This window comes from Passer montanus, unplaced genomic scaffold (assembly GCF_014805655.1).
Source record: "Passer montanus isolate IOZ18808 unplaced genomic scaffold, ASM1480565v1 scaffold133, whole genome shotgun sequence".
NCBI classification, from domain to species: domain Eukaryota; kingdom Metazoa; phylum Chordata; class Aves; order Passeriformes; family Passeridae; genus Passer; species Passer montanus.
In genome coordinates, this window is record NW_024360166.1 from 738727 (window position 1) to 808974 (window position 70248).

The 70248-nt window shown below is 51.0% G+C and overlaps 2 protein-coding genes and 2 non-coding genes across 5 annotated transcripts; all 4 read right to left on the bottom strand.

The window, feature by feature from the left end:
* Positions 1–1806: 1806 nt before the first annotated feature.
* On the bottom strand, positions 1807–27967 carry ETF1 (eukaryotic translation termination factor 1). Its single transcript, XM_039699451.1, has 11 exons — positions 27786–27967; positions 13932–14107; positions 13047–13186; positions 9652–9790; positions 8579–8769; positions 7962–8091; positions 7450–7605; positions 6866–6930; positions 5615–5762; positions 2977–4227; positions 1807–2721 (listed from the first exon to the last, which is right to left on the bottom strand). The coding sequence occupies exons 1-10, from the start codon at positions 27869–27871 to the stop codon at positions 4145–4147; spliced, it is 1314 nt and encodes a 437-aa protein (XP_039555385.1). The 5' UTR covers positions 27872–27967; the 3' UTR covers positions 1807–2721; positions 2977–4144.
* A 1230-nt stretch (positions 27968–29197) lies between these two features.
* Positions 29198–51998, bottom strand: HSPA9 (heat shock protein family A (Hsp70) member 9). Of its 2 annotated transcripts, none has more exons than XM_039699453.1 (17): positions 51906–51998; positions 51427–51485; positions 49828–49915; positions 49560–49741; positions 48765–48889; positions 46181–46254; positions 45988–46094; positions 45039–45201; positions 44318–44410; positions 42503–42712; positions 40019–40246; positions 39135–39239; positions 37896–38013; positions 34253–34347; positions 32595–32687; positions 30722–30862; positions 29198–29969 (listed from the first exon to the last, which is right to left on the bottom strand). In XM_039699453.1, the coding sequence occupies exons 1-17, from the start codon at positions 51996–51998 to the stop codon at positions 29910–29912; spliced, it is 2034 nt and encodes a 677-aa protein (XP_039555387.1). In that variant the 3' UTR covers positions 29198–29909. The 2 variants fall into 2 exon arrangements, with proteins under 2 accessions (XP_039555387.1, XP_039555386.1); XM_039699452.1 differs by having other exon boundaries at positions 51856–51991.
* On the bottom strand, positions 38577–38645 carry LOC120497690. The gene has a single exon (XR_005626553.1). It is a non-coding gene; the product is annotated as a small nucleolar RNA SNORD63 (small nucleolar RNA).
* Positions 39701–39772, bottom strand: LOC120497689. Its single transcript, XR_005626552.1, has one exon. It is a non-coding gene; the product is annotated as a small nucleolar RNA SNORD63 (small nucleolar RNA).
* Positions 51999–70248: the final 18250 nt, after the last annotated feature.

Consider the following 70248-nt stretch of genomic DNA (forward strand, 5'->3'; position numbering starts at 1 on the left):
GCCAGGCACCGAGGGGACCCAGCACAGCCAGACACAGCTGTGCTCTCACTGAAACGGGCGGGGGAAGCGTCAGGAACCAGCCAAGCTCCAAGAGCAGCTTCCAAGCACGGCTGTGACAGCGCAGGAGAGCTCTGGGCATCCCTCCACAGCAGCCAGGCCTCGCTGCTCCTGCTTCCTCTTGGATTGCACAGCTGGAAAGCAGAAACCAGGCTTGGTGCTGCCAGTAAAGGGTCAACTGAGAAATATTTGGGATTTTATTAAGCAATACATGCACGTGCCTGGCTGCACCAAGTGGGGAGACTGCAGGAGCAGTTCTCTGCAGGCAGCAGCTTCCCCTGACTGCACCAACTGAAGGGATTATTTTTATATTTTTAATTTAGTGCTGAGCTCAGCTTGATGCCTTTACCTGCACCAAGAGCTGAACAGTATCACTTTTATGTACCTGGCTCACACACAGCATGAGATTTGTGCATCATTTTTGTGTCTGCTTCCACAGAAACCTCCTGTGTCCAAAATTTGGGAATCCAGAGAATGGAGAACAAGCCAGGCTGTTCCACCTGGCACAGCTGTGGATCAGAGACTGTGTGAGGCAGAGCACAAGCCTGGAAGCCCCAGCCCCCAGGAATAACTCTGCACAAGCCCAAGTGTGACAGCAACCGGCCAAGAGCCTCACACCCAAATCCTGCTGCTCCCATGGAAGGTGCATGCTCAGACTCGGCCAGAGAATCTCAGCTAAGCAACTGCCAAGAGGGGATTCCAAGCATCCTTTAAAAGCCTTGATACTAATCATGTCCCTCACAAATTTCCTGCCCAGCTGTGGGAGGAGGCAGGTGCTCCCTGGTCAGCCAGGGACACACGTGGGTTGGCCACAGGAGAAGCCAGAGAGGTCAGGGCAGGCCCAGGGAGCCAGGACCCTTCCGTCGGGGTTGGCCCAAGAGGCAGAGTAGAAAAGGCTTTGTAAAAAAACACCCAATGGGATGTTAAGGGCAGGGTGCTGCTGCTGTAGGCTGTCCTTCCTCTGCCTCAGGTGTTCAGAGCACCCCAGGTAAAACTCAGCCCACCTGCCTTCGGACTCTTTCTTGGATTTTTCTCCCTCCTTCTGAAGTCACAGTTTTAAGCACCAGCTTCAAAGAACAACTGAGTGTGCTGGAGAAACAGAGAACCACGGAATCACTGAAATCCCTCCCGGCCCATCGAGTCCAAGCATGTTGGTCTTTGTCCAACATGTTCCTTGTCCCCAGCCCAGAGCACTCAGTGCCACCTCCAGCCCTTCCTGGGACACCTCCAGGGATGGGCACTCCAAACCCCCCTGGGCAGCTCCTCCCAATCCCTGAGCACCCTTTCCATGGGGAAATTCCTGCTGATGTCCACCCTGAGCCTGCCCTGGCCCAGCCTGAGGCCGTTCCCTCTCCTCCTGTCCCTGTTCCTGGAGCACAGCCCAACCCCCCCGGCTGTCCCCTCCTGGCAGGAGCTGTGCAGAGCCACAAGGTCCCCCCTGAGCCTCCTTTTCTCCAGGCTGAGCCCCTTCCCAGCTCCCTCAGCCTCTCCTGGGGCTCCAGCCCCTTCCCAGCTCTGTTCCCTGCCCTGGACACTCTCCAGTCCCTCAGTGTCCTTGCTGCAGTGAGGGGCCAGAACTGGACACAGCCCCCAGGGGCCTCAGCAGGGCCAGCACAGGGAGAAACACCCAGAAACACAAACTGAGCTGTGAAAAAGCTGCCTCCAACCTCCAGCCCTGAAGCTGGCACAGAGCTGAAAGCAAAAAGCAGGAGTTTCCTGGACTAGAGAAAACAAACCAGGAGTCTGTACTATATTCTTAAATATGGTTTAATACTCTTCTCCATTTCTGTACATCACAACACCAAGATATCACTGCTTGGGATCTCTCTGCAGAGGCTATATAGTATGCAAAGGCTAGGATCTCCCACCCCCACTGAGTGTGTTTGCATGTGTAAGTGTAATACATATCAGTATATATTGATATACACATCAATATATAATGCAATATATATCACTGAAGAGAACACATTGATTAAAGAAATACAAAAATTTGGCATCATTTCCAAACTTAAATAGTAAAAATAAAAACTACAAAAAGGAGCTGCATACCCTAATGTATCATGTGAAACAACAAGCAGTATATTCAAAAATGTAAATTTACAACCAATTTTTGTGGTCTTGTCATGTCACATTAGACCCATTTACAATGGCAAAATCCAGAACATACTGCTGTGAGGGCCAGGGCTGTGCTCAGCCCTGAGCAGACCCAGCCCCATCTCCTGGGAGAGATTCCAGCTTGGATGTGAGGACGACAGCGAAGCCGCTGGCCAGGGTAGGGACCAGGGGACAAATGGTATTGCTCACAAGGACAGGAATTTTGGACCTCAAACAACAGTGTGGCAGAAATTTGAAGAGAAGCTCCCTCTGTTCAAGTGAACCAGGACAAGAGGCAAAGGTTTGCAGCTGGAACAGGAGCTGCTCCTGAGGGAAGCACCGGGAGCAACGCTGGGAGAGCCCCCAGGGAGGGAGGGAGCAGGACCTGAGCTCTGCTGTGCCACTGCTCCCTGGGACAGGACCTGAGCTCTGCTGGGCCACTGCTCCCTGGGACAGGACCTGAGCTCTGCTGGGCCACTGCTCCCTGGGACAGGACCTGAGCTCTGCTGGGCCACTGCTCCCTGGGACAGGACCTGAGCTCTGCTGGGCCACTGCTCCCTGGGACAGGACCTGCCCTTGAGCCACTGCTCCCCGGGACAGTACCTGAGCTCTGCTGTGCCACTGCTCCCTGGGACAGGACCTGAGCTCTGCTGGGCCACTGCTCCCTGGGACAGGACCTGAGCTCTGCTGTGCCACTGCTCCCTGGGACAGGACCTGAGCTCTGCTGGGCCACTGCTCCCTGGGACAGGACCTGAGCTCTGCTGGGCCACTGCTCCCTGGGACAGGACCTGAGCTCTGCTGTGCCACTGCTCCCTGGAACAGGACCTGCCCTTGAGCCACTGCTCCCCTGGCCTGCACGGCCCCTGACCCCCAGAGTGTCACCAGCAGGCTGGACACACCCCAAGCATGAGCTCCCTGATCTATGGATGCTCCGTGGAACAGGCAGGACACAAAGCCTGGGACCATCCAGAGGTGATCCTTTACCTCCTGAAGGGCACATCCCACTGCTGGGAGCTGGGTGTTCCCAGGGCTATGCCAGTGCTCCACGGATCAGAATCAAATATTCCACACTCCCAGCACTAATTCAGCCTTCGCTCCACTGACTCAGTATTCCTGTCAAACACCCACTTCCATTTAAGACCTGTGGGCTCAAATTCACATAATCAAGGAAACCTTACGCAGTCCTAAAGCAGAAAGAAAAACTTACTGAGGAACAAAAAGCCAAGTGTACCTTACTTCACTGAAATCTCATGTTTATTTTTGTCAAAACTGAAAAAAAAAATTCCTGAAGGCTGCACTGCTCAAATCCAAATTAAGCCCCAAGACTCCAGCAGCATTTTCATTGCAATCCATGAAGTGCATTTCCTAGTTTGTAAGAGCAGTGTTTCTGCAAATAGATTAAAGCACGTTTGGCTGGTGAGCCTCCCCAAACCATCAGAATTTGCAAGCCACATGTAATGAACCAGCACTCAGGTCAGCGCCTCCTCAAGCTTTTGAAGAGAATTATGGCTCCAACCTCGTTCCATTTCTTCTGCAGGCTAAGCTGAGAATGCCATGTAAATGGGTCACGGCGCTGCCAAATGCAGCAATTGATTTCTCCAATCAAAGTATAAAGAAACAAACCAGTAGGATCTTATTCTATTAATTTTGGAAGGAAGAGGTTTACAGCAGTTAATGTATCATGAAGGTTAAAAAAATCATTTCCATAAAATACAAGAGCAACCAATTTCACCATTGAGTAAAAGTAAAAACTGGGATTCTTTTTAAATTAGTCCAAAGTGGCATATAGGAACTTAGTAGTTTGCTGCTGTACTGACACTATGACAAATCAAAGTGTAGGGTTTTGCTTTCTTAAATCCAAATGCTCGTGGATCAAGTTCTGGAAATGTTCCAATTCTAAGGCAGGGATCAGTTGTGTTTTCCACCATGAGTTTGCTCCTTGGGTTGGATGCTGGAGGGGCGAGGCACGTGTTGCCGGACCCAGCTCGACTACCTAGTAGTCATCAAGGTCAAAAAATTCATCGTCTCCTCCTTGGTATTCCATGCCCTGGAAGTCCACCCGGTACCGCAAGATACCTGCCAAAGAAACAGCCTTTAGCTTCCCCAGCATTCCCACAGACACAGCTTCCCCAGCCTGCTCCCAGAGCTTCCCAGTCATGTCCACCCGAGGCCTGGCAGCAGACAGGCAGCTCACTGAGAAATGCCACGGGGAATTCAGTGCCCAAAGGAAGCTGCCCAGCCTGGCCAGCTTCCTCCTGGAAAAGCTGAGCCTGTTCCAGAGCTGCATCTCCACAAAACACCGGTGGCACATCACTGCTCCCAGTGTCACTGCTCCCATCCAGGCCTGGCAGTAAAATCCAGAAGGCAGCTGGCACTGCAGCTATTTTGCTATTAAAGGTGTAAAACTTATTATTCAGTATAAACAGAACACGATGATTGGGAATAAAAGCATCATATAGTCATATTTACATTAGTAAAAGCAGGATTTTGTGTCTGTTTTCCTCTTCCCACCCCAAACACCAACACACAGGGTTTTGGAAATCCTGTATCCCTGGCATCATTTACTGAGGTGAAGGAGATTTTCAAGGACATTTCCTTTCCAGCCTACAGGGCATGGGAGCAAAGACAATGCCACTATGCAAAGAGGCTGGATCTGGCAGGAAATGAGACTCCTGGAATCACAAACCCTGAAAACTTAGAAACCTTGCTCCTTACAGAGCCAAACAATCCAAGGTTCCTTCCTCTCGACTGGTGTTCTCTGGGCCCCAGAAATTCCCTTTTACAACGCACTTCTCCCTGGTTCACATCTACCAAAGCTGAGCACAGCCAGTGGCACAGCTTTGTCCTGGAACCCCTGCCCAGGCAGGACATGGAGCATGACACTGGTGTGACTCCACCTGCCCAGGACTTGTCAGACTGGCACAGGAACCACCACCTGCACCTCTGCCAGTGTGGCTGATGCTCAGTGAGCTCCAGAGCAGGACGGGCTTTCAGAGGCCCCACTGCTCCAGAGGATGGACTAAAAATACTTCTCTTTTGAAAAGAAGCAGAAATCAGGGAGCAAAGTACAGGGAGGCTCTGAGACATGAGCAACAACTCCAAGTGCTTCAGGAACAGGGCTGGGGGTTCTCAGAGCCCCCAGGGCAGGGCAGGGGCTGCCACCAAACCCTGGTGCAGACAGAGCCAGGCAGCTGGGGGCCCTCCTGAGCTCCAGCAGCTGCACAGGGGGACAGCCCATCCCTGAGCCTAGCACAGGACACAGGCATTGAGGAACACAGCTGGACAGTGACGGGGCCCAACATGGACCACCATCCTGCTAGACAGGGTGAACACCTGGTGAACACAACTGTTTCTCAAACTGGTTTCATGACTGACAGGAATAAGATTAATCCCACTCGTGCTGGCACCAGATTATCAAACCAACCACTAAACAAGACAAACACATTTTCCTCTTGCAGTTTACCTCCAATTCCTCCAAATCCTTTCACAAATTGGGATCCTTCTTGTGATTTGTCTGTAACAATTTCCAATGTTGCTCCAAATTTCTTGTAGTTGTTTGCAAACCACTCCAGGAGGGGCATACTTTCTATGAGTTCATGTTCCTGCCCAGTCTGTGGAGACATTGAGGGGAAAAATAAATAATAAAACCCTGTTACAGTCATTGTGTGTTCAGTACACAAATCCCCATCAAAGTTGGCTCCATGGCTTTGTAGCAGGGACAGCAGCCCTCATGCTCCACAGGGACATTCCTGGGGGAAGGCATTCCTAGCACAACAGCACCAGGCAAAGACAGGCACAACCACCAGCTCCTGGTGCTACAAAATTAATCACTGACAGTGTTCTGGCCCTCTAATATGACATTTAGTGCAGAAGCAGGAGAAAATCATCCTTGATTCTTCTGCTCCAGTGTTACTCCATGCTACATTTCAGCTTCACTGCTCATTCAGACTTGCTCTCCCCCTGCACAGATTGCAGCCCCCCTCATCCAGCAGGCCCTGCTCCCAGGCAGGAACACTGATCCATGCAAGCACAGAGGCAAAGGCACCACTTTGCAGTGATTATTGTGAAACAGAAACATCTCGCTGCAGGTAACACTGCAAACCCTCCATGCACAGCAGGGATTGGCAGTCCTCCCTCCAGAAGAGAAAACAGCTGAAATGGCTCCCAAGCACAACCCAGGTGGGACAGATCCCCACCCTGCAGCAAGGGACGTTTTTTTCCCAGTTTATTCAGCAAAGTAACACAGACCCCTGGTCCACAAGGGCTGTTTGACCTGCACAGGCAGGAAACTCAGGCAGTTCCACGTGTCAAATGCATCCCAAAGCAGACACTCCCTTGGCACCTGATCCAGGCCACCATTCCTGATCTCACAGTGGTTCTGCACAACCAAACCAGTGCCTCATAAGCAGACATCAATGGTTCTGGGGCCTTGCCTGCATGGTGGCTACCAAACCCTTTTAGGGGACGGTTTGGTGGTGGTCAAAGATCCCACACTGCCCATTTACACAACCTTGGCATTGGCAGCAGGGAAGACTGGAGAAAAGCAGGTGTAGGATCCAAGGGGTTACACAGGAAGAGCCACAGCTTCCTGCCCTGAGGTGTCACGAGTGCCAGAAGGTCACTGTGCTCAGGTGCTTGGGACAAACAGCCCAGATGTCCAGAGCTCTGCATCAACACACTGAGAACAAACCCAGAAACCCCAAAGCTGAAATACCTCCTTGTCTGTGAAGTGGGATTTATCCTTCTCTTGCTCTGGTGTCAAATACAGGATCTTCTCCTCTGAGAAGGGAGGAAAAAATGATAATATTAGTTTGGGTAAGGCTACAGGATGCAGTTTAAAGACAGCAGGAGACTGAGCACAGCCAGCAACCTCAACACAGAGGGCCTGGGGGCACCACCACTGCCTGCCTTCCTCTCCAAAGCTCTGTCAGCAACCCCACAGGGCACAGCAGCACAGAGCAGCTGCAGAGCCAACACAGAGGGGGACAGGTCCTGCTGCAGGCCCAGGAATTGTGTTTCTGGACACAAGGTCACCTCAGTTTCCCCTCTGGTATCACACTCACAAAGCTGGAAGGAGGTTCCAGGCTGGCCCTGAGACCAAGTGCCCCCCTCTGTGCAATGGAACCCTGCTTGTTCCAGCTTTTCCCCTAGAGGCTGGGAAACCTGCAAAGTAGCACAGACCTACACAACATCCCTGTGTTCAAACATCCTCAGGGAGCTCCTCCAGCAAACCCATCCCAGTGAGGCACCTCAGGTGTCAAACCCTGAGAGCTTCCAGTGTCCCAGAGCACCACGTACCCTCCGTGCCTTGGCAGTGCAGGACGTATCTCATGATGTCCAGGTTTTCATAGACTATCAGGATCTCTACTGCTCCCATTTCCAAAGCTTTTAGTGTATCTTCCACACCAAAGCAGTACTTCCCCGTGTCCTGGCTGATCTCATCGAAGTATCGTCCTGCAGGGCACACAGAGCCTGCCATGAGCACTGAGCACAGCACACACACTTCAAACAAGCTTCATCTGAATGCAAGAAACTGTGAGAAGCAGCTGCCACCAGAAGGCCTGGAACTAAGGGGATCTCTCATGGAAGGACAGAGAAGGTCCAAGGAGTCTGGTGTGGAAAAAGAAACCAACCAACCCCCCACCCCACCATACCAGCACCTGAGGTGTCCAGCTAGCAAAAAGAACCACTGCAAGTCCCACAGCACAGCAAGCCTGGGGCAGCACAAGGGCACTGCCAGGAGGGTGAGAGCAAGAGCAGCACCTCTACCACACACCTGGCTCAGCAGGAGGCTGCAGTGCATCACGTACCTATTAGCTTTTTCTCTTGGATGAATTTCACATTGGAGAGGACCTCAGTTGACAACTCAATTGCTTGATTGAAGCCATTTTCTCCTCCATATGAAATATCAACTAGTTTGAGCACTTTGGATTGCAACCGCTGAACAAGAGAAGGAGGAGACAGGAAATCATAAATCCACCCCAGAGCAAGGCTGTCAGACTCCTCACCCTGCCATGGGAGTCACTGCTCTCATTACTGCACTTCACCTGAGGCAGAGGCACCTCTGAATGCACAGTACTGAACCACAGTTTTCAGGCTATAGGGACCAGCCATTAGGTTTACTGGAGTTCAATTCCAATAAAGCTTCTGCTTTAGATTTGGGAACACAAAGAATGTGAATGCCAGTTCCAAACCAGAGAGGACAGCTCTTACTAGCCCTGTTTCAAGAACAGGAGCTCTCAGCTCCTTGCAGGAGGTATTAGGAATGAGAGACTTCTTTGGATACATCACATGTTTAGCTTTATCCAATCTCTTCAGATGCCAGTTACATTCCTCTGGAGCAGCATCTTGTACCAGAGCTACTGCTGCCACCACCCCGTCCCCACGGACACTCGAACACGGGGCTTTGCTCAGAACAGGCACCCACCTGATCAAACATGTCAGATTGACTCAGCTCGGTTTTGAAGTCGGCTGAGCCAGCGAGGACGAGCCCGGCCACGTTGACCTTGTCCCCGGAGATGAAGAGCTGCACGGCCGTCTCGGCCACCTTGCGCACGTAGTTGTGCCTCTTCTCCATGCGCAGGCGGGCGAAGCGCAGGGCAGACTGACCTCCTCTGCCTGCAGGGAAGGAAGGGCAGCCATGGGGGACCACTGCATGCCAGCAGCATCCTCAGGAAGCAGCTGGCTGGGAATAACCACAGCCAAGGGCAGCTGCAGCCTCCTGAATTCAGTTTGCCACGAGCCAAGGCAAGGGCTGCCATGGAACACTCAGAGAATAGAGGGGGCTCATTCCCACCAGGAGATTTTTCTCCACACAGGAGAATGTTTCTTTTCTTTCTATAAAGACTCACAACTCTGTAGAAATGGAACATCTGAGCATATTCTCTCTCCCTGTGCCTTCAAGAGAAGCCATCTCCTCTGTACGCTGCCTTAAACCTGCTGATGCAGCAACAGCCCACAGTCTCTGCACAGCCTCACTGGGGGCAGAGTTTTTGTTTCATTTTGTCCCATCCCACTCTACAAAGGACAGTAGGCCAAGAGTAACCAGCAGACAACTTGCTGAACTCATCAGTGGCTGGCTACAACACAGCAGAACAGAGTGGAACTTGAATTTTCCTTGCTTCATGAGGCCCCATGCTTCCTGCAGAGCAGCTTGCTGCTTGCTGTGGGGCACACACAGCACCAGCACATCAAACCTTAACAACTCCACTGAGTGGGATTTCTGCTTGTGCTACTAATACTTAGTTACAGCTGTCCCAAAACCAAGGAAAGAGTCAAATGCAGCAAGAAATAAAAAGTGCCGCTTCTGAGATCAACTGCATATTACTGTGATTCATTAATTCTGACAGAAGGCTCAGACTGGAGGCTTTGCTGTCAGATTCCAAGGGAGCACAGACTTGAGCAGAGCTAAACCCCCACAGGCCAAGTTCCCCACTTGCACCCTCCCACGCCAGCCCAGGACAGGCTGCTGCCCTCAGCAGAGACAGGCGAGTGTGTTACCGTGCTTCTTTGGAAGATCCACAGTGAATTTGTGCAGCACTTCCCGCGTGTTTCCTTGGAGAGTTCCGAAGAGTGCCCCGCTCCCATCTATTACAATAAAGCCAAACTTGCTGTCATCAGAGAGCAGCGCCGTGAGGGCCTGGAACAAACAGAGGACATGAGGGCCAGGGACAGCACAGCCCCACAGTCTCAGCTCACAGCTGCTCAAGGCTATATTTTCAGTCATGAAGTGGAGGAAAACCAGCACATTCGGGAGCTGTAACTATTCCAGATCACTACAGAATCCCAGGAACGTATGGGTTGGAAAAGACCTTAAGGACCTTCCCCTGCCATGGGCAGGGACACTTTCCACTGTGCCAGGCTGCTCTGAGCCCTGTCCAACCTGGCCTTGGGCACTGCCAGGGATCCAGGGCAGCCACAGCTGCTCCAGGCACCCAGTGCCAGGGCCTGCCCACCTTCACAGGGAGGAATTCCTTCCATACATAATCCTATCCCATACAACACTGTCAAGAGCACAGAGGAAACTCAAGTTTAATTCTGATCACAATTTCCCAGCTCTGCCAGTTCCCCACCTGAGGTCACGGGCAGGTGTGACAGCAAAACCCTGGAGATGGGCCCTGGAGGGTGTCAAGTGAAAATGGATCCCACCTCTCTGAGGCTGCCTCACCTCTCTGGCTGGCACAACTGGAGCAGTAATTCTCCTGGCATTCCAGCCAGGAAAGCAGAACTTGCCCAGTTCATTGTCAGTTCAATTTTTTAGTCCAAAGCACTGACACAGCCTCCCTACCACCACTACTGGTCTGCTGGCACCTGCTGACTTCAAGTCCCACAGGCAGAATGATGAAATAAATCTACAGTGGCTGTGGCAAATTCAGCCTTACAGAGCACAAGGAACAGCAGCAATAATAGTCCTGTGCATAACTGGCTGTGGAGAAGACAGCCAGAACATTTGCTGCAAAACGAAGTTATCCTTCAATTTTCCTTCCTTTAAAGAAAGCAGCTGAATATTTCCCATAAGGTCATTTAAGTTGCCCAACCAAAGCATAGAGCAGTATCAAGGTTTTTGAGCTCATTTTGCCCAAGCACCCAAACTCTGCACTCCTTTCTCAAGGCAGTCTCTCAGCTGCTGTTCCCTCAGGGGCTGTCTGAGTGGGCAGAAACATCCAGCACACACACAACACACACACACACACTCTCCTGCTCACTTAGACATGCCCAAAAAAGCATTAGCCAGAATCCTCTTTCTGGCTGGCAAAACCACATCAGTAGGATGGGGAACTTGTCAAAACTCCAGATTGCTTCAAGTCAGCAGTTTAACACTGGAAGTGATGGTGCTGGGTTACTGCACAGGACCTCGAGCTGCCTGCAGGGCTGTCAGCCTGATTGTGGGGCTGAACGGAAAGGATAAAACCCATCAGTCATCCTCTTCCAAAGTCCACACAACCCAGGATGCAGCTCTCAAGCTTAGAAGAAACGGAGGCTAAGATTTAATGGAATCTCCTGGCCAAGGTAAATATTCTGTATTAATTCCTCAGCAATGGGATGAATGAGAGGAGGAAGTGGCATATTACACTGCAATCTATTTAGCTGGGACCGAGCCAAGCAAAATGTGTGACTGGAATGAATGCTCCAGCCAAGGTATCAAAGTAAGTCACTGTAAATCCTACCCCTCAGACACACATCAGGGCTCACAGACCCCTGGGGGAGTTATTTCAGTTTCACACAGGCAATAAAATATCTAGAAGAAATCTTATCAGATGCTCTTGCCAGGCAGTACATGACTACAGCTCTGATTTCCTGATTTCCTCTTATTTTCATACAGTACCAATGATCAGCGATTCCCTGATCAGCTCTGGCAGCAATTGCACTGTTTGACCTGTCAACACCAAGGGACCATTGACTTTGTTCTGCTCCTTCAGCCTGGACTGAGCTTCGTCTCTGCAGCTGTAGCCCAAAGGTGAAGAGCAGCCCTTCCTCCTACTCCTTCCCACCCCGACTTTCCAGGAAAGCTGTGGGTGCCCGAGCAGCTGCCCTGGCTGCCAGCTCAGCTGGGGGAACCACGGGCTTCAAGGCTCTAGAGCCAGAGAAGGGGGCAAAGGCAAAGCTCAGAGCTCACAGCCCCAGCAGGCTGCTCCAGCCCCAGCTGACTCTGCAGTGCAGGCAATCCCCAGGGAAATAACCCCACACCCAGAGCCAGGGGAGAGCACAGAGCCCGTGGAGGAAGGGGCTGGCAGGGATCCCATCATCAGGAGCAGCAATTCCCACAAATTCCCCTCAGGTCACTGCCACCTGTGGTGAGCAGCACCACACACATGCACCAGTGGATTTGCAGCTGCTGCTGGGAACAGCCTGCTGGGCACTTCTATATTGAATCAGTGCCCTGAGGCAGCAGCTGCAGAAGAGACCAAATGAATCCATCTCCTGACAGGGCAGGAGGAAACCCAGCACCCTCCCACTGCCCACAGCAGCAGGACAAACAGCTCCCGGGGCCTGGCATCCTGGCTCTCTACTGAATTCTCTTATTTGCCTCTTGCTTTCACTCATCTATGGACACAAGGACCCAGCAGAACTCCAGACCTGTGCCTGTGCACAGGTTTTTATTCCTGGGAGGTCAAAGGCATGTTGGGATTTCATCTTTTATGGGGAGACAGAATAGTAGGGATGGACCTCATCTGTGCAAGAAGCACATCTTTCCCTGCTGTACTCCTGCCCTCTGGAAGCCACTTATGGATCACATCTCCACAGACCCAAACAGCCAAGCAGAACTACATCACTGGAGGGCCTGCCAAGCCCATGTCAGATGGGTCTGACAACAGGCAATTAAGTCTCAGGCCACACAGTTATCATGGGAAACATTAAGGATGTGAAGGGCACTGCAAACATTGAGACCTCTGCACCTGTCAGAGCCAAAACAGCCTCAGAGGCAATACACTGACTGCTGTAATCCACATTTCTTTCAATATGCCTCAAACCATTCATTTAACTTAATTAGATGTTGGATAAAAATAATCCCACTTCCCCCCAGACAGATGAGGCACATGCCAGTTCTCCATCAAGGCTCTCAGTTAACACATCTGATAGCAAGACTGGCAACACTGATATTATCTTGGAAGTATTTTAAAGCCTGACTTGGAATAGTATCTATGGGCCTCTGTGGTTAAGAAAAAAAACCACCCTTCTTCCAGTTACAGAGAGGAGCTCCTGTCTGTGGGTTACACAAACTCAGGGTTGGGAGGAGCTGGGCAGTCCCTCAGCTCCTTCCAGCAGGCATTCCCCATCTCTAGCAGTCCCAAGCCATCCAGTGGCCTCCACAGGGCATGTTCCTGCTGCTCTCCTGGCTCAAGCACAGTGGGGCTGTGCCCAGACCTTGGCTCCTGCAATGGGGGAATCCTTACCTCCGTGTGGAATTTGTTGTCACACAAATACAACGATGTATTGATTGGTTTGAAAGGTTCAAAGTCAATGTTGACTTTCTTCTCTTTTCCTTCTTCTGTCACAATTGTTCCACAGTAAACAACCAGACCATTTGGAGGTACTACAAACAACACAATGCAGGTTTAGATCACCAAGGAATGTGGCAAGCTGTAACCATCAAAAACTGACTGCCAGCCCTTGAGACTCATAGCAGAGTTGAAATTCAAGATCCCAAACTTTTCATTTTCCCTTTTCCCCACCTCATTCCCTCCCAGGTCTCTACAATGGTACACAAAAAACTTATTTAGTGTGCCTGTTACACCCATGAGTTTGCAAGCTCACATTACCCAGAGAAAGGCTGAGCAGCCCCTGAAGCCGTGCTGGTCCCCACACAGGGATTTGCAGAGTAGCCATCCCCGGGAAGGCCACAGGCCAGTGCAAAAGCAGTAACAATGAACTCTTCCAGGGCTCATCTGAGATGGCCTGGGTCTGTTTCCCTGAGAATGATGGCAGCTGCTCAATGCCATGCTTAAGGCACACAGAAGTTTCTGCTTGACAGAAAATTACTACTTTAACACAAATGAACTATTGTAGAATACCCAGCTCTTAAGCCTGGCCAAGTTTAGCAGAGTCAGCACTACAAACAGAATCACGACCCCACTCCTTAAAGACAAGGACCACCTTGCTATTCTAGTCCCAAAGTCCACCCCTGAAGTAGCCATCCAAGGGCAACATACCTGGAATATCAGTGCAAAACAGCAGCACAGGCCAACAGATTTGATTAGCAGAAAACTGCATAGTGCAGGAACTTAAGGCTGCTTCCAAGAAAGGAAAGTGTGCCAGCATCCATACAAGCTAGAAGTTACCTTTATTATAGAGTTTCAGTCTTTGCTGTACAGATGTAATGGCTCCCAGTACTGAAAGGCGATTCACTCTGGACTTTATGTTGGAGGCAGTGCCAAACTCGTCCGCTAACATTTTTGCCACTCGTGAGATCTGGTCTTTGGGAGGAATGATCAACGAGATCATGCTGGTACCATTGCTGGGGAGGGAAAAAAGGGATGTGAGCAGGCAGCGAAGCAACAAGCACCCTCACACCATATCACACAGCTCTCTCCTCCCCACCACAAGGACACTTCTTCACTGTCACTGGTGTAATTCCCCTCCTGCTGGACAACAATGGGAGAGGAAAGAAAACAAAACCAAAACAGGCTCTTTCTTCTTCAGTGCTCAGCTTCTACCAAGCAAGTCCTCCAAAAGCTGCTTGCTTACTCTGGGGTGCTACATGAGAAGAAAGAACACATGTACAGACCAAGGGCTGTGAGCAGAAGGAATGGAAGCAGCTCCCAGCACAGATTATTTAAAACAATGCAGCCACATACTTCAAGGACATCTTAGAGCCCATTTAATTTGTTCTCAGACAGCTGGAGCACTAAGCAGCCCAAGTGTTGTCTTTACATGTTCTTTTCCTCAGATTAATACAGAAAACTGAACTGGAAGGATTCCTTTGTCACAGTGAGTCTTTTCTGCTTTCCCTCTATCACTTTTCTCCCCAGAGCAGCTCATCAGCTCTGGCAGCTGCTTTAACTGAACTCTGCTAAGCACACTCTGCTGCTTCACCAGCACCAACCCCAGGCACAGTCAGGAGATAAGACCCCATAAATCATGGAACATGCTTAAATTGAAGGAAAATAAGTTTGATATTAGTTTTTTCTAGGGCTTTGGGGTGGGTTCTGCAGAAATCTTAATCCCCAAAGCTGCCTTGTGGTTCAAATCCACCCAAAGCCAAAAGGAAAACTGGGAATTTCCCATCTGCCTTCCAGCAGGTACCTCCCATTTGCCATTGAAGTTTCCCAGACGTCTGAAGTGCTGCCTCTGCATTGTCTCAGATTTAACCCAGACCTCAAACTTCCCATTAGAGTAATGGCATAAAAATCCAATCTCTCATGGTAGCCTCCAGCTCTCTCAAGGGCAAACCAGCTAAGCTCTGTGAAAAAGCCTCTTCTCAGGATTCTGAGTCAGAGTGCCAACAAAGTGCTTTTCAGACATCAAACCCCAGGGTTTTGCTCTTTTACATTTCTTATGGAAGCAGCCTACCCCAGCTCCTGCTAGCTGCTGTTTCAGGCTGTCACATACCAGTGTCCTGCTGAAGTGTTTGGGCTACAGAGGCAGCAGGGAAGTGCTTTAAAAAGCATCTCTTCATTAGCTTCTTTACACAAGTTGTACAGCCCTCTCCCAAAGATCCTCAATCTAGGCCAAGTTGAAATGAAAGCTGGTAGGTCAAATAAGTCCTTGACCTTAAAGACAACTAATTGGTTTTAATATCTGAGCTCCCATACACACCAGTCAAAGTCACAAAGCCACACTGGCCCACGTTATTCCCAAGAGGAGCTCTGGGCCATGCTGGTGGCTCTCAGGCTTCCAGGTCACCCCAGCCAAGGATACTCCACAGCCCACTCAATTAAAGCAGTTACCCATCCCAGTGAATGGCACCAGCCTTAGGGGACAGACAATGGCTATCATCCCCAGCAAGAGGCTGACCAGAATGAAAGCAACTCTCCCACTTTTGTGGAAGTAGCACTCCTGAGTTATCGTCTCCTCTCAAAGAAGAAAGTATTTCAACTTCCCAGAGATAAGACAGCTCTGCCCATCACACCTAACTTCCTGCATCCCCTAAGGCCATCCCAGTGTGGCAGGTGGGAGTGGGACTCTTACACTCCTTGGGCACTCCATGGCTCTCCTGCTAGGAAGAGATTGCATACAATTTTTCCTGAATTGAGGACAGAGGGGAAAGAGCAGGGAGTGAGTCCTGTCACAAGCTGTCTGGAAGAAGAGCCCAATCCCCGCCACTGCTAAAAACTCCTTACAGGAATTTGCAGAGAGCAAGAAGGCCCCCCAAGCCTCCTTTTCTCCAAGATGAGCCTCCCCAGATCCCTCAGCCGCTCCTCACAGGACTGACTTTCCAGATCCTTCCCTGGCTTTGTGCACAGCAAAGAGAAAGGCTGGGTGTGCACTCCCAAGAGCAATTCCTCAATAAAATGTCATTTGAAAAGCTCCCTTCAGTTTTCAAATGCAAGTCACCCCCTCAGATGCCAGCCCCTGGCCTTGTGCTGTGTTCCACTGCCCCAGAAACACTGGTGCCAGCACAGAGCACCCACTGGATCTGCTGGGGCTTACTGATCCTACACACAGCACCTCATCCATCAGGCAGGGTCACAGCACTGCTCCTTAGGAACACCCCACCTGAGGTAACACAGCAGCCTTCACAAGGCTTGGTGATTTATTACTGCAAACAAACAAATTAAAAGGGTCTCACAGGATGCACTCCCCCTCATTTAAATCTCCAACTAGTTCAACACAGCACAGTATTGTGCCTGGGCCAATCCTTCAGCAAATTCCAGTCTGGATTTGTATCCAAAAAACACCTTCCACTACCAACATCAAGTGCACTTCTCAGGTTTGGCATGCTTCACCTCTATTTACACAGTCAGAGCTATTTCAGGCTCTAACCAATTCCTGCAGAATCCAGCAAAACAGCTGGCATGCAGCTTGCCACAGGAGCAACATTCCAGGCTGCTGGAAGCCTAGAGCAGGAACCAGCCAGCTGGTCACCATGTCCCCAAGCACCCAGCATTCTAAGGGATCACTAAACAAGCAAACAACCAAAGACTGAGACCAGCAAGACACCAGCTGAAGCAGATGGGCACCAGCACTCAGGGTGGCTGCAGAACTCCCTCACATGCTGCCAACACCTTGTTATCTGACCATGCAAGAACAGCTTTCCTCTCTCAAAGCAAGCTTGTACCTGTCTGTGACCCTAATACTGTATGGCAGGGTCTAAAAAACCCTGTGGTGCATCTGCTAAACTCACCCCAAGGAGACAAAATGCAGCAAAGAGTTTCTAAGAAAGCTGCTGTTCAAAAACACTCAGGAAAAAAATAGGTTATTCTGCAGAGTAAGGCAATTTCAAAGTCTCCTCTGGGTCTTTGCAGCCTCAACAAGATAAAAGGTATTTCTGCAAATCCCACCCTGTCCCCTCCGGAGCTGAGGGCTGCAGAGTACACTTACCTGGGAATGAGGTAAGGAATTTCCCCATAACCACCCTAAGGCCTCCCAAAAGAGGGCACAGCTGCACCACACACCTGCTATGGGGCACAGCCAAGTGATCTAGTGAGACGTGGGCACTGCTTACACTGGCAGCTCGGGGTCAAATGTGCCAGGAGCTGTGTCTGCCCTGCATCACCCACAGCACTCCTGCAGGAAGCGTGGACCCCATCCCAGGCTAGATCCTGATTTCACAGCACTGCTGATGTTTCCCCCTGGTTCAGGACATCCAAGTTCCACCAGAGCAGCTGGGAGCTGATGCTTTTGAACCAAGCTGAGCCAGGGGCTTGCAGAGCTCCAGCCAGTTGCTGTCCCTGTTCTGGCCAAGGAACTGCCAGTGCTATTCCAGGGCAGGATGCTCGAGATGTTTGGGATGAGGGGAACAGCATCCCAGCACACAGGCCAGCACCACAAGTGTCACTGCTCAGGGGACGAGGGCAGAGGAAACAATCAGGAGCATAAGGGGCACCCACCCACACACCACAAAGAACCAAGGGGGCAGTTCAGTGCCAGCTGTGGAGAGGCAGAAGGCCTGCACTGTGAGTACTGCTCACAGTGCCAGCCTTGCCAGGAATGGGCAATTAGCTCAGATTTATCATCACCTGCCATGAGCAGCATTAGGTATCTCTAGGAGAGAGGATGAGGATCAAAGCTCCAACTTTCCCACACCACAGCAGTGAGCTCAAGCTTTCTCCCACAGGTTGCTGGAGGGCTTGTTGTTTGAGGAAGCAGGGAAGCAAAAATAAGCACATTTTGCTCTTTGGAGACAGCAAGTTCCTCAGAAAATCAAGGCTTGTGGATAGGACAGCCTTTCTATTACTAAAACTCCAGTGTTACTACAGTTGGAATTTCAGACAAGTGTGCCACCAAACAGCTTTCCCAGACACAGAGACCTCAGAGCAACTGCTGACAAGTGATCACAGCAAGTGGCAGTGTGGGCAGCGCTGAATCACCACTAACCCAGTCCTCAGAAACTGCAGGGGAGCCGTGCCACTCCTGCAAGCAGCTGCTGTGGCACCTGAGCACTCCTTTCCCTGCCAGGAGAGGAGAGATCACCCAGGAGCCCTCCCTGTGCTGTGTGTGCAAGCCAGGAGAACGGCTGGGTCCCTTCCAGGAGCAGGAATGGCCCAGAGGACACTGGCACCAGCTGGGTCCTTGTTCCCAGCCCACGCTTGGTACCAGGAGCGGGGCCCTCTGTGGACGTGCTCTGTGCAGGAGAGGGAGGCACCAGAGCAGGAGCCAAGAGCACAAAGCAGGCACTGCACCCATCTGGGATAGGCTGCCACATGCACCCCGTGGCTGCTTTCCATGACAGCTGCCAGAGGAGCCTCCTGCTCTGGGTGGCCATCTCCAACTTAAGGGCTTTGTCACCACATTCCTACCATCCTGCCATCAGAAGGAACAGCTGAGCAGATACTTAGACCTTCAGCTTTCAGCTGGTACTAAACAGTAATGTAGTGGTTTTCTAAAAGGCTCCTAGCACCTTACACAGCGCTGTGCCACTGAAATGGGTCCTGCACTGCCACTCCCCAAAGCAGCAGCACCCACCACAGCTCCCCTCCACCAGGCAGACAATCATCAGCACTCTGAGGAGGAGCAGTCAGTCAACCTGTCTCCTGCAATTTGGGCTGTGAGCTGGCACGGGAGAGCATTAATTTCACAGCCTGCTATATAAATAGCAGTGACTGGCCTGCCCTGTGCTATCAGAGAAGACCTGACAAACAGCAGCTGAGCTGTAGCTGTTCCACAGTGAAACATTTCACACTAACAGCACACTGTGGAATGTGGGATACAGAGGCAAGGAAGGGCAGTCATTCCCTAGGACTCAAAGTGGGCTTATTTTTACAGGGCACGGCTTCAGGAGCATCCTGCTCTCCCCAGGAACCACAGGTAGCATCAGGCCTGTGTGTGACTGCCAGAGACTGGCAGGAGCACAGAGCCAAGAGCTCCCAGATAATCTGATCCCAGCCACATTCCACAGCCAGGAAGCTTTCTATGAAACTCTTGTCACACACTGCTCCAAGCCATGGTATCTTCCCCAGGTAACCTCTGCTGCTCTCCATCCAGGACTGTGCATTACTGGGCAGGCACAACATATCCCAAGGAGCCCAAGATGCCTGGACAGCCAAGGCTACCCAAGTTATGTGATGGCTAAAGCAGTTCCATGTGCAGCCAGCTGCAAGGCAGATGCCAGAAGTATCACTGCAATTCAAGGCACAACTCCATCAGGCACCTCCCAGAGGTGCCAAAGAGCTGCTTCTGAACCAACACCCACTGCTGCAGGCACATGGCACTTCACAGGGCACACAAAATCAGTGATGTGAGGAAAGAATATTTGAGGGTTTTTCATGCTGTACCTGAGAAGTGTCCTTTGGTACAAGCAAGTACAAAATTGCCAGTTTGAGTTCCCTTACAACCCCCAGGCCATCAGACACTCCCCATTCATCCTGCCCTGTGTGCAAGAGCACTGACCTTGCCAGAGGGAAGTTCTACACACAGTCTTGCAACTTATGAATTATGGCTGTGAAACAAACAGGTCGCAGCTGCGCCCATTAAAGACTTAATGTCTTTTAATAAAACAAAGCCTTCCTCAAACACAAAGTGGCTCAAGTCCACTTGAGATGCCAAATCTGAGCTGCACAACTTTTCCTGGAAAACCTGCTAGAAAAGAGCAGGGAATCTCAAGAGTCCAGGATCCCTCAGAGGCCACGTCACCTGGAAGGCAAAGACTGCACAGCCTGTAAGAATATCAGCTGAATGCTCTGCAATAAACCCAGCAAACACATCTCAGCCTAACTGCTGCTTGGAGGCACCAGGGCTTTGTGATGCCTTCACCAGAAGCAGATGAACTCCCCCTCCCTGCTCACCTTTGAGCACAGCTGGAGCAGCACACAAGCACTGCAGACACCCAGCCAGAGCACACAGCACTGGGAGCTGAGTGGGACCCACCACAGCTCCTCTGAGGTTTAATGTGGAGCTGACCAGAAGCCAAGCAGAACTTTATAGAACACAATTTCAGCAGGAACCTCACAATCCCCCCCAGAGGCATCCTGCATTTCACCCCGGCATGCTGCAGAGCTCTGGATCATCTCCTAAAAGGTGACATGAATACAAGTCATTCCTCAAAGGCTTCCATGTCATCCAAAGAAGGGTTTGAAGGTATGGAAGGGACCAGTTCCTGTGCAAAAGGCAGACTTCCCCTCTCTGGGTCCACTGACACCTCAGAAGCAGAAAAAAAGGACAAGATGGGGGCAGGGTGGGTATGAAGAGAAGATTTGCAGAGTCAGGAGACCAAGTAATTAATTCTTCAGGAATCCTTTTCAGTATAAGCATTTGGAGAAATTGAGGCGCTCCCCCCCACCACTGAATTGAAGAAACACCCCAGACACTGAATTCCTCCATCAGCCTCTGAATGCCACCTCTTCCCTGGACAAAGGAAAACCACTTAACTGCACAGCTTGAGACCGAGCAGCTATTCCACCATGGCTCACACAATGCCAGGCTCTCCTGCTGCAGTCCTGCTCCAAAGCTCACGACAGGAATCTTGTACATCATTCTCCTCTAATACTGGCAGACTGGATAGAAAAAGCACTTCATGTAACCAGAACCAGCTTGAAGCAGACACTCAGACTGTCCTGGAAAGGTATCCTGCCCTCCTAGCCTCACCCACCAACCTTCTCAGAGAGGAAAGGCCTCTTTCACACACCAACCAAGCTCTGAGTGCCAGCCAGTGAGAGAAGCACCCAGCCAGACCCACCCTGGAAAATACAAGTGAGTTTCATTTCCTCAGCGCACCCCTGGCTCCAGCAGCCAAGGAAAGCTTCCCACAGGGAGGCAGCAAATGGCTGCTCAGCAAAGGAGCAGAGGCAAGGCTGGCCAGAGCCTGAGCAAGGGTCAGGTGAGGCAGTGCTTCCCCCTGAGCAGCCACCGGCCGCCTGCCAGGAGCTCAGCCTCCCTCACTCCCAGGACACAAAGGAGGTGAGACAAGAATCAGGTCACAGACTTCTACTCCTCCACACAGCACAGTGTGGCAGCTCTCTGTGTCTGGGACCTGCAGAGGTAGCAGGTGAGTGAGCCCTTGGCCCCTGGGCCACCACCTGCCCAGAGGGACATGTCAGCAGCTCCGTCCCCAAACTGGGGCTGGTTCTGATACTGCTGCTCAGGCCACCAGCAGCACCCCCATCCCACATCAGACGTGCAGCTCCAGGAGCAGATCCCAATTTCATCCCAAGCACTGAATCAGCACAAGTGCATCCTGCACACCCCTCAGAGAAGGTGAATCAATGCCTCTCCAAAATCCTTGGATCAAAGGCAACACACCACAAAACATAATTGCATAGGCATGTTTTGAATAGGCCTTACCAGCCGCATCTGACCTCATGCAGAAAGCCCGGATGCCCAATTACTGGGAAGTGGAACAGACATTTCTGCACTTCAGATATTTGTGACTCACTGGGAGGCTCAGTTTTGCCACAGCTCCCCTGCTCTCCCTCCTCGTTCTCCAATTATTAATGCTCCAAGTTTAAAAAGACTTGTTGCATTATGCTAATGGGCCATTTGGGTACAAGATGTACACTGAGGGACTGAAACAAATCCAGATTTGCTTATTAAGATGCTAATGCCCCAGAGCTACATGGGAATAGGTGGCTAACAGGAACGAAAAGAAATCCAGTTGCCACAAAACCAAAAAAGTCTGTCCTCTTTTGAGGTGCTTGTTCCCATCTCCTACCACGTCATTCCTCAGGGGCTCATTCATTAGCTCGATGTGAATGATGATCTGTGCATGAATCACACTGCTCACTAATGATTCACACAGTTGTAAAAGAGGTACCAGGCTGCTGAACAGCCACGGGCTGTCAGACACTCGCTGCAGTTCTGATCCGGAGCCACTTTTCCAGCTCAGGTCCTCCTCAGCCACTTGCTAGTGAGCTCTCTCCAAACAGCACTTCCTAATTGTCACTGCAATTCAAAAGGAACAGGTACAGCAGGCAGGTGAGAGCCCAGGAAACATTTTACAACCATTAATCTGAGGCAACCAGTAGGATGTCAACAACCCTTTGGACATTGTCCCTGGCTTCAGCTTCCCTGGCTCCTCTTCCCACCTGGCACAGCTTTCTCAGACCTCCCACTCTGAGCACCACTGAAACACGAGACACACTGCTTAGCCCTGAGAGATCAGCCCTTCCTACATGAAATCCACATTCAGCTACTACCCCAGCACTGTGGACACTGGCAGCCTGAAGAGGTTCAACAGAGCAGGGAAATGGTGTGGAAGCAGCTGCTGTTCATCCCACGTGGTTTCCTGCCACAGTGCTCTCAGCTCTCCCTTCTGTCCTGGACTGTTTCTATTCCAGCCTCTCTGCAAACACCTCCTCCCTCTCCTCACACCACGAGAAGCAAAAGGCAGTATTAGCATTATAGCCTCTGCTTCTCACAGAAACATGACCTCCTTTAGGAACTCCCTCTGCCACAGGCAGGATGAGAAGCAGAGCCTGGAGGAAGCAATCTGCCTTGGGTAAGAACTTAAACCACAACCTCTTCCCTAAACACTCCACACTAAGGTCAGATCACCAAGTCAAAGCAGAAAACTCACTGTCAGGAAAGCTCGATTCCTGCAGACCCACCTGCAGCCCTTGTCCCACCCATGCCTCACACTTCCCAGAGTGTGACAGCCCAGCTCAATTCCAGCTGGAGCAGGACATTTCTACAAGAGAGGGCCACTGGAGACACCAGCTCACAGGAGACATCCTCAAGCCTACCCATGACTGGCACTAGCACAACATAACAGCACTGCAACCTAAGTACCACAGCACGAGTTGGAAAGCCAAGGACCACCTTGGCATGGCTCTGCCCTTCCCAGATGCACCAGCTCACCCAGGCCTGGGGCAAGGCCTCCATCATACACATCCTAAGGTGAAAGCTGCAGAAACAGCTCCTTTATCAGCAGTTAAACTGACCCAGAGCTCAGGGCTGAGGCACAGCCACAAAGAAAAACAGATCCTGATAAAGAAAGCAGGGAAAGAGATCTGCTGCCAGGCTGGGAGCAGGGGAGGGAGCTTCTGGACTGACACATCTCTGGCAGTGCGGGCAGATACCAGTCAGTGCTGACAGATCCCACCAAATGCTGCTCCTGGTGTGTGACACCCCCTTGAGTAGAGAGAGCTGCTCTGGTACCTGCCTGGGCATGGTGGTGGTGTCACACTAAGCAAGAGCACACCCTAAATCTGCTGTGCTGTGTCTGGTATGGAGCAGGAGACTCCATGCTGGAGTTAACTCAGCTATGATACTGTCCCAGTTATCCCAGCACAATTCCAGCTCCACCACCACCAGCAGAACAATCCACTCACAGCAGAGTGCTGCAGGAGCTCTGCATAAGTCAGGAGGGAAATACAGCTCACTCAGGCAGCATGAGAATGCCAGCAGCATGATTTCCCAGGACTTTGTTCAAAAGAAACTGGGAACGGGGCAAAGGTGTACAGGACACAGCTGCCACTGACCCCAGTCATCCCCTGACTGCCCCCAGCAGCAGAGCTGCAGCTCTGCCCACAGTGGTGCCAATTCACAGCCAGGTGGGCTCTCAGGCCACTTCTGGAAATGCCCACCATCCTCACAGTGGAACAGGTTAAGACTACCTTATTCCCCAGAAGCATCAGGTTGTCCAAGCACATCTCAGCCCTGCCAAGCTGCCCAGTCCCAGAGCAGCACCATCCCAGCACAAGGTGTTGAGCAGTGCAGCCTCCTGCTCCTGTTCCACAAGACTGGGAAACAGCAGCACTTGAGCCTAATTCCAAGGCTGGGCTTTTCCACTAGGAACAGCAAGACTCCAGACAGACTGCAAGAGAGCCCATCTGCAAATGATGCTGGGCAAATCTTTTCTATCTAAGCAACAGGTGAGCTTGCTCACCTATGTTCCATTTTCCAGGAACTCAAGCAGAACCATGTCCCTCTTTGCAGGAGACAGGCCTCTGTCCTTCATGGTGACTTTACTTCTCTCACTTTCTGCTTCATCCATATGATGCTTCATCCATAGCAGATGGAAGCCTCAACATGGCAGAATCCAAAACCAGGCAGGAACTGCAACACTTTGCTTTCCTCCCAAGGCTCTGGAGACACCAAGATGTCTCATTCTCTTCCCATTTCTCCCTCCTCCAGCTTTGAAACATTTCTTCCAGTTACAACCAGAATAAGTTACTTGTTCAGACTTCGTTTCTGCATTTGCCCTATTTGACCCACCTTCCAGAGCACATAATTTGGAAAAATGTTCTTCTCCACACCAGCCTCAGTTGTGTTTGCAATCGGTGCCTTCAGTGACACCTCAATCTTCATCTCCTCTTTTCCTGTTTCAGTAAAATAACCAACAAGAGCTGCTGGTCCCAACAGAGCAAGCTCAGGACAGGGGAGATGTCTCCAAAGAGCACATTCCTGTAAGTTTTCCCATTGTAAGGGAGCTCCACACCCTGGGGTCTGGAAGCCTATCTGCCATGGAGGTGTCAGTACCATTTGCAAGCAGACATGTCTGCAGAAGAAAACATTTCTAAGATATGGAGAAGTTTCCAAACATGATTCCAATGTAACATCTCAGGCCCTCTCCCAGCAAAGAGACTGCTTGTTTTGCTGATACTTGATTTTGCCAAGCGTTTACAGCTTAGATTAGCAGAAAACCCTGCCCATAGCCCAGCTAACTATTCAGAACTGCAGAGACCAAAGGAACAAAGAGGGATTGTCAGTTTAGCACTGACACTGAAAAACTGCATGAAGCAACAGCAGAAAAGCCCCAAGAGAGAGAGAGGAGAAAGGAAAACACAGTGGCTAATGCTGCTTCTACTAGGGCTGCTGCAGCTCCACAGAGAAACACACAGCTGCAGGTTCTGGGGGGCCCAGTGTTTCCCCAAATCTGTTCTACAAAACTGAACTGTGTACTGAAAGCAAAATGAATCCCTCCGTAGGTGAGAAGCAGAGATGTCCAATCAAAATCTGAGCACTCCAAGCTCTCAGAGATGCATGACAAAGTTAAACTTCTGACAGGGCTACAACTCGCCCATCAGGAGCCTTTTACTCCCATCCTCTTCTGGCCACAGAGGTTCATTGCCTGCAGTGCTGAACTGGCCCCTCTGCCCCTGGGCACACCCTGTGCAGAGCCCAGCGACCCCCTCCACCTCACCACACCAGAAACACCAACTCAGCCACTCTGTACAGGATCACACAGCTTGCAACTCGAATTTGGAGAGCTGGAAGGAGATAACTTCTGGTTTAGGAAACAAGACACAGATAACAGCTCCTTCTAGTCCCTGTCAGCAGAGTCAGGGCTTTGAGGTGGGGTCGGGGAGTTAATTTTTTTTTTTCATTGTTTTGAACTGACAGATTCTTTCCATAGAGATCAGTGAGAAAGCCAGATTTCCTTAGCAGGGCTGGGAAAATAACACAGGGCATTCCCACTACGATGTTACCCCCAAGTTTGAGAGGCAGACCTACCCCTGCTGGCCTCTAGCTGATCAGCTTCTGGGAAAGCTGAGGTTTTAATCTTTCCCCTGGGTGCTCTGACCAAGCACTGCCCCTTTCCTCATCAATCCCATAAAGGCACTTCCTCGCCCTCCTGCTCACTTGACTTTTGTTAACACCCTGCCGACTCCACTGAGACTTTACCACATGAGCTGGATCAGAGCAGAGGTGCCCCAACCACCACATGCCAAGGGAATGTCTAACTCCAGCTTCCTCCATTTCCCGTCCTTTGATCCCCTGCAGGAGCAGCCAGCACACGAAACTGGGACACTGCTGCTGGGTCACTAATGGAGCACATGAGTAAGGGAAGGTGGGGACGCCAGCAAGGCCCTGGCCTGCACATCACCCTGCTGAAGGCTTTGCCCCCTGACCCACCCCAGAACAGGTCTTCCTACTCCACAGGAAGGAAGTGACTCTTCCAAAGGCCGGAAAAGCCTGTTCCACTGCCTCACACCTCCTGTGCCGGGGAGCCTGAGCCTGCTGGGGGCTGAGGCTGAAGCACTTCTCCTCCTCACTGCACCCAAACCAGCATAATTTTGGCTAGGCCTCCCTGGAAGACACCAAACCAGCATCACCTTACTCAGAGAAGACTTGCTGGCACCAGCACTGCCTTCCCCAGGAGCTGGGTTAGCAGCTGGCACAGATTAAATTAAGGGACAGCAGCATCACCACATCCAGGAGACGTGCTGGATCCAGGGGGCAGAGCTAAACTCCCTACACGGCTCTGACTGTGCCTGTGGCACCTCTGCTGCACAGCAGAGCTGCTCCAGGGATCACTGGAAGAGAGAAGGCAGCGCAGACACCGGGGTTGTGGCCCCAGGAAGCTGATACCACAAGAGACACCTGCCCTTCAGCCTCCCAGGAGCTCTACAACAGCTACCAGGCCCTTCTCTGCAGCACTCATCTATCCCAAAGAACACGAGAGCTGACACTGAACTGGGCGTAGCTTGAACCAGGGAGAGACAAAACTCCAACTCTCCATGTCCAAAACCCACCCAGGCTCCCTAAGTGCTCTTGCACAAAGCTATGTCACAAACTCCAACAGATGCCTGGAGCTTCCCAAGCCCTTTCAGCTTCCTGGGACGTCTGTGAGCACAACCCGTGCTGCCCACGCCACGCACAGGCCCAGCCCAGCCATCAGCTGGGGCAGCCAAAGTCCACTGTGCCACAGGGAAGGGCAGCCAGGCTCCCTACTCCCTTCTCCCACCCACCACCCCTGCACCATGAATCAGACTAAAATATACTCAGGGAGACCTGTGACTCGGGAGGGGTCCCCTCCTGCCGGGGTTAGTTTTCAGCTGAACGACTCCCCGGGCTGCCTCCACACACAGAGCAAGCACCAGCACCAAGGACATGGCAAGACAGCAGCCCCGCCTCTGCCAGTGGCCCCAGAACGATGCCCGTGCTGCCCCAGCTACAGCAACACCTGCTCAGGTGAGCCTGTGGAACTGGAGCCACATGGGTGGCTAAGGAGTGACCCTTCATTTTTATTTCACCAGGCTGTCTGCCGAGACACACTTTCTTTGCTATTTTACAGCCTCAGAACCTTGAAGTCTTGTAATTCCTCAGGCCCAAGAGGGTTCCCAAACGATGGAACCAGCCACTGCCCAGCTGCCCTCTCAAACGGGCACCTCTGGCATGGGGCAGGCTGCAGGAACAGATATTCTGGGGGGGACAAAAAAATTAAAAGTGTAAGGATTAAAGAGGGATTAGAAACTTTAAATTTCCCACTGTCCAAACTTTGGAAGAGCTTACTTTCAGGGAAAGGAAACTGAGCACCTTCGCTGGGAGGGGAAGGGGTGAGAAAGATCAAACAACTGCCAGTAAGGAAAGCACTGAATAAGCGCTGCCTCAGCCCCTGCCTCCCTGCCCTCACCCCGCCGCCCTCCCGGCCCAGCCGGTCCCTCGGGAGCAGCCCAAGGCTGCACGGGCACAGAGGAGCGTCTCCTCCGGCTGGAATCCGCCTTCCGCGGGTGCCAGCTGGCACGGGCCGGCCGGGCGGGCCGGCAGCGGGGCGAGCACCGGGGACACGCACCCGTGCCACCCCCGCCGGGGCCGGGGGGAGCCGCCCCGCCCCCGGCGCTCTGGGGCGGCGGCCCCGCGGGCCCGGCGCTCACCCACGGGCCGCCTCCAGGCTCTTGATGAGCTTCTTGATCTTCCAGATCTCCACGTTGCGGTCGGCAGCGCTGGGATCGTCCGCCATCTTCTCCCTCCTGCTGCCGCGGGTGCCGCTGGAGCTGCCTGGGCGCGGGGCGGGCGCGGCGCGGGCGCGGGGCGCTGGGGCCGGCTGTGTGCCGGGCGCTNNNNGGGCCCCGCCGCTCGCTGCCCGCTCCCCCCGGCGCGCGGCGCTGACGTCGCACGCGGTGCTCGCGCTCCCCCGCGCCGCGCACCATGTGTTGCAATCGCCTCACATGGGGGGCCCTTGACGTCACTTCCGGGGGGAGCCGGCAGCGGGGCGCCGCGCCATTGGCCGCCGCCCCTCCCCGTGCCCGCGCGCGGGGCATTGTGGGGCGCGTAGTCCGCAGGCCGCCCGGCGAGGCGGGAGCGCGCGCGTGCGTCTCGCGAGAGCTGCGCAGAAAGGCGCGCGCGCGCTTAAAGGGCCCGTGAGGGGCGGCGGGGCCGGGGCGGGGCCGGCCCCGAGCGGGGCTGAGGAGGGGCCCGGACACGGCGCGGAACTGCCCAGGGACGGCTGGGGATACACGCCACAGCCCCTCCGCACATCGCCTCAGGGCTGGGCACGCCGCCCGCGGGGCAATCGGCCACTCCCGGGTGCTTTGTGTGACCGGCGGGCTCGCAGTGACGCCCCCATGTCGCTCACGGACGGACGAGTTCATCTCTGCCCGTGCCCAGCCCTGGGGACACCGCTATGGGCCCCAGCCAGGGCCCGGCCCCCCACAGTGCCCGGCTCTGCCCCGGATCCCGTCAGAGGAAGGGGCAGAGGCTCGCTGAAGGCCGGAGAGAACGGCCCTGCTCCGCTGCGGGAGGCAAGCACCGGGTCACGCACAACTTCCCGCTAATGAACCCACACCGAGGATTCCTGAGCACGGGCTGGGCCACCTGTCCCCTCTGCTGGAAACGATCTTGAGTGCAGAACAAAGCCCGTCCTTTCCTCCCCCCAGATACTCGAGCTGGCAGGACAGAGCAGCCACAGCCGCGGGTTCTGTTCCAGTTCAAGAGACACAGAGTAACAGATGAGGAAAACGGAGAGACAGCTACATTTATGCACGTCCCTGCAAGGCTGGGCTGCTGGAAGCACAGTGGGCAAGCGCTGCTCCAGCCTGCAGCCTGCTTTGTAAGGCTCAGCCCAAGCACAAGGGCACTGACAGGGAAGTCCCGCTGCTACTGCAGTCACAGGACTTGGGGCACCTCAGAAGAGCCCAACCCCAACCTGACACGAGAAACCAACCTCCTTTGTGCCTGTGAATGAAGCACAAGCTCATGAAGTTACAGCTGCATGGCTGCTCCCTCCGCAGCTGTCACAGGCAGTGAAGTGCTTGTGTTCTCCATCAAAGGCCAGGAGACCAGGAACTCCATGTTGGACACTTTTCTGCTTTTATTTTAAAAAAATCCAGAATGGATCCAGTAACAGTTTTATTATCAAGGAAATTGTTTTACCATAAGCAGAGAACAGACACAGGATGGAGCAGAAGGCTTAGACAAGCAAAGTATTGAACTTCCACGCTGCCTCTTTTGTAAGAGAGAATGTTACAGCTGAGTTTGCAGTAGCCCCTTTCCTTCAGAACAAGGGTACCAGCCTAGCTCAGGGCTAAATGGTCTCCAGCAACGTCCCCAGCCTTGCCCCTGCTGCTCACAGCTCTCCACCTGCTCCCAGCTCCTCAGACCCACAAGGAGGGGCCATGCAGGCCTTATTCTCCTCCCCATGCCCGGACAGCTTCCATCTCCACCCTCCAATTTCATGACATGGTTTCCAAGTTTGGATCTCGGATTTACTACACCATTGTGCCAAGTATTAAATGATCAGCCAGTCCCCAGGTGCTCAGGGAACACACCAGGGCCAAACTCATAACTTTGTCTGGCATGAATTAACTTTCATCAAGTGACAATTTATCTAGCAGACACATCACTAAATTTATACATTGAAGAATTTTATATATAGAATACTGCAAAAACACAGTAAGTCTGAATTCTGCCCCTTGCTGCTCAGGAAGGTCCCTTCTCTCCCAAGCATCAAGAAAATCGACCTCTTCATCGCTCTCTCATCAAGGCAAGACAGAGACTCCTTATTGCTTCTCCTCCTTCTGATCTCCTGGACTTCCAGAACCCTCTCGCTCCGAGGCCATCTGTGAACAAACAGGTTTATTACTTCTGGTAACAACAAACTGCTTCTCCTGGCCATTTCCCCCTGGCTGGCTGCTCAGGTCAGAGAACCCTCCATCCAGTGCAACAAGCCATGTCACTGAGAAGGGAAATCTTCATCTCTGCCTGAGCTCTGAGAGGGAGAAAACAATCTTCCCATTATTCCTTTTCCCAGGGGATGTAACAGGCTGACACTGCAGCACTGAAGGTTTGGTTTGACATCAGTTGTCCCCAGTAAGGACAGCTCAGCACCAAGGTCACCTGGGCACTGTGCCACTGTCATGCTGGGACACCTCCCTGGCCAGGTGCCAGGGCGTGGGAGAGCCTTCCACTGGGAAGGAGGGAGAAGAAAATCCCAATGGCCTTTACTGTGGCTTTAGGCAGACTGAACAGGAATTGTGTTTTACTATCAGCCTGAAGAAAGTTCAGGAGTTAATTAACTCCTTCAGGCACTCCATGCACTGAGGGAAAAGCCCTCTCCTTGCTTTTCTGGATGCTCCTTACCAGGGGCTTCCCCCTTTCCGTGGAATGCAGTAGAGTAACAGAACACCCAGCCTGGAAGCATGGGCAGGATTTCAGGCCTTCAACTCTCCCCGACATTCCACAGCTGCCCCTTCAGCCAGAGTCACCAAAGACAGCTGCACAGAGGCTCAGCACCACCTCCCACCCAGAGTTCAGTGTCCTGACTCCCCCTTCCCATCCGAGGGCTCTGAATGTGAGCTGGCCATGCACCTACCTTCTTGTATGCCATTTCAAAGAGTTTCAGGGAAGCCTGCTGCAGGCTGGTTGCTGCCTGCCTGATGTTCTCTCCTGTTTCACTATCTTTACGAGCCAGAAGTTCTCGCATTTTAGCAATTTCTTCCTTTAATTTGTTGCACTGCAAAGAAGACGCAAAGGTGAAACGCTGCACTTGGTGCATTGTCAATCTCCATCCTGTCATTTCACCACCTGCTAGCCCCCTTTTTGTGTCAGAAGCCATGAAGGGAAGCCTCAAAGTGAGCATGCAGGGCCTAGCACTGTGCCCAGCTCCCAGTGTCCACTTCACCAACAGTGTCCCAGTTGGCATTAATGGGGCCCTGTTTGCTGTCTGGGCAGAGGTGCCAAGAACAGAGCTCTGCAGGGCCTCACCACTGGCCAAGGCGTGCTCTGTGCCTGGCACAGCTCACCTGGCACAGCCATGCCAGGGCCGTGGACAGCAGGCTGGTTTCCATGGATACTGAAGCCCTGCTGGGGAGCAGGGCTGCTCCTGCCCTGGTCAGTCCCTGTGCTGCAAACCAGCAGAGCAGGCTCAGCCTGGCCCAGAGCCATCTGTCAGTCCCTGCACAGGCTGGCACTGCCTCCTTCCCTGGCAGGCTGCTGGAGAGGGCTCCTGGGCACGGCTGTGCCAGCAGGGCTCACAGACACGGGCACAGCTCTGCAGCACACCACGGGACAGGGACACAGAGTGACAGCCACCATCAGCACAGGCTGCCCCCACCTCCCCAGGGAAGGCACAGGGAACAGTCCCTGGAGGGAACAGGGATTTAGGCTCCATGCTCCTGTGAGAGGAAACTCTCTCACATAATTCCAAACAAAGAGCCAGCCATTATCATGGAATCACACAATGGTTTGGGTGTCAAGGGATCTTAAAAGACCATCTCATTCCCCCCCCCTGCCATGGTCACTCAACCAAGTTGTTCCAAGCCCTGTCCAACCTGGCCTTGGACACTGCCAGGGATCCAAGGGCAGCCACAGCTGCTCTGGGCACCCTGTGCCAGGGCCTCCCACCCTCAGGATTCCTTCCCAATATGCCATCCAGCCCTGCCCTCTGGCAGTTTAAAACCACTGCCCCTTGTCCTGTCCCTATCTGCTGGCAGAGAAACAGCCTTGAACTGACCAGAGGCTGCTATCAACAAACTGTAATTGTGCTCCCTCAGACACCTCAGAGCTCCCAGGAGCCCTTTAATTCTGCTTCCCAGAGTTGTTAAATTGATAATTGGGTACCCTCTTCTAAACTTGACTTTTGAAATTCACAATGCATCACCTTAGAGTGGTGTGTTGGATATTAAATACCCATTTCATTTCTAAGAGAGAAAAACTGGAGTGAAGTGGACACTGATTTTATTGCCCCCAGGTTCCTCGGTGCTGTGCATGCACTGCCAGGAGAACACAGCAGCTGTGCCTCTGTCCCTGTGCTAACAAGGGCAGGCACTGTCCACAATCTCCAGCCTTGGAGCAAACCCCCCTCTGAGGAGCCAGCCACAGCACAGTCCTTATCACCGCATGCAAGGCCACGCCAAGGACACAGCTCTGTCAGAAACCTCTCATCAGCAGCTTCCAGGCGCTCAGAGCCCCAGTGACACCGACCTGGCACTTTGCAGTGGGTTACTGCCAGCACCCAAACCCTGTTCCCCTAAGGATGTCTGTCCATTCTCCCCTCAGCCACACTCACCCCACCCAAGGACTGTTAGAGCCAGAGGTGCAGGGCTGTGCCACCTTCACCCAGCACAGAAACACAGCCAGAGCTGGAGCCACTGGCCAGAGCCAGCTGGGAGTTGAGTAGGAATGCAAGCAATGATTTTGAGAGGAATTTCACATGCTGTAGCACTCCCACATCAGTAACCACCTACCTCATCTGCTGGCAGCTGATCCTTGAACTCTTCCATCTTGGACTCCGTGTCATGGATGATGCCCTCGGCCATGTTCACGGCTTCCACGCGTTCCTGGTGGAGAGAGCTTGTCAGGGCTGCTGCCCACACCACTGCTGACATAAGTGGTGACATTTCATGCCCCAAACTGCCAAACTCCATACAAGCTCCCACCCAGGGCCCTTCTTAATGGCACCAGGCAAGAAGAAATGCAAGCAAACCATTATTTCTGAGGGCCTCATCTCCTGCCCTCAGGCTTTCACTCACAGTCACTCCCCTAAGCTACAAGTGACCAATGCACCACCATTGCTGGCACATATCAAAGGACAAGACACCTCAGGGACAGCACAGCACACTCTGATCCATGGGAAAGCAGCAGAGCTTTTGGAGAACATCCTAAAGCTTCTTCAGCAACAGGGGCACTAGAGATCCTGGGTGGTTTCACTCATGGTCCCTTATTAAAAAACTCCCATTTATGCATTCCTGATGCTTTTATGGCAGTAAAACCAGGAGCAGAAAAGTGTAACCAGGCAATTTTTGAAAACTATAGTTATACAAGTGATCACCTTGTTCTGTGAGCTCGCTGGGGGGGGTGGTGTCCCATTTCAGGATTACAAGAGAGAGGAACTTATCCAGCATTTAAGATACAAAGTAAGGCAGCAGAACAATCTTCAGTGCAGCCTCTTTAGACACCAGACATCCCCCTACACTCCACAGCAATGATGAGGTTATTCAAACAGTGGGACTTCCAGAGCAAGGTCTTTGAAAGTTCCCCAGCTAACATACAAATGCCCATCAGCCACTGATCTGTGGCTTTAGAGGTTCTGAGGCCAGGCAGTGCTGCTTCCTGGGGACTTACTCCATGCCTTCCCCCCTTCAGTCCTCTTCTGAGCCCTTCACTACTGAGTGCAAGATTTACAGCACTGCCTGGATACCTGAGACAAGCTCCTGCAGGCTGAAGGACACAAAGTGGATCAATTCCATGTGCCAGTTTCAGCAACCACTAAACACATGCTGGTGCCACATCCCAGAATCAGTCTGTGCTGTGTCTGCTTAAAAATCAATGCTCTATATTTAGCTGCATAATTCATTATTACTACTCTCATTAAACCAATTAGTTCCAACCATTAATCTTGTGTGTATTACAGGTTCAGTCATTCCTCCATGGCAAGTACCAGTCTTTACTCAACAAGGCCAGTGAGGATTTCCATCACCTCCTTCTGGCCCCACCTGCACTGAGACCAGCACTGCTCACAGGGACAAAGTATTCCAGGTGCCAAATGCCCAGCAAAGTGGGACAGTGGAGAGTAGTGATGACAGAAACCCTCGCCAGAGCTGCAAAGCTGTTGGCATGAGGAGCAGGCCGGTGGGTGTGCTCACTGCTACCCCCCCAATCCCAGGAATTCCTCAGGGAGCAGTAAAATGCACAGGGCAAGCAAGGTATCCAACCTCAAGACCCAAATGCCTCTGCAAACACCTCTGTGCAATCCTGGAGTGTCAACTGAGTGTAGGGAAAGGAGCAGAGACTTGGTAAGAGTGCACAGAGCAGAGCCCTGGGTGCCCAGGGGTGGGCACAGCTCAGAGCAGAGTGCAGAAGGCAGCAGGTCCTCTGCTCCCTGAGGGTCCCGTAACCCCCTTACCTTTCTCCGCCTGTCCTCCTCGGCGTACTTCTCTGCGTTCTTCACCATGTTCTCAATTTCATCCTTGCTGAGGCCGCCAGAGGACTGGATAACAACTGCAGCAGAGACGAACATGAATAAAGGATCTGCTCTCACCTTTGAGAAGAGGATTATTCCCCAGCCTGACAGCAGCAGCCCCCCTCAGAGACTCTGCACCCAGGGAGGCCCCGTGAGCAGGGCAAAGACTGTGACTCTTTAAAGAGCCACTGATGCTGCTGCCAAGGTGAAAGCCTCATCTCCTGCATCTGCAACTCCCCAGCTCTGCCACACAATCCCTGCCTGCTGGTCTGCAAGTCACTCTGGCCAGTCCTCAGTTAATCCTCCTGGAAAGTGAGGGTGCAAAGCCCTCAACCAAAGGAGCGCCCCAGATTAGAACCACAGAACTAAAAAAAAATCAAAATTAAAATCCCTCAAACAAACAAACCAATCCTCCAGCAAAAACACAAACAACAACAACAAAAAATTCCAAAGAGAAGAAATGGTTTCAAAGATTCCCTTCCCTGTTGGAAAACAGCCCAGGCTTGGTGGCAGGGTAAAACAACATTTCCCACCCAGCTCCTCACATTGCCCTTAGTAAGGAACGGAGCACGATTCTATAGGCAGGCTCTTACATGTCCCCTCCTTGGTATTTTCCCTCTATTAGTGTCAAAAAGCATAATCCAGGTTCAGGCTTTACTGCAGGAATTAGTCTAATTTCATTGAAAGAGGACCAAATATCCAAGATACCTCAATGCCCACAAAAGTGCATGCTACAATCACCATTTAAAGGAACTTTTCTAAGGAATATTTGTCAATTGTACAGAACCCTGAACAAAGACACACACACAGAGGTGCCCTTTGGATACAGATGTGGGATGAGCAATTCAGCTTTGCAATCAGGACCACATCTACCTACAGGTAGGCAGCTAAAAGTAATTCTGGTTGCCTGTCACTAGCAGCCCTTTACTCAGCAATAGAAAGCTGCCACATGTGCAAGACCTCCAAAGAAATCCAAGTAACGAGCAGGGTGGTTTTGGTGCCAACCTGCTGCCAAAAAGCCAAGCAGTGTGATTAAAAGTAGCACACACCCTCCAGTTGTGCACAGTTAATACTTCTGCTAAATGGAGCACTTCAGGGCTCAAGGGTTCTCTCCAAGAAACAGCTGAAAGGCAGTACAGAGGCTTCCAGTTACAAGGGAGAAGAGAATTTTAAGTTCTATCAGGGGAATCTGTAGATGCTTAAAATTAAATCTCCTGAACCCACCACAGAGCTTTAGAAACTGTCAGCCATTAATTACCCCAGTACATGGGGCCCAACATTTCAATGCACCACAGAGCAGAATACACTGACAACTTCAACTCCCTGAGCCTCCTACCAGATGGAGACACTTCCAGCCTAAACAAGAAAATGGACAAGGTGGTTACAGGGAAAACCTGCTGCTTCACAATATCCCAATCCCCAGACCTTTATAATGGAATATAACAACCAGGGTCTTGGCACAGGGCTGGTCTGCTCAGCTGTACACGACACATCCTGGAGTCTGAGATCCTCCTGATTTGATTCTCCCTTAAAAGCTGGCACCTCACTGCAGCCAGGCTCACAGACAGCAATCCCTGTGTATTCCCAAAGACACAGCACTCCCACACAGCTCAAGGACAACTCATACAGTGCTGCATTCCCCAACTCCAACTTCTGTCCCCTCAGGGTAACACAGGGCACACATGACTGCCCCAAACACCTTGATGACAGAGCACAGCCCACCAACAGGCCCTCAGTGAGCCACCCTGTGTGCCCAGCACCTGGGCACTGGGACACAGCTGATCCATGCAGGAAACCCAGGAAACAGCTGCACTCTGCTCACATGTTGCTGCAATTATTCCAGATGGCAACACCAAGGCAGGCCTGTCACATAGGGCAAAACCACTTGGAACGTGGTGAAACCCTGCCAGTGAGGGCTGCCTAAACATTGGCACAGGCAGGTGCTTCATCTCTGCCTAACATGCAAGGACAGCATCCACTGGCAGCAGGTTACTGGAGAGGGCAGAGGCTGTGTGCTTACAAAAGCTTCACTGCCCTACAACAACCCCACAGCTCAGCTCTCACTTATCCCTTTGCCCACCCTCCTTTCCAGGAGGGACACAGGCTCAGATGACTTCAGCTGCATCTGTGCTGCACTGGCACCAGCCTGGAGAGTAGGGGTGACCGCAATCAGGACCACATCTACTTACAGGTAGGCAGCTAAAAGTAATTCTGGTTGCCTGTCACTAGCAGCCCTTTACTCAGCAATAGAAAGCTGCCACATGTGCAAGACCTCCAAAGAAATCCAAGTAACGAGCAGGGTGGTTTTGGTGCCAACCTGCTGCCAAAAAGCCAAGCAGTGTGATTAAAAGTAGCACACACCCTCCAGTTGTGCACAGTTAATACTTCTGCTAACTGAAGCACTTCAGGGCTCAAGAGTTCTCTCCAAGAAACAGCTGAAAGGCAGTACAGAGGCTTCCAGTTACAAGGGAGAAGAGAGTTTTAAGTTCTATCAGGGGAATCTGTAAATGCTTAAAATTAATCTCCTGGACCCACCACAGAGCTTTAGAAACTGTCAGCCATTAATTACCCCAGTACATGGGGCCCAACATTTCAATGCACCACAGAGCAGAATACACTGACAACTTCAACTCCCTGAGCCTCCTACCAGATGGAGACACTTCCAGCCTAAACAAGAAAATGGACAAGGTGGTTACAGGGAAAACCTGCTGCTTCACAATATCCCAATCCCCAGACCTTTATAATGGAATATAACAACCAGGGTCTTGGCACAGGGCTGGTCTGCTCAGCTGTACACGACACATCCTGGAGTCTGAGATCCTCCTGATTTGATTCTCCCTTAAAAGCTGGCACCTCACTGCAGCCAGGCTCACAGACAGCAATCCCTGTGTATTCCCAAAGAAACAGCACTCCCACACAGCTCAAGGACAACTCATACAGTGCTGCATTCCCCAACTCCAACTTCTGTCCCCTCAGGGTAACACAGGGCACACATGACTGCCCCAAACACCTTGATGACAGAGCACAGCCCACCAACAGGCCCTCAGTGAGCCACCCTGTGTGCCCAGCACCTGGGCACTGGGACACAGCTGATCCATGCAGGAAACCCAGGAAACAGCTGCACTCTGCTCACATGTTGCTGCAATTATTCCAGATGGCAACACCAAGGCAGGACTGTCACACAGGGCAAAACCACTTGGAATGTGGTGAAACCCTGCCAGTGAGGGCTGCCTAAACATTGGCACAGGCAGGTGCTTCATCTCTGCCTAACATGCAAGGACAGCATCCACTGGCAGCAGGTTACTGGAGAGGGCAGAGGCTGTGTGCTTACAAAAGCTTCACTGCCCTACAACAACCTCACAGCTCAGCTCTCACTTATCCCTTTGCCCACCCTCCTTTCCAGGAGGGACACAGGCTCAGATGACTTCAGCTGCATCTGTGCTGCACTGGCACCAGCCTGGAGAGTAGGGGTGACCCAAGCATGGAGCCACACGCTCCATCCCCACCCTGGACTGTGGGACACCATCCAGGCAGCACTGGAGCACACTCCATTGCCCCGAGTCCCTCAGTGTCTCCCAGCACTCACTCTGCTGCTCCCGCCCGGTGCCCTTGTCCTTGGCTGACACGTGCACGATGCCGTTGGCGTCGATGTCGAAGGTGACCTCGATCTGGGGCACTCCCCGCGGCGCCGGAGGGATCCCGACCTGAGCAAGGACAAGGGTTGGCCATCAGCTCCCACAGGGACAGAGCTCAGGAGACAAGGGCTGGGTACTTCACACTGGGGACCTGATACTGAATGAACCACTAAAAACCCTCAGAGCTGAGTCCTCCAAGTACCTGTTTAGTACTATGCTGTGCACTGGTACCTGGTTTGTGCCCTGGAAAAGTGCACAGAAACAACAAGAGAGAACCCCCCAGGTTTGGTTCCAAGGTGGTACAGCCTCTGCTTTATTGCTACACAAGCCCATCTTCCATAGCTGTGGTAGGATGCTCTGTTTCCCCAGTTCTGGACAGAGATTTCACTGCCCACCTCTGGGGAACCATTCTAAGACAGTGAAAGGCAGCACAGCTTCCTTCAGAAGTACAGAAGGGCAAAGCCCTTCCATTCTGCAGGGTTCTTCCTAGCAAGTTCACACAAACTTGGGCAGATTAGCAGTGCCAAACTTTGCCAGCACTGACCAAACCCATTTTGCTGAGGGAGCTGGTTGGGTAGCCCCCTCTGCTCCCAGCAATGCTAGAACACATCTGTTCCCCAGGGAGCAGGGCGTGGGCTCAGTTCACTAAGTCTCCACACGATTCTTCAGAATGATGTGTTGACAGTTTAACATCATGGCACACACGCTGCAATCCCACAAACACACACCCTGGAGTACCTCAGCTCACACTGACTCTGCTCCCAGGGACTCACTAGACTGAAATGGGCTTCCCTGGGGACTGCAGGTACCCTGGAGCTGCTCCAGGTCCCATCTTTGCTACACCAGAGTAGAGGCCAGGACTCAGATTATCTGCTGGTACTGGTACTGCACAGACATTTTATACCCAGAGAGCCCTTCCTGGTGACCAGGCCAGTAGCCCCAGTGCTACATGGGAGCACTCAGAAACTCTGAGTTCCATCTTCAATGTCAGCTGGTCCTCAGCCACAGAAAGGCTGTCTCAGGGCCAGGCTGTGCTCCTGGAGGCTGCTTTTGTACTAGAAAGGGGTCAAATGTCTTCTGTAAGATGACTCCCCCTCAACACTGCCTTCAGGGGGCAGCTGAAATGGAGAAGGCTCTGAACATCTCCCAGAAGGTCAAGTCTAAGGTCAGGAACAGAGAAGCTAACGTACCAATGTGAACTGGCCAAGCAGTTTGTTGTCACTGGCCATCTCTCTCTCTCCCTGGCACACTTTGATCTCCACTTGTGTTTGCCCATCAGCAGCTGTAGAAAACACCTATGGAAAAGGAACAGGAAGTTACTGTATCGCCAATTAGAATACAAACATGTGCAGTTACAAGCTGACTGAACAAGGAATAAAAGGAAGCTGCTTGGAAGGGAAAATCATGAAATCCTTATTGCTCCTATTTCCTCTGACAAAACTCCAGGGCATCGAGGCTAGCAAGAACCAAGCCAATGTTTTCTTGTCCTCTATGCACCTGGGGTCACAAAAACTGGCCATCCATGGCAGGAACAGGTTCCAGGGCAGCCACCACACCCCAGAAAATCTGCCCTGAAGCAGCAGGCTCCAGCCCACACCCCGGGCAGCTCAGGTGTTATCAGAGAGCACAGAGCAGCAGGCCCAGACAGAGACAAGGGAAGGAAGGGATCACACCCAAGGCACCAGGACATTACAATGCAGAGAAAAGATAACCCCTTCCCAGGCACTCAGCCAAGCAAGGGCTCTCCCATGGGCGTGGTGCTCAGTCCCAGAAGGGCTCCACACAATCCTTCTTCAGAATGATGTGTTGACAATTGACATCATGGCACACACACTGTAACAACCCTCACCAGGCCACAAACATCCTGGCATATCTTGTCATCATTAACTCAACTGCCCTCCCCTCTTGGACACAATAATCAGAGATACTCAGTGGCTGATGTTAAACCTGATTTCTCCACTGCTTCTCTTGTCAGATGAGCAGACAAAACCATCTACTGGGATGCTCTGGGTGGCCCTTCCTGAGCTGTCTGACAGCACCAGCAGAGTCCCACCCATTCAGAGTCAACTCTTACCTGGCTCTTCTTGGTGGGGATGGTGGTATTCCTATTGATGAGCTTTGTGAAGACACCTCCTAGGGTCTCAATGCCCAGGGAGAGGGGAGTTACATCCAGCAGCAGCACATCTGTCACATCACCAGCCAACACCCCACCTTGGATAGCTGCTCCAATGGCCACAGCCTCATCAGGATTGACTGCTTTGCTTGGAGCACGGCCAAACAATTCCTGCACAGTCTGCTGCACCTGAGTGGAGACACAGCACAGCTCATCCATGGGAGAACCACACAGCCACAGCAGCCTTGGCTCAGTTCTATGTCCTTATGCTGCTGATACCATGGAAGCCTGAGACAGAAACACTGAGCCTCAGCTCTCTGTCTGCTCCCTCACTGCCCACCCTCCTGCACAGCACTGAATGCCCTCATGGCAGCCCAGACAGCCCCTTCTCCAGAGGCTCTGTGTGTCAGCTGCAAGGCAGTCCCTTCAGTGCCTTCACACAGCCCAGCCACATTCCGAGGGGATCCTTCCAGGCTTATCTGGGAGTCAAGGACTGCTCCCTGGGAACTGTGCAAGCTGACACTGAGCAGGACACAGCTGCCAAGAACACTACTGTGGAGGAGCACAGGGAAGGTAAAAAAAATCCAGCAGCACAGTTCATGTTTGTGCGCAGTAAAAGGAAAAAAAAAGGGAATTGTATAGAGATCAGTGTTTTCCAACTCTTTATTTCATGGACTGTTTCAGTAGAGATGTGTTTTGTCAGCACTCTGAGCTCTGCTGTCAGCTCTGCCCTGCTCAGTCCATCCCCAAGTGTGCTCAAGATCCCAACAGACTTCCTGCTGAAGCATGCAGACACGAATGCACTAGGGTCTGCCCCAGAGCACAGCTCAGAATTGCCCTTCTCTACCCTACAAGGGAAGGCTGTGGGGCTGGGCCTCCTCCCTCAGTACAGGTGTTGGGCACACCAGCCCAGGTGAGTGGGATGTGCCTGGAAAATTGCTGGAAGCTAACACCCAGCTCTGCACTGCAGCCAGGAGACACCTGCCCAGAGTGCTCATTACAGAGGTGAACATGTAATTAAATGCAAGTGTTTCCCCCTGGAGGTGCATTTTACAGTACAAAACAATACTTGTAACCACCCACAGTCTATCTCCCAGAGTACTGGCCTTGGGAGAGCTCCAGAGGAGCCACATTCCCCCCTAGTAGGGTCAAGAGAGCAGAACAAGGTACTCAAGGGAAGGCTTGGCTGTGTACAACACACTGGCACCAATTTCAGAGGCAGTGACTACAGGCACTCAGGAAGGCATTCTGTCAGCTCAAAGCTTCACATGGCTGGGGGTTAAGAGGGGAAGAAGAAAAAAAAAAACCCAACCAATACTTAAGATCTGTCTTCCATCCCTGAAGGATATACAATGTTTCAGGAAAAGGTTTTGTTTGTCATCACTTCATATATATGTAATCACACCATTTTTCCTTTATTCAGCTGGAACAACAAGGACTTTGGGAACATACAGCAGAGTTACTCCACCTGAGCTTTGGCCAGAACAGGAGCTTCTGTTTATCTTGCTGCTCTGGCGCCCCTGCCTGAGTGACCTTCTGCTCACACCAGTATCACCTCCACCCACCAGGCTCAGTAACACAGGGAGGAAAAACCCTCCCACCAAACCCCAAATCAACCCCAAGCAGGACCATGCACACACCTACTGTCCTAGAGAGGACCTGCAAATCACAAAGCAACAAACAGTCCAAGCCTAAGTGATCCCTCTGGAGTGAGATTTTGGTGCTCTCTGCAGGAGAGGCCAGGCTGTACCCTTGGAGGGAGCAGTGACCACCTCTGTTTAGCTCTGGGATGGAGGAGCAGCAGCAGAGCATGGCTGGAACAGGAGCAGTAAATCACCTGCAGACAGCATTTATCGGCACAACTGTGCATGTCAGCACAACAGGCTTTAAAGCTACCTGCTGAGCTTATCTCCACAGAACTAAGGGCCAGGCTTTAGATAAGAAGTGTCTGCAAGAGCCAGGTAAATGGGCCTGCCAACAGCAGCCTCCAACAGGTAGCTCTGATTACTCACAACCAGCAGGTACCAGAGGGGTTCTGCTCATGCAGGTTCTTCATAGCTGGAAGTGCTGGAAATCCCTTGGAAGGCACAGACTGCTGACAAGTGGCTGTCACTGAAATGTACCTTTACCACACTGAGTCCACAACAAGAGGAAATGCCCTGTACTTCTCAGCAAAGCTGCTCGTGTCCAGTGCACACCAGGACGTCAGGCTGCAGCTGGACTTTCACCTCCCAGCACGTCCCCCTTCACTCTGTACAGTGCAACCCAGCTCCAGCCCCAGGTCCCAGCTGGGCTAAGCAAACAGGAGAGGTCCTGGGCACTGCTTCCGTGGGACCCTCAGCACTGAGTCTGCCCTGAGCACTCCCAGCTCCTCTGTCCTGAACCCCCACAAGCAAGCACAGGGCAGCTGTGCCAGCCCAGCCTGAATAGGCCCTCAGCTCATACCTTTGGCATTCTGGTCATGCCACCGACGAGGATGACTTCCCCAATGTCACTCTTGCTGACTTCAGCATCCTGCATGGCTTTCTGGCAGGGGGCCACTGTCCTCTTGATCAGGTCAGCCACAATGCCCTCGAACTGCGCCCGACTCAGCTTCATGTTCAAGTGCTTTGGTCCGGAGGCGTCCATGGTCAGGTAGGGCAGGTTGATGTCGGTCTGTGGCATGGAAACAGGCTCAGGAAAAACCAGGAATGGGCTCTACATCAGCTTACAGGTTCTGTTTGGCCTGTACTGAGGTACCTGCTTGGCTTTCACCCTCTAGCCCAGTTTAAGTGGCAGCAGGCACACTTTTATATTTGACATTTCAGAAATAAGAAAATTATTTTGTTCCACAGCTCATGGTTACAATTGTTAAATGCCAATTTTAATACTGTGTTACTTCAAGGTCTTTCATTGCTGAGCAAAACAAATTGTCACAGACAGGAGGTAAAGGCAGAAATACTGGAAGTGACAACATTAATGCTGTTCCTTCAGCACAACACAGAAGAAAGCCCATCTGCAGAGTTCCAAAGATTCTGCCAACTGACTGACACTCCACGCCAGGTAAACTCCTTGAAGGTATTTCCCTCCCTCCTGGCTGTTCTCTAAATACCAACAGCTCATGTTCAACAGCCACTCTGCTGCCATTTAACAAAAAGTTAATTAGAGCAAGGAATCATAATCCCCACTTTAATAGCTGTTTGTCACACGCTGGATTTTTAAAGCAAATCTTATACTGAAATCATCTGATTCAAGTGCTGAGTCATGCTGACATCAAAAGACACTACAATCCAAAGCAATTAAAACATTAGTGGTTTAAGCTCTAGAGATTAAGTTTACACAAGAATTAAAGCTGTGCTGCTGACTAGAGGTGTGCACTCACTTCATACACAGGGTATTCAAAAGTATTAGGGGAAAACAGGACTAAAAGCAAGTTGTTTTCACTTCACTGCTAAAGAGTTAAAGAATTCAGTCTTTCCTGGTATGAATAAACTGAATTTGCCAGCTCCTGAGCTCATAAAACAGAGCTTGCTATGTCTCTGGCAGAACTATGCAGCCATTGTGACTGCCCTCAGCTCCTTGCTATGAGCTCCCCACTGGCCAGCAAAAAGACCACCATCAGATAAAATTAAAGATGCTTATTCAGAAGCTAGAACTTGGCAGACTCCCCATTTCAATTACTATATAATTGACCTTAATTTCACTTAGCCAGGACTATTACACTCCCAACTTGCTGCTTCTCCAGTTCCTTATTCAGTAATGAATAAAAGACACGCTTGACTGCATTAATATACAAAGCTGATGGAAAAAAAGAGGGAGGGTGGCTGCTGCCCATTGTCCAGCCACCTTGTCTATAGGCAAGTAAGTCAAGATTCTGTATAGGAATTACTACACAAATTAGCTATTTCAGTGGAATGAGTAGCACCAAGGTTTTGGAACTGCTTGCACAGAGCTGTAAGTGGTTCCAGTAACCCAGCAGCACTGGCTAAATTCCCTGATACCCATCACACTTCTAAAGTGCAGAACAGGTTGGGAAGGTCACATTCCCTGCAAGATCAGAAGCTGTAGTGCCAGAAAAAGGACAAAACTCAGCACCCAACAACTCGGGTTCCAGCAGCGCTCTGTGGTCTGAAAGCCCACCCTGCTGAGTGACCTCCTGTGCTAGAGATACCACTGGGCTACACAGAAGAAAAAACCTGTCAGAGAGCTTAGTAAACAAAGCCAGTGCAGAACTCTGTGTCTGCTAATGCTGTAGTGGATGCTCTGGATCCAGGCACGTACCTGCACAGATGATGAAAGCTCACACTTGGCTTTCTCTGATGCTTCTCTCACCCTCTGAAGGGCCATGTTGTCTTTAGTCAGGTCAACTCCCGTCTGAGTGAAAAAAAAGGTTAACAGACTCTCAGCACCTGCTCAGGAGTAACATCCCTGCAGTTCACCACTCAGAGCTCTTTACTGAGAAGCTATTTCTAGAGCAGACTGCCATGTGCACTGTGCTGCTTTCTCCTTGCTGGCACGGGTAGTCAGCATTTCCAATCTGCCAGCCCCCTCTGCCCCACAAGTGATCATACAGTGAATTACAGACTGAAATTGGAAAGGCTGCTGCAGCACAGAATAGTAAGACAGGACTGAATTAGCAAAGGGGTAGGAATTACATGGCAGTTTCCTCCCAGCAACCCTTGTTTGCATCTGTCTGGTCACATTCAATTGCATCACAGATGTTTACTTCTAATACTTAGCAAACTGTGTATAGGACAGTCCTGCTATACCAGAGAGAAAAAAAGGCAGAAGTTCTGCTACTCTGTGTCTTCCAGGAAAGGAATATTCCACTTCAAGAAAAGAAGGAGAAGTGGAAGCCAGGCTAAATAGTGTCTAATCCTCTTAAATTCCAGCAGTGCCAGAGGTGACAAGTCCTAAGAATTTAAGAGAATGCTCATTCTTCTAAGGAAATGAGGTTGAAAAGCAGTGTAACACAGGACTGTGCTCTCAAGAGACACCTTACCTCTCTCTTGAACTCTTTCACAATATACTGTAGCAAAGCCTGGTCAAAGTCTTCTCCACCCAAGAAAGTGTCACCATTGGTGGACTTCACCTCAAAGACTCCCTTCTGGATTTCCAACACAGAGATATCAAAAGTGCCACCACCCAGATCATAGACTGCGATGCTGCAGGGAGAGAGGCAGGACAATATTACTTTCTCCACAAAGGTGAGTGGCTCAAACTCCTTCTCCTCAAGAGATGATGTGCAGAACGCACACTGGTGCCCACACAAGTTCAAAGCCTCTCTAAAGACAGCAGTGAACAATCTCAAAATGTCCATACTCCCTGAGCACTCAAGAGTCCATGTGGGATCCCTGGAAGATGTGCTGCACAAAGCCTGACCTTGCCCATTTTTTTCAGAGGGCAGCTCCTGCCTCTCCAAAATCAGACTTCTCACATGCAATGACAAGAGCAGGGACACTAGAACTATTACAAAATGGCTTTTTTTACAGAATGTTTCAAATGTAATGAGGCTTTCCCAGGATTATCACTACCTCAGAAATACAGAACATGTAACAAAAGCCTGCACTTCTGTAATCACCCCCAACAGCAAACGAGGACTGAATACAGGCAGGGGAGCTGCAAACCACGGACAGCTAGCACAGCTCCTGTGCTGCCCATCAACACCTCTAGTGACAGCCTGTCACCCAGCTGTCCTCAGCCACACCCACCACTGCCACCGGCAGGTAAGGAAATTAAATTGACACTCGGGTTGGATAATGAAGTTGTAGCTGCAAGTTATGAATTCTCTTTAACAAGGTTGGCTGGCACAGAACAGAGGTGACATTACAGAGCTCTCACTAAAAGCTGAGTCCACCTTGGCAGAGCTCCAAGCAGTGCTCAAAAACCCAGCAAGCAAAGGAGGCAAATCCCAGCAGGTTTATTTCAGAGGGCTGGTGTTATGCACTTACACTTTGTCTTCAGACTTGTCCAGCCCATAGGCAAGTGCAGCTGCTGTGGGCTCATTAATTACCCTCAGGACATTCAAGCCAGCAATCTGCCCAGCATCTTTGGTAGCCTGAGGAGGAAAGGGGAAGAGTGCTGACTCCTGAGAGAAACTGAATGCAATTTATGAGCCCAAACATCTCCCAGCTTGAAGAGTACCTGTCTCTGAGAATCATTGAAGTAAGCAGGGACTGTGATCACGGCGTTCTTTGCTGCATGCCCCAGATAATTTTCTGGAAGAAAAAGGAGACAAAACAGAAGTTATCCTTGTAAGAATGTCAAGTTATCACACACAGAATGGGTGGGAAGGGACCTTAAACCCCATTCCATTCCATACCCTGCCAGGAGCAGGCACACCTCCCACTATCCCAGGCTGCTCCAAGCCCTGTCCAGCCTGGCCTTGGACACTGCCAGGGATCCAGGGGCAGCCACAGCTGCTCTGGGCACCCTGTGCCAGGGCCTGCCCACCCTCACAGGAAAAACCTCCTCTTACTGTCTAACCTAAACTCACTCTCTTAGTCTCAATCTACTGCCCCTGTCCCATCACTACGTGCTTTTGTAAATAGTCTCTCTCCATTAGTACCTAGTTTGAAATTATTTCTCCCAACCTACAGAAGACAGGCTTGCTGTTTGCTGGGAAAATGCACAGGGAGCTGTGCAGAATTCCAGTCCTTCCACAAAACACGGAATAGTTCGTACACTTCTGGCAGCATAGCAATGCACCTCTGCAACTCCATCAGTGAGTGGATGCCACTGTAATCCATTATCTGAGAGCCTGTCTTTTTATTGTGTGAGACTGAAGCTGTACTCAATTTTTCTGCATGTGATGCCCTTAAAAGTTACTCATTTTCATCCCATATATAGAATCTCTGCTGTTGCTAACACTCAGCACAAGCAATGTACATATACCAACTTCATAAGTGTCTGAGACAGCAAGTCAGAAAAGTATCTATCACACCCTATTTTAAGGTCTCAAAAAAAGGCAATCCCCAAATGCACATTGAGACCTACTAAAAAATACAAATGTGCACAAATGGGTGGGAAGGGACCTTAAACCCCATTCCATTCCATACCCTGCCAGGGGCAGGGACACCTCCCACTATCCCAGGCTGCTCCAAGCCCTGTCCAACCTGGCCTTGGACAGTGCCAGGGATCCAGGGGCAGCCACAGCTGCTCTGGGCACCCTGTGCCAGGACCTGGCCACCCTCACAGGAAAAACTTCCTCTTACTGTCTAACCTAAACTCACTCTCTTAGTCTCAATCTACTGCCCCCGTCCCATCACTACATGCTTTTGTAAATAGTCTCTCTCCATTAGTACCTAGTTTTGTCCCATCACTACGTGCTTTTGTAAATAGTCTCTCTCCATTAGTACCTAGTTTGAAATTATTTCTCCCAACCTACAGAAGACAGGCTTGCTGTTTGCTGGGAAAATGCACAGGGAGCTGTGCAGAATTCCAGTCCTTCCACAAAACACGGAATAGTTCGTACACTTCTGGCAGCATAGCAATGCACCTCTGCAACTCCATCAGTGAGTGGATGCCACTGTAATCCATTATCTGAGAGCCTGTCTTTTTATTGTGTGAGACTGAAGCTGTACTCAATTTTTCTGCATGTGATGCCCTTAAAAGTTACTCATTTTCATCCCATATATAGAATCTCTGCTGTTGCTAACACTCAGCACAAGCAATGTACATATACCAGCTTCATAAGTGTTTGAGACAGCAAGTCAGAAAAATATCTATCACACCCTATTTTAAGGTCTCAAAAAAAGGCAATCCCCAAATGCACATTGAGACCTACTAAAAAATACAAATGTGCACAATGCAGTGTGGAAGCACAGACAGGACTCGTGGCTGTGTAGCAGCCCTGCACAGAGCTTAAACACTGCACTGCTCTCTGCTGCCTGCAAAGCCACCGCTGAAGCCATGCAGCATCCAGGCCACAAGCCAACATCCCTCCAGGAAGCAGATCCCTGCTGAAGGCAGATCAAAGTCAGTCAGATCTATCACCTCTACAAGCTCACACACCACACACTTGTATTTTACTACTGGTGGAGCTCTAGCACGTGCCCAGAACCTGATACAGAGAATACAGTAATTGATGAAGCTTCAGTCCTGCCCTCCTCACGCTCACTGGACACAGTGTTTTACAAGTGAGCCTGCAGAAGGCACTACTGACTGTTCCCTCTCTGTACTACACTTACTTTCTCCAGAAGCCACCTGAGGAATTGAGAAAGAGAGGACACATTTCTCCAGGTCAATATATTTTCTCCTAGTGAAGATTTAAAGTCAACACTGCTTAATTAGCTATTAGGCCCCAACAATGGAGTCCCCTGAACATCCCTCTACATGCCACATTCCCAGCAGCTGAGTAGGAACAAAGGCACTCCAAGCCTGGCTGCCCCAGCCTGTGCTCAGCAGCAGCCAGGGAGGCACAAGGACTGCAGCTTCCAAGGAAATGGAGCTCCCCCTTCTGAGAGAGTGGGAATTCAATCAGAGTCAACTCAATCAGCAACCAATTCTGGTATGAGTATCCCTTAAGTAAAGCACTGATACTTTGCAGACAAAGATCCAAGCATGAGGCAGGCACTGATCTTCTTTGAGGCTTCCTAGGAGCCCACCCTGTTCCCTTCCCCCATCTGCAGCCCTGCTCTACGAGGGTTTAGCATCAAGAAAGCATTGTTATGGCTGCAGCACTTCCACATAGGAAGCACAGAGACAGCACAGAGCAAGCTGTACCAACCTGCAGTCTCCTTCATCTTCATGAGGACAAAGGCACCGATCTGGCTGGGAGAATAGAGCTTCCCATGAGCCTCCACCCAGGCGTCCCCGTTGGAGGCACGGACAATCTTAAATGGGACGTTCTTACTGAAAAAACCACAAAACTCACACTCAGTTTCTGCAGCAGCACAAACCCTACACCATCAGGATCAGTGACGAACATGTGTAGCTCTAAACAAAGAACACTGAACTTGCCAGCAGAGCCCCAGATCCAGAGGCCCAGAGGTACCAATTACAGATTGCTGCGGCTAACACGTACAACACAATACAAATAATATACATATACCAACTTTATAAGTGTTTGAGACAAGTGAGAAAAATATGTATTACACCCTATTTAAGGTCTCAAAGAAAGGGAATTAAGTCATCAAACACACAGATGGGACTCATGCCTAGGCACCAGCCCTGCAGAACTTACACACTGCATTGTTCCCTGCTGCTTTAATCAGACACCTCATTTAATCACAGGCCTGAGGTGTGATCACACAGCTTTAATTGCAAGCACCCTCAAGAACTAGAAAAATCTGCACTGCAAGCACCAGCAAGCTTTTTTTTTCTTCTCTGGAAGCCTTAATGTGATCAGCAATGAATGCAGCTAAACAAAGACTGGCCTTCACACAGAAGCACCACAACCTCAAGAGCTGAGGGCACAACAGTTTCCCCCAGTGCAGAGCCGTGTCTGGATGCAGACCAGGCCACGCTACCCCGGTGGTGTTTGCTGCCCTGGCGCTGGCAGTGGCACTGTCCCCTCACTCACATGTCCTTCTTCACCTCGGAGTCGTCGAAGCGGCGGCCGATGAGGCGCTTGGTGGCGTAGAAGGTGTTGTGGGGGTTGGTGACCGCCTGGCGCTTGGCCGGCATCCCCACCAGGCGCTCGCCGTCGGCCGTGAACGCCACCACCGACGGCGTGGTGCGGGCACCCTCCGAGTTCTCCAGCACCTGGGCACAAAGGCAAGTGTGACACCCCACCCTCAGCTCAGGGACACGCTGGGGACACCCACGTGCAACGCTCCCGTTTTACTCACTTTCGCTTGCTTCCCTTCCATAACGGCCACGCAGGAGTTGGTGGTACCCAGGTCAATCCCAATAACTGCACCTTTGATTGCTTCTGACCTGCACAGCACATCAGGGGAAAGTGCAATTACCATTAAATGAAAATACTTAATTGCAAAAAATGTCCAGTCCCAAAGACAGGACAAAGTGATTTTCCACTCCATGTTGAAGCAAATCCAGACCTAAGGTGTTCTCTGACTCTTACACTGAAATTTAAGCTTGTGCCTCTGTCCTGAGCCAAACGACTTACAGGCAAACCATCGCTTGTTAAAATAAGCACATAACATATTATTCTTCCCCAGAGTATCTTTACTTCATATACGTATTTCTATCTTCTCAACAACCCTTAAGAGTTTGGTATAAAAAAGCTGTAACTAACTTTGTCCCTACAGATAGGGCTTGGGTTATTTTTGATCACAGAATCCCAGACTGGTTTGGGTTGGAAGGGACCTTAAAGTTCATCCACTGCCACCCTCTGCCATGGCAGGGACACCTTCCACTATCCCTGGCTGCTCCAAGCCCTGTCCAACCTGGCCTTAGACACTTCCAGGGATCCAGGGGCAGCCACATCTGCTCTGGGCAATCCATTCATTTGAATGAAAACATTCAAATAAGTTTGAATGACTGTAAAGTAAACAAATACAATTTATTCATGTTACCATTGCTTAGCATGGGGAAAAGAATCCACAGTGATAAATCACTTGGCCCATGCATGGTGCTCTGGGCCAGCGCCAAAGCAAACCACCTTCTTGATCCTCAGGAGCAACAAGTGAATTTAGTCCTGAAAAATGGGAGGGGTTCTCACACAAGACCAGTTTGAACCCCTTCCTCCTCTCTGGGAAGAGTGCATTACCCCTCCTGAGGCTCAGAGAATCCCTGAACCACAGCTTTGCTCACAGACAAAGGCACGTTCTGGGCTGGAGAAGGCATTCTGCAGCAGAGCAGGACTGTTTATTTCCAGGAATGTCACCTTCTCTGTGCCCAAGCTGCCAGGGGCTCTAACTCCAGATCCAGTAACAAAGCAGTGAGCTTGGAACATTCAGCTGTACTAGACAGACACAGCTTTCCCAACACAAACAGATTTCCCAGCCCATGGCCTGAATCAGCATCAGCCACAAACATCTGAGTAAGTCACACAACCAACTGCTCCCTTCTCCCATTATCCTGCAACAAGGAAAATGAGTGATTCAAATGCATGTTTGAAATGGACTTTATCTTCAGGGTAATGGATCCAGACATCACCCATATCATGTCAGTGTAAAACAATTTGTCCCAACAGTGTTTGCATTACTTTTTGGTTGGTTTTAATCAAACAAATCTCAGCAATCCATGTTTTGTGTGCACTGCTGGTGGCGGGGGGAGCAACAGGGAACAGCATTCTCAAAGCTCCCCTGGAGAGAAACAAGATATTAAGAAACAGATTTAGAGAAGTTACAGGAGGAGTCTCCAATTTTATTCTGCTGGTTTGCCTCTGTTACCCAATCCCTGGCTCCAAAAATCAGTTCTGGTATCAGGAAGAGAGTAAATATAAACACCAACAGCCAAACACGACCATTCCAAGGAGCACTTACGCGTATTTCCTGCTGGATGCTGCTCTGAGAACATTTTGGCTGAGGCCATTCCAAAATGTCTGTAAAACAGAGACATTCACATGAAAGTTTATTTTAAAATATCAAGAGATCTTCAAAGCAAGGCTTTCAGAAGCAGACAACGTCTGAAGCAACACTGCCCTACTACACTGTACCCTCTTTAAACATGTAACTGCAAAGGAGCCAACAACCTGAGCAAGACTCAGGCTGACATAAACAGCACCGCCCCCCCCCCCAATTACTGCACTAATTAATCTGCCACAACCCTAATTTCTATGACCAGAACCGAGATATTTTCCTCATACAGAATAATCCCTGAGCATGTTACCAAGCAAAAGATGTCTCAGTAAGTCAACACTGAGCCTTCAGCATTCCACAAGCAGCAGTAGATAAACATTAAACATTTCTCACAGCTCTGTGCCTGGTCAGCAAGAAAAGCCCCACCGCATCCCTTGAGGAACCTGCAGCTGAGATTTCGCTGCAACTCCAGCTACACCCCAGCCTGGCAGCCCCTCTGCACGTGTAAAGCAGCATCCTGAGAGCGCGGGAAGCATTAGCCCTCTTTCTAATTCAGAACGAAATTCTAACCTAAAAGATATTTTAATGCGAACGGGATCGAGCCGTGACTACTCCGCTGATGTTTAAAGACGCAAGGCCCAGGCACAGGGCACGGGTGGCTCAGGCTGCGGCAGAGCAGCGCCAGCAGGGCCCGCACAGCGCGGGGGGACTGCGGCCCCCGCTGTCACCGCCGCACGGCCAGGAACCGAGCATACTACAAACCTCCGTGACACAAAACACTCTCAAACACGTGAGACAGGCTCCTCTACACCCCCGGGACCGCACCGCCCCGCAGCCACACGAGCCTGCTCTTAATAAACCTGAGCACGGAGGAGCCGCGGCCGGGCCCGGACTGGCCCTGCGCCGCTCCCCCAGCACAGGCCCCGCGGCTCTGTGTCCCGGCCCCTCAGTCCCCCCGGCTCTGTGTCCCGGCCCCTCCGGGCCCGCAGTCCCGCCGGCTCTGTCCCGGTCCCTGAGGGCCCGCAGTCCCCCCGGCTCTGTGTCCCGGCCCCTCCGGGCCCGCAGTCCCGCCGGCTCTGTCCCGGTCCCTGAGGGCCCGCAGTCCCCCCGGCTCTGTGTCCCGAGCAGCAGGGGCAGGCGGCTCGCGCTCAGCATGGCGGCGGCGGCGGAGGACGGGGCGCGCGGGGCCGCGGCTCTTCTGGAAACCTCCACCCACGTGGGCCGCGGGGGGGCCGAGACGCGCCGCAGGACCCCCGCCGGGGGCTGACTCCAATAACGCCTGATCCCACCGCTCGCTTTCGGCGCACCGCTCGGACTCCGTACCGGCGGCGCAGCTGCACGGGGCCCTCCCGACACGGACACGCGGCTCGGTGTACAGGCTGGCGCGGCTCGAGGCAGGACACGGGCAGAGAAGCGGCGCGGTGCGCACCGGCGCGGCAGTGACAGCCCGGGTCCTGTGGCGGCCGCGCACTCAAGGTCGGACAGGATAAAGCGCACGGCGATTGCAGCGCCCTTGCGTCAGGCCCCGTGCTGCGCATGCGCACCTGCCGCAGCTCGCCGCACGCACCGAGGGCGCGGGGCCGTTCCGCCCCTTCCCGCGCATGCGTGGTTCAGCCCCGGGCCCTGACGCAGCGAGGCCGGGATCCCGCAGCGGCCCGAGGGCAGGGACGGAGCCCTGCGGAACACAGCCCCCAAACCCTGCCAACCGCGGCTGTGCCACCGGCTGCACTGGGAAAAACACCTGTGAGGGATGAAACTCATACCTCCTCAGCCTCAGAGGAGAAACAGGACTTTAAACCAAATCAAGTAGTTCACAGTTCCACAGCATTCCTAGCCTGAACCCAAACCCAGCACCGAGCCAGTTCCTGGGAAGAATGGAGCCCTCTCCCAGTCACATCCAGAACAGCAGGAACAGTCCTCAGCTCTTTGGGGCAATCCTAATGGATTTAACACCCACCCCAGATGTGCTCTCCCATGATTGTAGTCACCAGCCCAGGGCCCGGGGGTCATCTCGGGCAAGCCTGGAGACCACAGAACCTCCACGGTCTCCTGGAGGTCACCTGTGCCACCAAGCTTGGGCTGTCCCCGGCTGGCTGAGGCACAGCGTCCTGGGAGCCCTGGGCTGGACACTGGTGGCTGCAGGACACCGGTGGCTCTGCCACCTGCTCTTGACTCTCATTTCTGCTTCCCGACTTTCCTTGGCCATGTCAGTGTTCTGGGACGTGCCGGTGCTGTCCATGTCTGTGGCATGTTGCTGATCTTCAAGGGAGCAGGAAGAGCTGGTCTGGGCTCCCTCAGGGTCCACAAGCCGGAAGGGCTTCCTGAGAGGCTGGGAGGGATCCAGGCCTCCAGGAGTGACTCTCTGGGAGGGAGGCTGGAACTTGGAGTGAGGGACGGGTGCCGGGTGGCCAGCAGCAGGGCAAGTGCAGCCATCAGGACTCTGACGTTGTTGGTGGCTCTGGCACATGCCATTGCAATGGCACTGGTGGCTGTGGGGCTGGCCCGCTTGGCAGGTGGAGGATCTTGACAGGCTGGGGGCTCACAGCAGAAATGGGCATTCCATGAAGCTGCTCGGAGGGTCACGGTATCTCAGTGATGGGGAGGTTCTCAGAGGGAGGGAGGTGGTTGGCAGCAGTGAGGGTCCTGCAGGGTTGGAGGCCATCAGAGGCAGTGGAGGCTCCTGGGATGCTGGATCTTTGATAGCCTGAGCTTCTCAGAGGGATGGTCAGTGTCTGATGGAATCTCCTCGAAGGCTGTCCGAGGCATGGCCATTATGGCTGGGAGCAGCCTCTTGGAGGGACGGAGGTGCCTGGAGCAGGGGCATGAGGCACAGCAGAGCAGGTGGCCTCGCTCCCCAGCCGCTCCATGTGTGCCCACAGCACCATCCCCATCTCGGAAGGAAGTGGAGCCAGTGTCCCACCCAGTGCAGCTGCATCAGCCTCTGCAGCTCCTTGGCCATGCTGACGCAGGGACTGCAGCTGCAGGGGACGCTCACGGAACTTGTGGGAGCATCTGGATGCTTCCAAGGGATCGCAGGAGGCCCAGAGGCCCTGGGAGTCACAGGGCCTTCCAGGCTCCTCCGTGGGCCCCTAGCCTGAACCCTGGGGCACTTGCGTGGCTTCCAAGTCCTGGCCTGCTGCTCCCAGGGTGCCTGGTGGCCAGCAGCAGGGCAAGTGCAGCCATCAGGACTCTGACGTTGTTGGTGGCTCTGGCACATGCCATTGCAATGGCACTGGTGGCTGTGGGGCTGGCCCGGCTTATATAGGAATGGCCCAGTGATGTCTCAGTGCTGGGCCCATGACACAGCGTGGCATCACAGCCCAGCCTCACACCAGTGTCACTCCTTTGTGCTGTCCCAGCCCCATCCACCTCAGGGGCAGCAGCATTGGCTCAGCCCTGAGAGTGCTCATGACCAGCAAAGGCCTGGAAGTGAAAATGGGAGCCCAGTCCGTGGCAGTGAAGTGTTCCCGGGAGCAAGGGGCGCATCAGCAAGGTGCCTGATGCCACCTTACCCACCCCATGGCTCCCAGGGTGCTGTGGCAGAGCCAGGTGGGAACAGCCTCTGCTCTGTGCCTCAGAGGATCCTGCAGACACAAAAGGAGCTGCAGCTCCCCATGTCCAGGGAGCTTTTCCAACCTGGCTACCAGCTCCAACTCCTTATGCTATCACTCGTATTCCTGATGCAGAATGCCTCTTCAGCGTGGTGAATTTTAGTTGCAACATTTAGTTTGGTTGTTGTTGTGTTTTATTAAATTTGTTTTATTTGGTTCAACCTTACGTACCCCCTTGCAGTCGGTTTAGTCCATCGTTTCCTCCCCTTTCCCTGACTGTCAGTCCAAGTACCTACTCCTTATTCCCGATCCTTCCATGTCTGTCATTGTAACCCTGCCCCTCTCCCCTGTCAGTTAATGTAAACCTAGCCTTTCCTTCTAGAACCCTCCATGTCACTTACATAATTCCTAAGTTCCCACTGGTTGTGGGCGAGTGCTCTCCTCTCCTCATACCCCTCATTGCTTGTGAGATTATGTATCCCTGCTCTGTACTTCTCCCCTGACCCCCCTTGACTGGTTGATGTATTGTATGCTCCCCTAAGACCTCCTCCCTTTATATGCTGTTGCACAAGTAGCAAAGGTGATTCTTTGCCCTGACCCGCTTTGGAGAATAAACCCTCGTGGAGACTCACACAAAGGAACCCTTGACACCACTGACTGTGGTGTGTGCCTTTTTCTGTTGTTAGTTTCAAGAGGTTTGTTCTTTCTTGTTATAGTGAAAGTGGTTTGTTCTGTTTGTCTCCCATGTATGTTGGTTTACCCCAGAGTTGTGCCCTCCCATTTCCACCTTGTTATAGTGAAAGTGGTTTGTTCAACCAATGTATGTTGGTTTACCCCAGAGTTGTGCCCTCCCATTTCCATGTCCATCTCCTTAAAGACCAGCCCCTTATTCTGGATCCTTCCCTGTCACTCAGTGAAACCCTGCCCTCCTCCGTTGTCCATCACTGTAACCCCACCTTTATTCCTAGAACCTTCTATGCCTATCTTGTATCCTTCAAGACCCCATTGATACGTTTAAACCATTCTCCTCCCCCATTGTCCCCCACTGGTTGTCACAGTGTATTCCCTGCCTTGTGGTCCTCCCCAGGTGGTCTGTGATTTGTTTGTATCCTCCCCTTGTTCCCTCCGCCATACTTAAGCTGTTGTAACCTTGCATTTGCTGTCACTTGTCCGTGGACCCCCTCAGGATTTAAAACTTCTTGGGAACCCATACAAGTGATCCCTCTCTTTCCTTTACTCCGGATTTCTCTACTCAGGATACCAACAGCAGCAGCACAGAGCAGCCTTGCTGCTTCTGGGAATTAAGCAGCCCTGCTCGTACCGCCACCCAGACTGGCCCGAGGGGCGGATAGGGGGCGGCCACTCTTGGCATGGGTCAGGAGATCGGGCTAGCCACAGACATCTCTGAGCGGCTACAGTGCCAAGTAACCATCTGTCACTGTCGGGATCTGCCCCCGGCTGCACCGCTACCCGTGTCGGTCGGTGACCTGGCAAGGAGCGGCCACTTGGGGGCATGGTTCTGGGGGAGAAAGTGAGCCAGCCTGACAGAGCTTTCTCCAGAGACCAGACGCTGCCTCAGCTTGGTGCCCAATGTTGGGCCTCTTGGCGAGATGTTGAAAGAGCTGTGCCCCAAACCCAAGAGGTTGGTGTTGTGAAGCTTGGTGGAGTGTCAGCACCCCTGTGGAGCTTGCCCACTTTTTGGTCACTCTGGCTTCCAGGAGAGGAAGGGACAACCTCCAGCGTGTCAGGGAGGACGTCAGGGAGAACCCCTTCCAGGGCGGAGGACCCTTCCTGAGGTTTTTATTTCTGAGGATTGTCAGACAGGTGAGTACTCCAGCAGCTGGGACTGACCTGGCTGGGGACTCACAGGTTGGGTGCTGGTGCACTCCTGAGTGCCTTGGCGTGAGAGGAGGCACAGTGCACAGTGTCAGAATCCCACCCGCAGCAATTCCCCAGACCCTTTTTCTTTAGTTCATTCCTTTTAACCTCCAGAAGAGGGCGGAAAAAGCCGTGTCAACACCATGCATGCCAGGTTGTTGGCACGGCAGCAGGAGGTTTATTCCCAAGTTGTGGGTTGCCTGGTGGGTGGGGGAATGGAATTTTCTAAGGGTGAGTTGAAAAGGTTTATTAGATGGTTGTTTTTTCACTTTCCAAATGTTACTCCCCAAGAGGTTAAGACCATCGATTTTTGGAATAAGGTGGAGCGAGGCTCACCGTGAGGACTAAAGAGGGCAACTGGTCAGGAAATTATTTTTTCCATCTTTTTGTAAAAATGTAGGTGATTGTAAAAGACCTAGAAGGGAAAGTGGAAAAGCAACCAGACCAGTTGTCCCCAGTTCTCCCGAAAGCATCTTGTTCCTTATCCCCTGTTCCTACTCTTCTCTTCCCCTACATCAGGTGGCTCAGGGGTAGCAACCCACCCAGGGAAGGTTCAGGCTTGCCTCCAAGCTGCAGACCATCTCCCTGGCTACTGACAACCTCCCCGGTACCCTTGTCCAGACAGTGCTGGCCATAATGTCAAGGACGTCTCCCCAGTCCCTCCAACCTTGCCCGTCTTCCCAGTTGTAAAACCCAAGGTTTGTTCCCAAGACGGCAGTTCTCTGAACCCCAAAGAAGGAACACAAGATGGTGGTCACCATGTGGAATGACCCCCCACTTATGTGTTTTCTCCCCACAACCCCTTTCTCCCCATCTCCTCCCCTCAAACCTACTCCTTCCTCTTATGGATAAGTTGGCTTAGTAGGTCATAGGTGCAGTTATGAATTGTTAATAACATAATAATATAATGTTAAAAAGTTATGAAGTGTTGTCATGGTTTGACGCTGACACAATGCCAGTGCCCCCATGAAAATATACTTTCTCTAGTGGCTGCTGTGAGATGCAATCAGAAATAGAGCAAAGCAGGCTCCAACTCAGGAACAAAGGAAAAAAAACAAGCTTTATTAACTACAGCATCTAAAAAGGAACAGACACAGAACTCGGAATGAAAACTCTCCAAATACATTCCTCCTCCTCCCTCCCATTTTCTCCACAGCATGAAATGACACCCAGATTTCCACCCCGTCACCATCTCTCAGATAATCAAGTGTTAATGATATAATTAATGTAAAGAGTTAAGTTAAATGCACTAATGTATGGGTATGTACCACTAGAAGAAGGTATAACAAGGACCCAATGAATTTAATAGAACTAACCTTCTAGAATATTACCTCATAAGGTACAAGAGATGACAACACCACCCTAAAGTATGACTGGAGAACGAGTCGACCAATAGAATGGATTTATTCTGAAATGATTGGTCAGGATTACATGGCGGTGTACACCAACCAGCAAACAGAAGAGACCAATCAGTGCAAGGATTGACAAATGCACCAATCTGGTGGTGCAAATGACTTTAAAACTCCCAGGTGCTTGGCACCTGGTCCTCCTGCGGAATTCAAAGTCTGAGGGAGCACCCTGTGTGTCATGAGTTTTTTGTTACTCTGGCTTTTTGTGCAGGCCCTGTGCTTATCCTGGGGCCTTGTTTCCAATTGTTCTTGGTTTACAATAAACAGGCTCACCTTTTAAAAGTTGCTGGCCTCATTTATTTTTAACAGTTTTTGGGGACTGATCTGGGATAACCACACCCAGAGGTGGTCCTGGAGAAGGACAGGACTGGAGAAGACATGTGCGGCTGATTTTTGGCCACCCACGTTTTGTGTTTCTTTGAGACTGAGGAAGGACCACTGGCTATGCCCGAGGAACGATTGGCGGCACAACAACCCAGACTGTGAGGACCCTCTGAGAGGGAGCGGGGCTCGCAGTGCACAGGTTGGTGTCACGAGTGGGGCGTGGCATAAGGGGGCGCGCACGTGTGTGTGAAAAATGGATGAGTGAGACAGGAGCTATGTAGATTGGACTCTCGAAGTGAGTGTGGGCCTCTGAGTACCATAGTTCCGGTTTTCTGCAAGGAGCCCAGCCAGGAAAAGAGGGAAGTGAGTGGAGTTACAAATGAGTGTGGTACCCCGCGGGACCCCGAGAGTGGGAGTAGGGGGAGTGCTTCCTTTTCATCTGTCCTTACCCGTATAGGCTCCTGCTTCCCTAGGGTGGGGGCTCCTCGGGGTGTCTTCAGTCAAGTAGCAAAGGAACTGGAGGGGAGGGTTTGGTTGGGACAACTTTCTTGCTTGTCAGAAAGACGTCTGGGACCGGGGTCTCTCAGCTGCAGCGACAGGCATTGAGGCGGCTGGCTGGGGGGGGGTGGACATCACTGGACCCTTGATTTGGAAGCCGGCGCATATGGTGGGACCCAGACAAGGCGGGGGCACAGGGGGGTTCCACCGACCAAGACAACCTGGAGAGTGGTTCCCTAAGACGAGTGCAGGGAGAGTCCTGGGTGTCTAGGGAAGTAGGACCCTTGGGGGCAATGCGAGAGACTCCTAACTGGAGACCCACTGTGTGTGTGGCCACTGGCTGGGGGATTGTTCTTCTTCGGGCAGGGAGAGGAAGCAGATGCCTGACCAAGGGGGGCTTAGGACTCAAACCAGTGACTCTGTGTGCAGTGAGTCAGGGAGCTGACTGAGGGAAGAGTTCCTCGCAGTGCAGCGACAGGCTGGGGAGGGCGAAGCCTGCCAGTGGGAAGAAGTCCCCTTACTCATTAGGGGTCAGAGGAAGGTTTAGGACCTGCCAGTTAGGGTTGCAGTTTGCCTTTTTTTAAAGCATATATTGGAGTTATTTGTCTTTTACTTTTGGGTCCAAAATTACTTGGGTGCATTCTGTTTGTGGAATTTGTTTTATGAATATATTTCTTCATTTTATTTATTATTAGTTATCGCTCATTTAGATTCACTGGGGTGTGCGGAGGTGGGAGACTGGTGAAGTGAGGTTCTGGGGTGAGGAGGAGGCCAAAAAGTCCTCACACCATTTCCCAGAGTTGCTTGAATGAATGTGGAGTTTTTAGTTTGTGTTGGGGCTTTTGTTTGCTTTGGTGTGTACTGCGATTTTGTGGGATTAGGTATTAGAACAAACATTTTGATACTTGTTTAGGAACACAGGGAATTTGCAAAATTATTTGTTCATTAAGTTCAGGGTTCTTAGTCCTTAAGAGGATAAGATCTAAGTGATACTTGAAGGACAACAACGAGTAGAGAATAAAAGGTTGTGGTGTGTAGCTCCTTTTGGCAACTGGGAGAAGCCATTTTGTTATCAAGGAGAGGCATCGTGGAAAGGGAGGGTTCTCCCCAGGAAGAGGTGGTGGCTTGGTGGTGGTTGACTGGCAGCGTGGGTTGTCAGAGGGCAGACCAGAAGGGTCTGGGGACATATCCAGTCAGGTAGCCATCTTGTCTTACATCAAGTTCCCATGGTGCACTATTTTCCCACAGGCTACCATTTTTCTTTTTAGCTCCCCTGGTCTATTTGTTTCCCATCATAGAGTTTACTTGAATTCCTATACCCTTCCATAACTAGTCTAGTTTCTCACACCTCTATACTTCACTCACATATAGATATTTCTTTTAATGTAATTTAATTTAATTTAATTAGTTTTAACTATTGCCTGGTCACCACCTGAATTTTTTTTTTTTAATTGTTCTCATAAGGAACATGGGTCAATGTTCAGGCAAGAATTCCCATAAGGGAAGAACCGATAAAACAAAACTTAAGAGATATTCCACCAAACAGTCCATTGGGAGAAATGTTAGCATATTGGGATAATGATAAAACTTTTCCAAAGGAATTGGATAAAATTAAAGTGATAAGTTACTGTGTTGAAATTTGGTCACAGGAAAGTATTCAAGAGGGACCCAAAAAGAGAAGTGGTTATGCCTAGCCTTAAATAGGCATATCAATTTAAGAGAGGTTCCAAACAAAGAAGAGACACATTATGCAACCTGTTGGGTAGAAAATGAAATTTGGGACAAGATTAGAATATATAAAGTATCCAAAGAGATTAAAGAGGAAAAAGAGGAATCTGAAAAGAAGTGGAACCCACTGGATGTCTCCCCCTGCCCCTTCTCCTGTTCTCCCAGCAGTCCATCCTCCTACTCCTCTGTAATCTCTTCGTACCCAACCTATACCCCTCCATTACCTCTTCCTATTCAAACCATACCCTTCCCTGCCCCTCCAGTACCGCCAATAGCCCCCTCCCCTATTATTCTCCCTATGCCCCTCACTACTCCCACTGCCCCCAGCCTCTCCCACTTAATCCTCCTCAAATACCCCAAGTTTCCCCTGTACCTCCTTCTGCTCCTTCTATACTTCAGGCCCTCCTTCCTAGTATCTCCCTAACACCCCAAGTTTCCTCAGGAGTGTCACTGACCTGTAAAGAGAATGAGCAGGAGATTACAAACCAACAGAATCCCCGAAGTGAAGGTGTAGTTCTTTCTTGTGATTGTACGATTGCGGTGAGACCAAAGGAAGAAGCTGCAGTTTCAGGGGGTCACCCTTACAATACTTGATCGCAGGCAGAGAAGTGTTTACCAAAGGGAGAGACAGTGGAAAAGTTACTACCCCTAAGGGAAGTCCCCATGGGTGGTGCCTGGTGGGGGACTGGATTTATGAATGTGCCCTTGACTGCCTTTGAAGTCAGGTATTTTAAGAAAGATATTAAAATCTTATAAGAAGATCCCATAGGTATAGCCAGCCAGGTTGATCAGTTTTTGGGCCCAAATATATATATTTGGGAGGAACTTAATTCAATATTAGGCATTCTTCTTTCCTCTGAAGAAATCTAGCTGATACGAGCAGCTGGTATGAGGTTATGGGAAAGGGAGAACAGGGCTGGCCCTCCAGGGGATGAAAAGATGCCTATCAATCAGCCTGATTGGGGCCCGAACGATGAGGTCGGATGCAGAAACATGAGAGATTATAGATCGTTAATCATCAAAGGTATTTGGGAGGCAGTCCCTAGGAGTAGTAATGTGAGGCTGGCTTTTGACAGCCAACAAAAAGATGAAACCCCCAGTGCTTGGTTAGCGAGACTGAAACGAAATTTTCAATTGTATTCAACGCAGATCCTGAGATTCCAGAGGGGCAAGTGCTAGTGAGGGTGAAATCTGTGACAAGAGCATGGAATGACATCAGAAGAAAGCCAGAGAAGATGGAGGATTGGCAGGAGAAAGGCTTGAATGAGTGGCTGCAAGAGGCGCAAAAGGTGTATTTGAGAAGGGAAGAGGAGAAATGAAGTCAAGGTGAGGATCATGGTTGCAGTGGCTAGAGAGAGCCAGGACAGAGAAAGAGAGGAACAAAAGGAAACAGTTAAACAGAAGAGGGAAGAGACTCGGGAACTGTACAAGGACCCCTGGGAGGGGAAATGTTTCTACTGTGGAGAAAAGGGTAATTTCAAAAAACATTGTAAGAAAGGGAAAAGGGACAGGAGGCTTTATAGAGAAACAGATATTGTGTCAAATGATGATTAGGGGTGTCAGGGGCTCTATCCCCTGGTGAAAATGAATAATCATAAGATAGAGCCCTTGAAAAATTTGAAAATAGGTCCCCAGGGGGAAGAATTTGAATTTTTAGTTGATATTGGGGCTGATAGATCATGTATTTCAAGATTCCCAAAAGGATGACAGTTAAGTAAGGGGGTGTGCAAAGTAAGGGATGCCAATAGTGAACCATTTGAAGTACTGGTTATAGAGCAAGTTGCTGTTAAGAGAAATTCAGGAGAGGGATATGCGGGTTTGTTATATATGCCTAAACTAGAATGTAATTTATTAGGCCATGACCTACAGGTGCAGCTGGGGGTAGGAGTAATCCCTAAAGAAGAACAGATGGTAGCGAAGATGATGATGCTCAAGTTGAAAGATGAAAGTGAGATTGATTACAAAGTCTGGGCAGAAGAGGGAGGTTGTGGCCTACTAAACATACCCCCATAGAGGTGAAAATGAAACTGGGAATTTCAGCTATCTCGGGTAAAACAGTATCCTATTGCTCCAGGGATTGGCTCCAATGATAAAAGAGTTGATCAAAGATGGAATACTGGAACCGTCATGTTTTCCCATAACACCCAAATATTACCAGTAAAGAAATCAGATGGTACTTACCAACTGGTTCAGGACCTGAGAGAAATTAATAAACAGACCATCTCATGATACCCAGTAGTATCTAATCCATACACTCTTTTGAGTGAGATACCATCAAAACATGCATGGTTCACTGTAACAGACCTAAAAGATGCTTTCTGGGCTTGCCCCCTAGCTAAGGAGAGTAGGAGTTAGTTTGCCTTTGAGTGGCAGGATGAAGAAACAGGGAGAAAACAACAGCTCCAATGGACCCTGTTACCCCAAGGGTTCACAGAATCCCCAAATTTATTTGAGCAAGCTCTAGAAGAACTATTAAGACAGTTCCAACTTAGACGGTTAAAGTGTCTCCCATTAGCATTAATGAGGATAAGAACAAAACCAAGAGCTGACATAGGCATTTCCCCCTATTAAACAATGTTTGGATTACCATTCCTAACCACCTCAGATTGTGTAGGGACTTATGAGGAAGGAGAACGGAGTACAAAGAAGTATATACAGATTATTACAAACACCCTAGAAGAATTAAGGAAGAACAGATACCTTCCCCAAAGCATACCAATTGACTTTAAAATTCATTCATTCCAGGCAAGGGATTGGGTTTTAATAAAGGTGTGGAAAGAACAACCATTAACCCCAAAGTGGGAGGGTTCCCTCCAGGTCCTATGGAAATGACAGAAACACTGCGGTAAGGATACAGAGAGAGGATGGACTAATGTCACCAGAGTTAAAGGTCCAGTACTAGCACCTATCAAATGGACAGTGATCAATGCAACAGACACAAAACTAACCCCGAAAAGAAGCTCCAGGTAAAGTAGAGTAAAAAGAGGCAGAATTTTTAACCCTTTATGAAATGTCAAAGTTAAAAGTTATTTGTGAGTTGAGATGTTATTTCTAAATTGTTATTTAAATATTCATTAGAAACCATTGTAAAATTTCTGGTGTTTCTCATTACAGATCTAAAAACCCAAGATCCTGAAGAATAGAGCACCCCCCACTCACTTAGCAATCAGGCTCTAAAAAAAGAAACATACAAGTCAATACAAGAAGGGAAGTGAGTCACTGCAAAACAAAGAAACCCCCTCTTCCTGCCGAAAGGCCAGGTCATCGCTCAGGCCATTCCACTGCCACAGCGGCTGTTCAATGACCTGGATCTTTCAGTCTATTGCACTGAGATGGTAGGAGAGGACAAGCCCCTCATTTTGTGTGGCCTTAAGAGTGGGGGGCACTCGATCCAGCTCCAAGGGATGATGGACACAGCGGGGGATGTGATGGTCATTTGCCTGCACAAATGGCCGTCACATTGGGAGCTGCAAGACCTGGTGAGTAAGGTACAAGGTGTAGGGGGGATCCAATTGGCTAAACAATCGAAGAGCATTGTACAAACTGAGGGACTCAATGGGCAATTGGCTGCTGTATGCCCATTGGTCTTGATTTCAAAGTTCACCCTTCCCCTTCACCTCTCCATAGGAAAGAGACACCATGTCCCAGTGGGGAGTCAGGCTCGAAATCCCAAAAACCCGATGGGCAATTGGCTGCTGTGTGCCCATTTGTCTTGAATTCGAAGTTCACCCTTCCCCTTCACCTTTCCATGGAGGAGACACCATGTCCCAGTGGGGAGTCAGGCTTGAAATCCCAAAGACTCCCCAGGTTTTTTAGGTGCGGTCACTGAAGAAGACCTACCTACAAATTAAATTGGCTCACAGAAGCACCTGTCTGGGTAGATCAGTGGCCCCTAAGTAAATAAAAATTAAGTGCACTCACTCAGCTAGTGGAAGAACAATTGGCCAAAGGTAACATCGCTGAGACAAACAGCCCTTGGAATTCCCCAGTGTTTGTCATCAAGAAGCCAGGGAAGGACAAGTGGCGTCTCCTCCATGATCTGAGAAAAAGAAATTAAGTCATCGAGGACATGGGGTCTCTCCAACCAGGGATACCATCTCCTTCAATGCTCCCCCAAAATTGGCAATTGGCTGTGATTGATATTAAGGATTGTTTTTTACAAATTACCCGACACCTGGCGTTTTGCGTTCTCAGTTCACTCCATCAACCGAGAAGCTCCTATGAAGTGGTACCACTGGCGTGTTCTTCCACAAGGAATAAAGAACTCCACTACCATCTGCCAGTGGTACATCGGCAAAATCCTGTCCCCAGTGCATGCCAGAGCGGGGGAGTGCATCATCTGTTACTATGTGGATGATGTACTGGTGTGTGCCCCTGACGACAGTGCACTGACCAGGGTTCTTGATGATGCTATTATTGCTTTGTTGGTGGCAGGATTTGAGTTGCAGAAAGTAAGGGTGCAGAGGCTGCTGCCTTGGAGGTATCTGGGCCTTGAGATCACCAACCGGACATAACACCTCAGAGGTCAGTGATCAATGATAAGCCCAAAACCTTAAGGATCTCCACCAGTTGTGTGGATCTTTGAAGTGGGTCAGGCCCTGGCTGGGGCTCACCATGGGGGATTTATCTCCTCTTTTCAACTTACTAAATGCCGTGGAGGAGATGGATGGCCCAGGACAGCTTTGACCCAGGAGGCAGAGGCTGCATTGGACAAGGTCCAGCTGGCACTGTCAAACTGGCAGGCCCACTGCTGCTAGCCAGAGCTTCCATTTAACTTCATCATCACGGGGAAACTGCCACACCTGTATGGGCTGGTATTTCAGTGGGACAAAAGGTCAGAGGGACGTCCTCTTAATCATAGAGTGGGTGTTCCTTGGCCACCAACTGTCCAAGAGTATCACACAGCCACAGGAGCTGATGGCCCAGCTAATCAGCAAGGCCAGGGCATGCATGAGATTGTTGGCAGGGTGCAATTTTGCATGCATTCATGTACCCATCAAGCTGTCCACTGGGAAGTTAACCAAAGAGACCCTGGAACAACTATTAAGAGAAAATTAAAAGCTAAAATTTGCTCTAGATAGTTACCCCAGAAAATTGTCAATCCCCACCATCTGGGCCACAAATTATTTAACATCTAATTTAATTTGGTCCCAAAAGACAAACAAAGTCATAAGCCTGTCAAGGCCTTGACAGTTTCCACTGACAAATCTGGAGGTTCTTACAAGTCAGTAATGACTTGGAAGGACCCCCAAACTCAGTGGTGGGAAGCTGATGTTAAGATCTTTGAGGGCTCCCCTCAAGTAGCTGAGTTGGACGCAGTCGTCACGGTCTTTGAAAGATTTTCAGAACCAATCAACATTGTCACAATTCAGCTTATGTGGCAGGGGTAGTATCTAGGGCAGAACATGCACTACTGAAAAAGGTCTCTAACCCAGTGATTTACAGGTTGCTCTCAAAACTCATACAGCTGGTTTCCCACTGAGAGCAACCATTCTACATAATGCATGTAAGATTGCACACAGACCTGCAGAAGAGAATCAGAGAGCTGATGCCCTGGCCACTCTGCTGCAGCTGGCTGGCCAAGGAAATATCTTTTATCAGGCCCAGCTTAGCCATCAGCAATTCCAGAACATGCCTGGTCTGTTCTGCCAGTTCCATCTTAGGCATGGCCAGGCCAGAGCAATAGTAGCCACATGCCCTAACTGCCAGGAGTCCTCACTACCATCCATGGGGGCAGGGGTGAACCCCAGAGGACTCCAAAGCTGTGAGCTGTGGCAGACAGGTATCGCCCACATTCCCCAGTTTGGAAGGCTTAAATATGTGGATGTGTTGGTGGGTACCTTCTCCAGTGCAGTCCATGCCTCTGTCCACAAGGAGGAGAAGGCCAGTGATGCACAAAAACACCTGGTGCAAGCCTTCTCCATCCTGGGGATCCCTAAGGTGATGAAGACTGACAATGGGCCAGCCTATACCTCCAAGGCATTCAGTAATTTCCTGCAGGAATGGGGGGTTGAACATCAGACTGGGATTCCATACTCCCACACCAGCCAAGCAATAATAGGAAGAATGCATCAGACCCTGAAGAAGACATTGGAACATCAAAGGGATGAAGACCATTTCCCCACATGTCAGGCTCTCAAAAGCACTGTTCACTAACTTTCATCAACTTTCTGAACTTCTCCTTTGAGAACCTGAACCCGCCAATATTGAGGCACTTCCATCAGAACAAGATGTTAGAGTTTAAAGAGCATCCATCAGTCCTGGTGAGAGACATGTCAAACCCAGGGGCCTTTCGAGCTGGTGACCTGGGGGCATGGATACACTTGCAGACGTATCTGTGGCATCTGACAGGAAAAGACACAAGGGAGAGGAAAAACCATGAACTTTGTGTTTTCCTTATGTCAGAATTATTGTTTGAAGACGTATGTTAAGTTTCTCATATGTTGTAAGAAACGGGCCAGAAGACCAGCTCCTCTGAAAAGGACTTTATTAAAGACAGCTCTGGGTGGGGAGCCCAAGGAGATGCGCACACTGCTGCTGCTCCCGCTGGACAACACTGAGGAGGAGGTGCACAGTTTGTCTGCCGGCAGAGCTGGGGCGTCTGTCCTCATGAGAGTCCCTAGGAAGGCGTTTGTTGGCTCATAGTCTAGGGGTATCATTTAGACTGAGTGCTGTCAAAGTTATGGTGATAGGACAGAACCTGGCTCTAGTTGATGGTATGTGATTTTCTGCAGTTCTGCTGGGCTAGAGTTACAGTTTTTACTCTTTTATGCTGATTTGTTGTTTTGGGGGTCTGAATTGCACCAAAGCCCCCCATTTGCATGTGGTTTGTGTGCAAGTTCTTTTGGGAGCAGTGAAAGTGGTCCCTGACAGAAAGGGCTATGGACACAGGGTAAGTGATGGGAAGGAATACAAATACAAGATCGGCAGAACATGTCTTAACTTATCAAGAGATATTAACACTTAACAATGACAACAAGGTAAGTTTAGAATTTTAACATTTAACATTCAATAGCAAACTAACATTTTAATTAAGAGCTTATCAGCACTTGATATTCAATAGTAATTTTAATCATAAATTTTATTCAAGAGTTCGTGTCTTTGGGGTTTTATTCTTTACATATGTTGTTTCTCTTTCTTTAAGAGACATCCATCCCAGTCACCAAGATGTGGAGATACCTGTGGCTCCTGATGCTGTTAAGCCAGTCCCCCGAGGCGTAGATCATCCCACAGCCAAAGCAAAAAGTATGGATCACCTTCACCTGTGCACTCCAACAAGACCATCTATGCTTGTCTATGACTGCTGCAGATGACCTGAGGTCAACCTGCCTGGTGGGGATTCCCCCTCTTCTTTTGATCAATACCCAGCCCATCTCAAATCCATCACTTCAGAAGTTAATAAAAACTCTCCCCTCATTTTCAAACATAATGTTCCCATTAAAAACCCCTTACTTTCATGGCATAAATAGACCTCTGAGTTTCCTGAGTTAGAAAAGGATTCCACTGAGTTTGAGCTCCTTGGTTCGTTCATTGCGCCCTTTTGCATTCAGTTTATTTTTAAACCTCTCTACTACCCCAAATTTTATATTTCTGTTAAAGTCCCCAAAAAAGAATTTCAGGCAGCCAAATGGTGTGAAACCATCACCAACTTAAATATCCCATCGAGCAAGAACCAACAACTGCTCCAGCTGACAAAGGGAGCTTTGATTTGTGGGGAAAGGACTTGGGCTTGTCTTTTAGGAGGCCCATGTACCATCAGACAGCTGTCCCTGTTTTTGCCAAACCGAACCCAAATTTTGAATTAGCAGTCCAAATCTAACAATTCAGCCATCCAAAAACATAGTATCAAAGAATGTGATGAACACTGTGACTCTGAAATTGTACGTTGGTCTCTTCCAAAAAGAGCTGCCGTCTCTGCTTTTTTTACTGTGAGTGGCAGCAGCAAAAGCCCTAGGTGAACTGGGCCACCTAGAGTGCTGGGTGGCAAAACAGGTGAATTTACCAACAGCTGCTCTTAGCAACCTCCTTGAAGACGAGGAAGCAACCAGGCGGGCCACTCTGCAAAATTGGGCATCCATAGACTTTGTCCTTTTGGTGCAAGGAATTTGAAGGACTCTGCTGTTTCAATCTATTGGACAGGAGCCGAAATATCCATGCCTCCATCAGCGAGATGAAGGATATGATCCGTTCCATCAAAGAAGAGACTGGGCAGGATTAGTGCTCCTGCAGGATCACCAGAGTGTTCCCCACAGCTCAGAACAGCCTGACCTCATCCCTCGGCCATCTCTGCTGGTGTAAAGCTAAGTCCTGCATGGGCCACCTCCAGTCTGGCAAAGGGGTGCCCGTGCCAGCCTCTCTGCTCGCCAGGCAGGGGCAGCAGCCGGCCGTGCTAGCGCTGCTTGCAGCCTGCTCCGAGTCACAGCCGGCAGAGTGACAGCTTCATTGCCGGCTCTGGCAACTCCCAGCTCTTGGCAAGGCAGTGATGGAAGTGCAGACACCCTGGGAAGTGGCTCTGGGAGCTTTGCGGTCCTTCCCCTCCGAGGGAGCAGGGCCGCTGTCCCCTCAGAGCCCCTGGCTGTGATGGGAGCAGCTTGTGCAGCGGTCCACGGAACAACAGGCAAATGTTCCAGCATTATAGAGAGGGGCTAAAAAGAGGAGTAAAAGGAAATTCTGCTCTGAAGGTCACCAAATCCCCCTGTGACTGCTTCTTAGATGTGACCTGCAGCGGCCCTGGGCACAGCATGTTGGAGTCTGGTGACTTAGGGTGTCAGGGCATGAAGCATGTCCATGTTCCAGGTTCCTCTGAGCCCCCAGCAAAAGCCAGCACACACCTTCAGCCTGCACTCCTCAAGTGCAACAAGTTCTCCTGCTCTCTTTGGGCTTCAGGCTGCCCTCAGGTGTTGCTTTCAGCTGCCCCACTTGCAGTGTCCTGTGCCCATGCACTCTGCCCCCTCTTCCCACACACACTGATCCCTCAGGAGGGGCCTGCCTTGTGTCCCCTCCGCTCCCCAAACAGAGCTCCACAGCCCACAGTGCTGGCAAAGCACCCAGCCATAGCCCTTGGTAGCCATGAGCTCACAGCCCCAGCAGCCCTGCAAGAGCCCCAGAGCTGCCACCCACTGCCTTCAGGTGAGCCAGAGCACACTCTGCAGTGGGCAGGATCAGCTCCTGAGCCTGCACTCCTCTTCCTTTGGACCTTCCTGGGGAAAGGGGAAATCTGGCAGGGGGGCACTGCAGGCCAAGGCCATGTGATCCCTCTTGGACAATCCACAGTGAGGAGCAGGCAGCCCCTGCCTGCAGCATGGCACGGGCACGGCGACATGGGCACGGCCCTGTGGCAACCCAAGGAATTTCCTCTCCATGAACTGCTGCCAGACACGAGGCTGCTTTGAGGCACT

Coding starts and splice junctions, on each gene's coding strand:
- ETF1 (XM_039699451.1), bottom strand. CDS start 27,871: ATGGCGGACGATCCCAGCGCTGCCGACCGCAACGTGGAGATCTGGAAG. Junction 5,763..6,865: donor CCCACTTCACAGACAAGGAG/GTATTTCAGCTT, acceptor ATGTCTCCACAG/ACTGGGCAGGAACATGAACT. Junction 4,228..5,614: donor AGGATTTGGAGGAATTGGAG/GTAAACTGCAAG, acceptor TTTCTTTGGCAG/GTATCTTGCGGTACCGGGTG.
- HSPA9 (XM_039699452.1), bottom strand. CDS start 51,978: ATGCTGCTTTACACGTGCAGAGGGGCTGCCAGGCTGGGGTGTAGCTGG. Junction 49,742..49,827: donor TGGAAGGGAAGCAAGCGAAA/GTGAGTAAAACG, acceptor CTTTGTGCCCAG/GTGCTGGAGAACTCGGAGGG. Junction 32,688..34,252: donor AGGAGGACAGGCGGAGAAAG/GTAAGGGGGTTA, acceptor TCTCTCCACCAG/GAACGCGTGGAAGCCGTGAA.